We start from the raw sequence: 72,089 nt of genomic DNA, 5'->3' as shown, positions 1-72,089 counted from the left end.
GCACCCTCAGTTGCATTTGATGGCCCAGGAAGGAGTCATGCAAAGGAGTTGTAGCTTGATACCAGGAAAAGAGCCTGTGAGAGGCTATTGGTGAAGCCTAGTTGCAGCAGAAGACAGCAGCATTTTGGAGATGCCAGTAGCATGAGATGATCACCAAGAGTAGCAGCAGCAATGGAGAACAAGAACAGGCATCTGGAACCTAGAAGACAAGGTGTGGGCTACGAAGGGCAGAGCTGGAGAAGTGACCCAAGCCCTTGGATGAACCTAGAAGATTGTAAGTGGATTCCAGACGTTGGACAGTTAGTTTGATTTCATTTTTTGATTGTGACTGTGCCCTGATATTTTCCCTCTGAAGTAAGAAAGTATTTTAGTGGAGTTCACAGTTAAGAGACTTTGAATTTTAAAAGATATCGCTTATTTTAAATGGATTGAACTTTTAATATGTAAAGACTGTGTGACTCTTAAAAGTTATTTAGATCTTGGGGATGAATAAAAAAATAAGGGTTGAGGCCTAATAGTGATGTGTTTGTGTGGCAAGTTGACAAGGGGTCAATTGTACTGGCTAGTTTTGTATGTCAATTTGACATAAGCTGGAGTTATCACAGAAAAAGGGTCCTCAGTTGTGGAAATGACTTCATGAGATCCAGCTGTAAGACATTTTCTCAATTAGTGATAAAGCTGGGAGGATCCAGCCCATTGTGGGTGGCGCAGTTCCAGGGCTGGTGGTCTTGGGTTCTATAAGAAAGCCAGTTGAGCAAGCCAGGGGAAGCAAGCCAGTAACTAACATTCCCTCCATGGCCTCTGCATCAGCTCCTGCTTCCTGACCGGTTTGAGTTCCAGTCCTGACTTCCTTTGGTGATGAACAGCAAAGTGGAAGTGTAAGCTGAATAAACCCTTTCCTCCCCAACTTGCTTCTTGGCCATGATGTTTGTGTAGGAATAAAAACCCTGACTAAGACAGATAAAAAGCTTTTCTAAACAGTATGCATTGGTACAGTGTTATATATACCCTGCATCAGATACAAGTCTGAGTATCCCTCTGAAGGCTAGTCTGGTACAAAAGAAAGTGAATTAACCCAATTCTTTTTTTTTCTTATAAAGGACAACATTTAATTGGGGCTAAATTACAAGTTCAGAGGTTCAGACCATTATCACCAAGTTGCGAACATGGCAGCATCTAGGCAGGCATGGTGCAGGAGGAGCTGAAAGTTCTACATCATAATCTGAAGGCTGCTAGCAGAATACTGGCTTCCGGGCAGCTGAATGAGGGTGTTAAAGCTCATGTCCACAGTGACACACCTACTCCAACAAGGCCATACCTTCTAATAGTGCTACTCCCTGAGCTGAGCATATATAAACCATCACATCCTATTCCCTGGCCCCCATAGGCTTGTTCAAACTTATGAGTGTATGGGGGCCATATCTAAACATAGCATAATGCAGAATATGTTTAGTGCAACTTCAAAAACCTCCATAGTCTATAGCTGTCTCAAATCTCTGAGATTCATCCAATCATTTAACTGTAATCCCCAAAGCAAGACAGGAAACCAGCTGGGCAAACTCTAAGCTCTGCATCTTCATGTCTGATGTCAAAGCAGTCTTCAGATCTCTGATTTCTTTTTCATTTTTGTTCACTGCAACAAACTTCTTTCTCCTGAGCTGGTTCCACTCCCTGTTAGCTTTCCTCAGCAGATAGCCCATGGCTATGGCATCTTTAACATAGTTGGGTCTCCAAGGCAGCTTGTTTCAATGTCTTGGATCCACACATGATCCTCCGAAGGGCTGGATTCCCTAGCTCTACCCTCTGTAACACTCGGGTTGTTCCATTCCACTGCCTCAGCTGTTCTTGGTGATCATCCCATGGAGACACTGGGGTCTTCTGACACAATTAGGCTTCACCAATAGCCTCTCACAGGCTGTCTTCATGGTGCCAAGTCTCAACTCCTTTTCATGACCCCTTCAGTCCTGGGCCATCAATTGCAACTGAGGGTGCACCTTCACCATTGGCCTTCTATGACCTCTCATTAGTGCCAAGCTTCAGCTGCTCTTCATGACCCTTCATGCCTTGAAAACCAGTACCTCCTGGGTGATTCTTATTTATTACCAAATAGAGCTGCAGCATAAAGTACAACCTTGACTATCTCTGGAACACAGTTTCTTTGTACTCTCAGAAAACACTTCCCAGAAGACTTTACCTCAAAAATGATGGTCTCTTCTTAATTACCAATTTCTTAGCTTCATCTAATCAGTGTCAATTGTCCCAGTAGTCTCCTTCTCCTCTTGAGTATAAATCCAGAGACACATGGCCACACCTTCTAATATTGTCACTCCCTGGGCTGAGCATATACAAACCATCACACTATCAAAAGTCACACGTAAGAAAGAGACTAGTAAATATGTATGTCACCATACATGGCAAAGATAAGTTTGTGAGCTACACTTCAATAACCAGCCTCTCACTTAGCAGGGTGCAGTCCCCCTTGAAACTATACCGTTTACTTTCTGTTGGATGAAACAAATATCTACCTTATCTACTTTTCAATTGTGAAAATGAGCCTGAAAGACAAGGAAAAAGGAAATAGACAACTTGGTAAATAAAGACTAGTATCACAACTCTCTCCTCAGAGCATTTATCCTTAAGTCTGGGCTGGTGTGCAGATTTATAGAGATTATGAGCCCTGAGGACAAGGCTTGCTGCTCTGTTTCAGACTGTTGTGCCCACTAGGAAGAAGGTATGATTAGATGGTCCCTCTTATCTTTCGTATCTTCTCACAACTGCAGCACCTTTGTCTTCCGGGAGGCTAGTAAGCCTGCCATATGGTATCATTGTTCTCATTCTGACAGGATTACTAGTCAAAGGGGGTCTTTTCCACACATTTCCTTGCTTTATTATTTCTATTCTTTTTTAAGTGATATTTTTTCCTCCATCTTTATTGAATTGGGTATTTCTTATTTACATTTCAATTGTTATTCCCTTTCCTGGTTTCCAGGCCAACATACCCCTAGCCCCTCCCCCTCCCCTTCTATCCCCCCATCTTCCTCTCCCCATCTTCCCCCCATTACCTCCCCTCCCCCAAGAATCCTGTTCACTGGGGGTCCAGCCTTGGCAAGACCAAGGGCTTCCCCTTCCACTTAACCCAATTCTTTAATCATCTTTCATGTTATTGCTAAATGAGATGGTTAAATCCTGCCTAACTCTTCAAGGTATGGTCTTAATGGCCTTAATATTTGTCATCTAATATAGAACCCATTTTATTTTATTTATTTATATTTACTTATTCAATTTACATTCTGCTTACTGACCCTTCCTAGTAACTGCCATCCCCCTCTCCTCCTCTGAGCAAGTGGGGGCCATCCTTGGTGTCCCCCACCCTGGCACTTTAAGTCTCTGCTAGACTAGGCACATCCTCTTCCACTGAGGCCAGATAAGGCAGCTCCGTTAGAACAACATATCCCACACACAGGAACAGCTTTTGGGATAACCCTTGTTCCAGTTGTTGCCACATGAAGACCAAGCTGTATAACTGTAACATATGTGCAGGGAGGTGTAGGCCCAGACTTTGTGTGTTCTTTGCTTGGTGGTTCAGACTCTGAGAGTCCCAATTTTTTTTTTGGTCTTCCTGTGAGGTTCCTATCCACTTTAGTCCCTGCATTCCTTCCTCCCATTCTTCCATAAGAGTCCCCAAGCTCTAACCACTGTTTGGCTGTCGGCGTCTGCATCTCTCTCATTCAGCTGCTGGGTAGAACTTGTCAGAGGACAGCCGTGCTAGACTCCTTTCTGCGAGCAAAACAAGATCATTAATAGTGTCAAGGATTGGTGCTTGTCCATGGGATGGGTCTCAGGTTGCGCTGGTTATTGCTTGGCCCAGTTCTCTGCTCCCTCCCCCGTCCCTGCCTTGTTGATAGCATAAACTTTGGATTGAAAGTTTTGTGGGTGGCTTTGTACCCCTATCACTACTCTGGGTTCCTGCCTGGCTATAGGATGTAGTGTCTTCAGGTTCCACATTCCCAATGTGAATCACAGCTATTGTCACCCCTATTGATTCTTGGGTGGTTCCCTTATCCTAGGTCTCTGTCTCATCCTGGAGATGCCCCCCTATCTCCTTACCCCCTTCCAGGTGCAGATTTCTATTCATTCTCACGGCCATATGGCCATCTCTCCTGTCCCTCCTTTCACCTGATCCTCAACTTTTTTATTCTCTTCCCCATCCCTTCCCTCACCCTTTTGCCTTCATGTAACTTTTTCAAAGCTTACTTTTAAGAACAGTTTTTAAACACACACTAGAAGTAATGGAATAAAAGGTTATCATGATATCAGGAAAGTGGACATGCTTAGAAATGGTTCTTTAGAGCAAATCCCATCTGCATTGCCAGGAAATCAGAAGTTCAGTTCACAGGTCAGCAGCAGCAGCAGCAGCTTGGTTCACTCACAAACACGTCACAGATACATCAGCAGTCCAGCTCAGTGGTGTTGGGATAGCAGCAGTGATGGCACAACCAACAGAAACAGCCAGGCCTCAGCTGAATTGACACAAGTCAGCAGGAAGAGTTTACGGCAGCAAGGACACCAGGAGAAGTTCTCTGCCGTGCCTCTCTCAATGAAGCAAAAACTTGTGAAGATAAAAGAGGCAACCTCCTCACAGTGTGCGGAGTCTTACTTATCCTGTCTCCAAACACCATGAGTCCTCCATGGGTCATGCCTCACCACATGTCTTGCCTCAGGATATGAATCTGAGCATATTAGCAAAATTCCAAGTGCATCTCTCTTACAGCTGTCATCACTTCTTCCAACCAACCCCAGCCATGGAGTTAACAAGAAGCTGCCAGCACACCACATGTAGTTTTTGGTACATTTGTCTCTGTGGAGTCCCAACAAATGGAGCTCAGTGTAAGGTGGACCAATACATATGTGTCCTTAGCAAAGAATCCTTCACCATGAGTCCTTTCATTTGCTTAATGTACTAAAACATTCTTTCACCTGTGTCTGCTTCGGTGAAATGTTCCTTCATGTGTCTGCTTTAGTAAAATATCCTTTCATTTGTGTGCACTTCAGGCAAACATGCTTGCCCCAGAAAAACGCCATCCCACACGACTGACTTTCCAAAGAATCCTTAAGTTTACACCTCTGTTCTCTTGTGACTATTTTATTCTTGCCTCTGTGTGAGGTCCAAATGCCTTCCTTCTTGTTTAGCTTCTTTCGGTCTGTGGAGTATACCATGGGTATCATTTATTAAACGGCAAATATCCACTTATAAGTGAGTATATACCATGCATATGCTTTTGGGACTAGGTTACCTCACTCACGATGATATTCTCATGTTTCACCCATTTGCCTACCAAATTCAGGATGTCTTTGTTTTTAATAGCTGAAAAATATTCCATTACGTAGATGTACCATAATTTCTTTATCAACTCTTCAGTTAAGGGACATCTATGTTATTTCCAGTTTCTGGCTATTACTAATAAACCTGCTATGAACATATTTGGTCAAGTGTCTTTGTGGGATGGTGGAACATCTTTGGGGTGTTGTAGGATGATGTCACAGGTGAGGCAAGTACAAGATAGGAGGAGGTCTGTCATTGGATGAGAAGGAAGCATGGGTGGGAGAGAAGTTTGAAGGATGAGGAGGAGACTAGAACAGAAAGGAGGCAGGAGGAGGAGGAGGAGGAGGAGAAAGAGAGAGAGAGAGAGAGAGAGAGAGAGAGAGAGAGAGAGAGAGAGAGAGAGAGAAAGAGAGAGAGAGAGAAGCCGTGGCAGGACAATATGGCAGGTGACGTTAAGATTCCACGCTGTACCTTTACGGGTTGTTACAAATGTTCTTAAGGGATGGATGGTACTGGGCTTTGTATGTTTAGGTGGGCAATTATATCATATAAATTGGGTCAAAGATTATTGTGTTGTGTGTTCTTTTATGTGACGGTTTGAGTGTAGGAAAGTGTGTGGCAGTAGGAGACTCTGGGCCTCCGAGGAGTTGGGATGTGTTTCTGCCAAGATATCTAGCAGATATCTTGGGACACCGCGGTGCAGACCTAATGGGGTAAAAGACAACCATACATTTTTCATTTTTATATTTTTACAACAACAGGGTGTATGTCCAGGAGTGGTATAGCTGGGTCTTGAGGTAGAGTTATTCCCAGTTTTCTGTGAAACTGCCAGATTGATTTCCAAATGTTTTCATAGGTTTCCATTCCCGTCATCAGTGGAGGAGAGTTCCCCCTTGCTCCATACCCTCACCAGCATGTGCTATCGCTTGAGTTTTTGATTTTAGCCGTTCTAACCAGTGTACAATAGAATCCCAGAGTTGTTTTGATTTGCATTTCCCTGATGACTAAGGATTTTGAACATTTCTTTAAGTGCTTTTTGACTTCAATTGAATTTCCATTGAAAATTCTCTGTTTAGTTCTGTACTCCATTTGTAATTGGGTTATTTGGAATGTTGGTGTCTAATTACTTGCATTCTTTAAATTCTTTAAATTTTGTAAATTATTCCTTTGTAAGATGTAGGGTTGTTGAAGATTCTTTCCCAATTTGTATGTTGGTGTCTTGTCCTACTGACAGTGTCCTCTGCAGTGGAAAGTTCTTAGTTTCATGAGGTCCCATATATCAATTGTTGATGTTAGAACCTGAGCAATGGATGTTCTGTTCAGGAACTTGTCTCCTATACCAATTTATTCAAGGATATTCCCCACTTTCTCTTCTTTGAGATTTAGTGTATCCAATTTCTGTTAAGGACCTTAATCCACTTGGACTTGAGTTTTGCGCAGAGTGATAAATATGGATCTATGTGCATTCAGTTACATGTAGACCTCCAGGTAGAGCAGCACCATTTGTTGAAGATGTTTTCTTTTTTTCACTGTATATTTTTGGCTTCTTTATCAAAAATCAAGTGTCCATAGGTCTGTTGGTTTATTTCTGGGTCTTCAATTTAAATACATTGATTAATGTGTCTGTTTTGAACAAATACCATGCAATTTTATCACTATTGCTCTATAGTACAGCTTGAGGTCAGGAATGGTGGTTCCTCCCAAAGTTCTTTTATTGTTCAAGATTAATTTGGCTATATTATTCTTTCAAAATCTCTAAAAGATTGTATTGGAATCTTGAAGGAGATTGCAATGAATCTGTAGATTGCGTTTAGTAAGATGGCTAATTTCATTGTCTTAATTCTATCCATGAACATGGGAGATCTTTGCATATTCTGATATCTATTCTTCAGTTTCTTTCTTTTGGCACTTGAATTTCTTGTCATACAGATCTTTCATTTGCTTGGTTAGAGTTACACCAAGACATTTTATATTATTCATGACTATTGTAAAAGGTATTGTTTTCCTAATTTCTTTCTTGACCCATTTATCAGTTGTATAAAGGAGGGTTACTGATTTCTTTGAGTTAGATTTGTATTCAACCACTTTACTGAAGGTGTTTATCATTCATAGAACTTCTCCTGTAGAAATTTTGTGGTCACTTATACATAGAATCATACAATCCACAAATAGTGATATTTTGACTTCTTTCTTTCCAATTTGTACCCCCTTTATCTCCTTTAGTTATTGGTCTGTTTAGAACTTCCAGTTCTATATTAAATAAATAGAGAGAGAGTAGGCAGTCTTGTCTTGTCCCTAATTTTAGTGAGATTGCTTTAAGTTTCTCTCCTTTTAATTTGATGGTGGCTATTAGCTTGCTGTATATTGTTTTTATTATGTTTAGATATGTGCCTTGTATCCCAGAGCTCTCTAATACTTTTAACATGTAGGGATGTTAGATTTTGTCAAAGGCTTTTTAAGCATCTAATCAGATGATTGTGTGAGTTTTTTTTCTTTCAGTTTGTTTATATGGCGGGTTACATTGGTGGTCTTTCATACATTGAACCATTCCTGTATCCCTAGATGATGTTTTTGATGTGCTCCTGAATTCAGTTTGTGAGTATTTTATTGAGTATTTTTGCATCAATATTCATAAGAGAAATTGGTCTAAAGTTCTCTTTCTTTGAAGAGACTTTGTATGGTTTAGGTGTCAGGGTCACTGTGACTTTATAGAATGAGTTTGGCAGTGTAGAACCCATTTTATAATTACAGGGAAATCTAGTAAAAATCCCAGTCTACACAAACTGAAAATTTGATGGGAAAATGCTTTTTTTTAGCTGGTTAGCCTCTTTCTGTGTGAGCACTTTGAGAGCATGGTGAAGTGAGGCTATATGGGAGCCAGAATGTGACACTGTTTAACGTCAAAGACAGTTATTAGATAAAACCTGAAATGCGCTTAATTGGTTCTTTTAACAGGAAAAGGGTTCTACAAGATGATCACACAGAATCCAGGATAAGGATTGAGTGATTAGAGAAACATGGTTTCCCCCTTAGAGTTCATGACTCAGAGAGAGAGACAGTTTAACTGAATCAGAAAGCTCCCAGGAGGATAAAAACATTATGGGACATCACCTCAGGGTGCTGGCCAGACCTGAGGTCTGGAACCACTTTAAGGATCTACTTATGGAGAAATAGCACTTAGGCTGAAGGTCATTAAATGTTAGCCAGTTGAAGGGAAAGCATAAAGTATAGCATGCAAGAGATTTCACAAGAGCAAAGCAGTTGGCCTAGTTATAAGCTTGGAAGTAGTTTGATTGGTTTAGAAAATATGAGGCAAGAAGTAGGAAGAAATGAAACTAAACTAACTAGGCTAACAGAACAAAATGGAAAAATAGGACCTGCCACTGTTTCTGAAGGTTCAAAGTTTTGAAGAAGAGGAGGTCCTGGTCAAATTCCCTTTTCACTAGAATCATAGGCTAAAGTGTAGGTATGGAAACAGAAAATGGTGGGAGAAAAATCATTTCCAAAGGAGAATGTGGTGGTCTGCTAGGTTAGTGCAAACACAAAGAAATGGATTACAGAAAACCAGGCAGCAAGACCTGTCTGTCTTATCAGTTAAGTCATGTATGTCTGAAATATTCAAATCTTTGTGAGGATCTATGATATTGGACCAGCGGTTTCTAGAAACATGTACTTAGCTCCAGACTTCCGAAGGCATTAATTTTCACAAATGAGGTCATATACTGTGATCCACCTTCTACCCATCAATGTCTTTAAGTGATGGGGAAATGAACATGTTTGGCTTATAAAATTCAAGCAAATGGTTTAAACTTGCAAAATAGTGAAAATTTTATAGGTTGTTTTGATGTTGTATTCTCTTGGTGTTAGACTGGTTTTTAAATAATTTATTTTTCCAGACACTAATATTTCTTCCAGAACCATAACAACAATTAATAAAGTTAGACAGGCTGTAAAAATGTATATTTTGTAGGGGATTGGAGGCAGGGGAGCTGACTTCCTTTCTATTTATCTAACTGGTTTTGTAGCTGAAAGAATGGCCCATGGAATATACATAAGAAAACCTGATACAGGAGAATCTTGAGTGAAAGAATAATAAAGCATTTGGCAGCTGGAGGGTCTAACAGGCTGGTCCTAAATCTTCTGTTAACATTAAAGTTCTGGCCTGCATGGCCTCAGCCTTCTCAGATGTTTCTCTGATTCATGCTCCACAGCTTGCTCTTAGGACATGAGCATGTGATATAAAGTGCAGAAAAGAGCAAAATAAAACATGTTGCCCATTTCCATAGAGAAGAAAATGAGAATGTTTGCTAAATGGGAAGGATTTCTAAATCCCTGCTCTCAGGCTGGGTGGACCACGGACTGGAGGAAATAAGAAGAAACTGTAGCCTAGCAGGGAAGTCCTATTTACAACATGTCATATATGTCTAAGAATATGTAAAATATAAGAAACATACTCAGAGTCAGGATCAGCTATTAATACTTGTCAGAATAGTTGCTTTCACACCAAAGTCTCCAAATATCTATGTCTGTTCTCCTTCCACCTCTTTTGATTCCTGTGGTGGAATTCAAGGAAGAAAACAGGTATAATGATGGGCCTGTTCTTGACTGTAGTGCCCAGTTTATTACCAGGGCTGTGCTCAGGTTAAGCACTGGCAGCGTGTAATGTCCACGAATAGGCATGTGTGCAGAACATCCCTTCTCTCCACTCCATATCCAGCCCTTCCTATTTCTTCCTTCAGCTCTCTTTGCTCAGCTTTTAAAAATAATTCAGATGTCAATGAGAGCCTGCTGAAGACTTCAAAGTAACACAAATAAGTGAGTGTCATAATGTGTAATGCTTCCACCTCCAGGTTATAATGCAATTTCAACCCCTATATCCTCTGCACAGACTTATATATTTGCTGTCTGAAGGTAATTTGAGAAAACAAAGTAGAGGAAGTGGTTTTCATTTGTAAGAAATATCATTGATACATAGTAGTGTGATGATTCTTCATGTTCTTCCTCTATAACCTAGCTGTCCACAATCCTACGTGGAGAAGTGGTGATTGGGTAAACTCACAGTGTTGCCTGACTCTAAAAGTCGGAGTTCACATTTACAGCATCAGGCACATTTCTAAATACTTCACAGCCCTATAAACATTTAATCTTTGTAACATCGCTGTTGGGTGGTATGCTTGTCTCATGTTTTTGAGGAAAGAGTTACCAAGAGATAAAAAGCTTTGCTCCATAGCATGTAAATAGCAGAGGCAGAACAGCAGTTAAGCATGCATGGGCCTTCTGGCCCCAGAGCCAGTAATTTCACCTGCTACAGTGTAGTCTGAAAATACATACACAGAGGTATAACCTATTGATCAAGATGGAAAGACTGCCTTTCACCACTTTCTCCCTTTTCAGGTATTAATTACTGTTTTGTCATAAGTCCTAAGAATATCTTCTTTCTTCCATTTATAGAGTATAATATGAGTCACTATGATGTATTGGGTAGTGTATAAAGGATAAAGGGAACAAAAAGAAAAGAGAAAGGTCAAAATTTCTAGTCCTAGTTTATGGAGGTCAGAGGTGCCATGGCTGTAGCTGTTTAAATCACAGTGACCTAGAAGGTTTGTCATACAATGTAGTTTAATGGCTTTACTTGAAGTTGCTGCTACTTCAGAGGGTCTGTGATAGGACCTGAAAACCTGCCTCCCTAACTAGTACATAAGTCATGCTGGTTCTGTAATACTGGCTCAAGAAGTTGTCTGTCACTTTTAAACGTACTACAAGAATATTCTGGAAATGTAATTGGGTAGAATCCTATTAGAAGCCAATGCTTCTCTTCCTTCCACTGAGGTCCTACATTTGACAAATGTTGTTGTTGTTGTCGTCGTCGTCGTCATCATCATCATCATCATCATCATCATCATCATCATCAATATATAAGTAGGAGATTTCTGAAAAGGATGAGTCTGTTGGGAATTCCGAAACTTGTCCAAGACCACTTCAACAGTTGTTCTGAATGTGCCTTTTTTGTGTTTTTGGGCTCCAGAGGACAAGCTGAGTCTGACTGCTTTTAACAAGAGCTCAGTGCTTTCTTTCTCTTTCCTTAAGTTTCAGGTTCCGTGGTAAATGTGGAACTGATCTGTGGACCCACTTGCACATTTTCCAGCTTTTGCAAATGAGTCTTACAACTTAGTTCCTCATCTTATTAATCTTGGTGTTAAATGAGATTTATCCTTCCAAAAGAACATAACAGGAAAACTTCTCAACTGTATGTCTTTCCAATAGCCTCCAACTAAAGTATTACAGAAGGAAGAATTAGATGAGGAAACCACTCAACAAATGGCTCAAAGATTAAATCTCCATCATGTTTTTTCTTTAGGTCATACAACCATGACTAGACTCTGGAAAGGACCCTTTCTAGTCAGTCAGATTTGGGGCTATTAGCCAGTTAGTTTCTTATTGAAATCACATTGAATTAATAGGGGAGTGTTCTTTCTGAATCTGCTTCATTATTGTTTAGCTAAACCAGTGTTTCTATGTGGTAACATTGTCCTGCTTGTGGTTTACATGTAAACACCTTTTGCAAAGAAACGCTGAGAATAAACTGCTCCTTCAGGATGTTGATGATGAAGAATGAAAGACAAAATTGAACACTCTGGCTTCACAAATTGGATACTTTCTTTTGTAGTCAAAAGCCCCAGGAGACTGGGGCTGAGTGGCAAGCCATAAAAGTTTATGCTCAGCTAGCTTCCACAATTTCTTTGGAACATATTTTTCACAGTCTATAGTTTAGTTTCTATGGTCATTTCAGGTTTGTTTTATGTATAGTGGATAATTATCTTTAAAGGGTAAATTAAGACTTAACTTCTTAAAAGGGAACTTTAGCATTGTATAGAGATCTTTCAATCATAGAAAATCAGCACTGTCCCACATTACAGTTCATAAAAATGAAAACTTCTGTTCATGTGACAGCATAAAGCCTCAATTACCTGCACATATGACTGACTCCCTATGATAGCCTATGTGGCGTGGCAGTTTGAGTATGTTTGGGCTGTGGGACGTGTCACTATTAGGTGGTGTGGCCTTATTGGAGGTGGTGTAGCCTTGTTAGAGGAAGTGTGTGACTGTGGAGGGAGGGCTATATATGCACAAATCTGGCCAGAATGAGCCAGACCCTTCTCCTAGCTATTGGTTGAAGAGAGTTTCCTCCTGGCTTCCTTTGGGTCAAGATATAAAAACTCTTTGCTCCTCCAGCACCAAAGCTTTCTATATATTGCCATGCTGCCAGCCATGATGATAAAATGGAAAAAACTTCTGATACTGTAAACTAATCTCAATTAAATGTATGTCTTTATAAGGGCTGCTTTGGCCATATTATTTTTAACTTTTTTACAGCAATAAAACCCTAACTAAGACATCCGGAAAGGTCAAACATTTCAAGCTTATATGTTAGTCTGTATGTGAGCACCTGCTGTGAGATCTATTTTATGGTAATCACTATTAGATAAAAATATAATACTTGTTTATATTCCTTAAGACTCTTGCCAGCTATGTCACTCTTGGGTGTATACCCAAAGGACTCTACTCCTGTATTCATTGTTGTTCTATTCCTAATAAACACAAATTGGAGACAGCTTAGATGTGAATGGATTGATGAAACTAATATATGGTAATTTACACAATGGAATATTATTCAGTTAAGAAAAATGAAATGATGAAATTTGCAGGTAAATGGATGGATCCAGACAGAAAAAATATATCCTGAGTGAAGTAACATAGAATTTAAAAGATGGATATTGTATGTTTTCTCTTATAAGATGATATTAGTATTTAAACTTTTAATATGAGGGCTACCTATTGAATTACCACAGAGCTTAGGTATAGTGAATGTCAGAGTTAGCTCAAGACACTCAAGACCAAGTTCTCAGCACAAAGAAAATTTATTTGCACCAGAAGTAGAAAGGACATGAAATAAGGGACAAAAGCAGGAGATAAAGGAATAGGGAGAAGTAACACAAATAAGTGAGTGTCATAATGTGTAATGCTTCCACCTCCAGGTTATAATGCAATTTCAACCCCTATATCCTCTGCACAGACTTATATATTTGCTGTCTGAAGGTAATTTGAGAAAACAAGATTTTGTTTCAGGCATATTTGTCTCAGATTTGGGACAAAGGACTGCCTCTGGATAGAAAGGAGACAGACATGGTAGTTTATAAAAGTGAAGGGGAAACCCTATGTTAGGATCATGTATTCAATTTTGATTGGACATGTTAATTTGGTGAGCCAAAGAGGCTTTTGATTATTGAACTTCAATACTTTAATATCAGGAACTTGATAGCCTCAGGATTAGGAAGTAGGAAAAACGGGAATAGACATTGGCAGCTAGTTTTAGGAATGCAATTTCATGGTTTTTAGCAGGGCAGACAGAATTGAGGAGAATGGCAAGGCCTGCCAGAGCCATGTCCACCATGTTCTAGCTAGCCAGAGTCCCTTTACTGGGTACCTAGTAAAGGGCAAGTAGCGATGAGAGAATCTCCAGAGGACGGGGAATTAAATATGATTGGATTTAAGGTCCACTTTCTGAGATGGAATCCATAACAGACCCTGGTTATGTTGTCAGAAACCTGAGACTATGCCATGGGCCTAGGGGGGGTTTAAGAGACATAGCTATAAAATGACTCCTAATGAAATGTATGGCATATATACTTTACCCATTGATCTATACTTCAATTAATCAACCTTTATCTGCAGGTAAAAATGATCATCGCAGAGACCCAGAACAGAATGAATATATATGTGTGTGTATGTATATATATATATGTGTGTATATATATATATATATATATATATATATATATATATATATATATATAATGTATTGTGTATTTGGAGAGAGAGAGAGAGAGAGAGAGAGAGAGAGAGAGAGAGAGAGAGAGAGACCTTGTAACACTCAGTCCTAAATGGGATGTTTTCAGAAAATGCCTTTTCTCAAGGCTCAGGGATCTGATGCGGAAGACCAAGCAGAAAAATGGTAAGATCCAGAGGTGATGATAATTCCAAGGAAATGTGTGTAAGAGACACAACAGGACAGATATACTTATTAACTCACAGAGACTGTGGCATACAAGACCTACACAAGTTTAAGACAGATGGTGTCCCAACTCTAAGAGGAAGAATTGGATATTGGGTATAACACCTTGAAACTATTTGGGACTGATACCCGCCAGCAAAATAAAAATCTGTTTTCCCCAGTGGGTTTCATTGGGTTTATCAACCATAATCTAGGCAAGCCCTATGCCCTGGAGTAGTTTACCAACAACAGCAGCAGCAAAAACAACAACAACAAATGAACTTCATGGCCTTTTTGGGTAGAATTTTTGTTTTAATTTTTTGTTTTGCTTGGGAATTTCTTTTGACTTATTGGCCTTTTGCTTGTTTATTTTTATTTTTGTGCTTTTGTGAGTTCTTTTTACAAGAGAAAGAACATATAGTTGGGTAGTTTGGAAAGTGGGCAGGATGTGGGAGGTTGTGGAGGTAGAGAAACATGATCAAAATATATTGTCTGAAAATTATTTTCAACTCTTGTAACTTTAAAATGTATAACATAATTAAAAACAATAGTCAATAATAGAATCAGGGCTAGAATAGTTCCCAAGCTAGAACAGAAAAGAATGGAGAGAGGCTTTCTTTCCATTCCCATGTTGGCTTACTTTCTGTTTTGGCAGGAAGGAGGGAAATAGAATTGAAACTGGAAGACAAATATATGCATGTTAGTCAAAATTGCATGGCTTGTGTTGTGACAAGAGTCTCTAGCCTGGCACTACCAAAATGTATTGGAGAGGAATGAAGCCAAAAGCCAAGTAGATAAGATGGTGTTAATTAATGGAATCTGAATAACTGCAGTGGAATAGCAGACTCATCATTTTAATTTCCACAGGCAAAAGGAACTACTGAAGAATTCTAAGTCAGGAGATGATAAGGTGAAAACTGCTTTAGGAGATAAATTAAGGAATGATATTTGCTATGGGCAAGAGATTGTGAGGGCAGTCAGAGCAGGTACAGTGTTTGGATCTTTGTTACTAGGAGTTTATTTACAGGAAACACTGTGAAAATGCATAGAGTGTTTCTTCTCTGTCCATATTTTATACTGTTGCAGCCCTTTTATTCTCTAGGGTTTCTATTGCGAGAATAAACACCATGACCAGAAGCAACTTGGGGAGAAAGGGCTTATATTACTTATACTTCCATATCTGAGCCGATTGTCGTGGGGAATGAGTGAAGGAGCTCAAGCAGGGCTGGAATCTGGAGGCAGGAGCTGATGCACAGGCCATGGAGGGATACTTCTTACTAGTTTGTTCTCCATGACTTGCTTAGGCTGCTTTCTCATCCACTCAGGACCACCAGGCCAGGGATAGTGCTGTGTATAATTAGCTGTGCCCTCCCACACCAATCGTTAATGAAGAAAATATACCACAGGCTTTCCCACAAGACAATCTGATGGGCACATTCTCTCCACTGAAAATCCCTCTTCCCAAATGACCACCGCTTGACTGAAATTGACATAACACTAGACAGCATAGGTCCTCTCCGCCTGGCTTTCCATGTGGCTGATGTTTTAGTCTCTGCTTCTTTTCTTTTCTCATCTGTAGCGTCCTTGCCCTATTTTCCACTCTTGATTCCTCCATTCGTGCCGGTGTCATTGAGTTTTTCTACTTTTTCTCATTCGCCAGTTTCATGATCACAGTCATAACCATTGTCAAATGTATCCTATATTCACTGTTTATTCTGGATATATGCCCAGCTGCTCTTTCCTGCATTTCCAGATGCTTCCTCATCATTCCTGCCTGAGAATATCAAGCACCTTAAAATGAATGCAAAAATTAGCAGTGGCAGCCCAAGCCAGTCTTTGCTTCTGGTATCCTTTCTGTTAAAAGCATTAAATCTACTCAGTTTTAGATCAAAATCTCAAACCTTCAATTAAGGTAAGTTTTCCTTTTCTCATTTGCAGAATCATAAATGTAAATAATACCTTTTAATATCCAATCATTATCAAGAGCTGTGGATCCTAGTTCCATTGACTAAATATGATGTCTGTATATATATATGTAGTTCTACTATTCAGGCCTTTATACTTGACTCATTGACATGGCTAACAAAGTACCCCTTGAATCCCACCCTGCTTGGCCTCAAAACACTTCCAATAGAACCTTGGGGCAAGTCTTTTTGAATTTTCGGTGATAGTACCAATAACCTAGTATTATATGGCCCCATGCATGACATTATTTATCAACCAAATCTCTATAAAACTACCCACTATTCCCTTGCTTTGTTTCTTGACATGAATCTCACATTTTTCTTTCACAAGATTTGTTTATACGGATCTACTTTTTTTCCATGAAGATTATACAGAAGTATCTAGCAGGAAAGCATTGTTTTTTGGGAGCCCTGGGGCAGGTATATATTTTAACTTTTTTCTGTAATCCATTTGTGTAAGCTTCATTTGATCATTTGATCACTTGACAGGCTTCATGTAGGCAGGAAGGTGTCTTTTGACCTTTGCTGTACTGCTCTGGTGCACTTTGTACACCACTGACAGTATCATGGCAGAAAAGAAAAGGATCCAAAGATAAGTTCAAAGAAAATCTGATGAAATGTCTTTACTTGGAAATTCACAGAATCACAGAGAGTGCAGGCTGAAAATGAGACAATTGGAGCAAGTGAGTCAGCACGGCCATTGTTTTGAGCAAATGAGGAGTTATAGGATTTTTTAACTCTGACTTGGAGAATAGGTAATTTGTGAGGCTATAATATGGTTGGTGTTAGGTAAGAGAATATCTTTTCTTAAAGCCTCCACAATAGTCAGTGTTACTATTTCAGCAATATTATTTATTTCTTTGCCATATGTGGCTTAGCAGAACTCTAGTTTTCTGAAATAAACAACACAGATTCTGCTTCATTCTCTTCTCCAGAACTTTTATTTTGTGTAGGAGGAAATAATGTTAGCTTAAGTGGCTTATTTCAAAACATATGTGTGCAACTGTGATTCTCTTTCCTCTGCCTCACTGCTCTAGCTTACTGGAACCGAGGAGACCTCGGCCTGACACAGCCAAGGTCTGCTTTGTGTGATAGTAATGCTCTTTGACTGCACAAGGCAAATGCAGGCGACGCTCCTGCTCCCTAGTTATTCAGGAGCCTATGTAATTTTCAGATCTTTTGTGTTACTGGTAATGATTTGGCAATCAAAACAACTTGGTTTAAAAACTCTCCCAGGCCATCTGACCCTTGTCAGACTTTTAGAGTGAACACCAAAAACTAACCAAACCAAAAACCCAAATCAAACCAACCAACCAAATAGACAAAGCAAACAAACAAAACAGTTCATGAGGAGTGTCCTTTAGGCCAGTTATGTATGAATAGAAATAGAAATAGAAGATGTTATGTCATAGAGAGAGGACTTCAGGAATTTGAAAAATTAAGTGTCTATATCCCAGACTGAACTATTACTTCCAAGATTTTCAATATAGCTCCTTAAAACAAGAGGTAAATACAGCATCCAAGTCACAAGGTGGTAATTATACATCACAATGATAGAAATTACTTATCAAACTGCTTTACAAAGATGAAGTAATGTATTTTTAAATTTGCCTACTAGTTCCCCTGGCATTATCTATGACCTAACACCAATAGGATATGGTAATAGAATATTAGTGATGACTCAGTTTTAGAGGATAAACAGATTCTTCACTATTAAAAAATGTTAAATTTTGATCACGACTACAGGATCTTGAGAAAACAATGCAGAGTGACAGCAGGTTTAAGAGATTTTTTGTCACTTAAAGATGAAATAATAATTAGAAGTAGTAAAAAGGGGGCAATCAGAAATAAATGAAACACTTTTCATTGAATAAGAATTATCTGGAATACAGGCTTAAATGACTCAGAGCCCCACAGTTATTTAATCTCCTCTACTCTTCCCCATGTGTGTGTAAATGCTAATTATCTCTTTGTACATGTTCTCTGAAGTGGCATTATCATTAAACTACCAAATAAGGTTTCACAAACAAATGACCAGAAAAATGACCCCCTAAAAGTGCTTGAGAAAAGGAAGTTGAACAGGTGTAGCCAAAACAGCTATGAGAAGAGGCACAGGACAGAGAAACGATTTCACAAGCACATTCCTGAGGAAGAAACATTCAAAGTGACGTTCTCAGTAACATTGTTTAGAAATTATGATAAAAATAGTTCCTCTAGTTTCCTGTGTCAAATCTCATATTTAAGGTAAAAATAAACTTTTTAAAGCAAGGGTAGCAACTGAACAGATCTTGATTAGAAAGGAAGAGCTGGCCTCTGAACGTAACCATGGGATACCTCCCATGGCTATTATTTTGTTACATGCAGAATAATATTGCTTCATAGACTTAGAAAAATCCTTAAACTTTTAAAACAAACCAACAAGCAAACAAACAAACAAGAAACATAAGTCTACAGATAAGCACAAAAGGTGGTAGATGTAAAAGCAAGAAGGCTGTGACAGTTATAAGTACAATGAAAGAGGGTGTTCCACAGAGGTCAACCACACTCAGTTGTCAGGCCACTTCTGCAGTTAATGCTGTCATTTAGTCATTGTAAAATCATGAAGATCACCTTGTTTTTAGACTAAGAAGAAAATATCCATCTCCTAGTGTTTGCTGTGGTAGTCAGCAGTACTTTCTACCCTTGTTCAAGTTGGAAACTTTTTATCATTTTTGGCTTATTTTTTCATTTGGTTTCAAAACTCAAATAATATTCAGTGTGCTCATCCCATGTCCATCAGACACTCACATATGTGATGACTTGGTCCCCCAGCTGATTGGCACTGTTTGGGAAGGCTATAAACCATTTACAAGGTACAAGCTTGCTGGAGGAAGTAGGAAAGTCTTGGGACTATTTTATTGCACAGCCCTGCTTCCTGGATACCGTGCATGCTGAGTACAGATGCAACGGAATCTGCTAGCCTACTGTGATCATCCATTTTAGCCTGCTTCCATAGCTTCCCTGCCATCATTGATGATAGCTGTCCCTGGTACTAAACCTATATGGCATAGAGTTTCAAAGGGTAATGGAGCTAGAAACCATGATAGATTATGAAGCGGACCCGATGACCCATTGACTCTGAGTGGAAGTTTCCGTGAAGTCTCCTGTCGTGGCAAAAAAGCCAGTGGATGGGGATAGGAGTTGTTCTCCCAATTTCATCCAAAGCTGTATGGCTTTTAACTACTTTCTGTCACTAAATTTTAAAATAATAACTCTTTGAGAAAAGGGTTTGAGTCCCGAGGACAAAATGAGACACAACTACACATTCTTTAAAATCATGTGTCCTATCGCTAATGTTAAAGATGCACATTATTTTTCAGCAGAATCAAGGTGAAAACCCGCCCTTGTCCTTTATCCTTTTTGTGCCTTCAGGAAATAAGCAGGAAATAATGTCTTGGTTCATCTCCGACAAATCTATCAAAGAGGGACAAAGAGCTAACCGTGCTGAGAAAGCGTGTCAGAGGGACTGCCACAGTAGAAATTCTCTGTTCCTGGCTGAATTTACAGGCTCAGCTACACCTTTCCAAGAACATGTTGAATTCTATGGAGAAAACCTTCAGCACCCATTTTCTATTGTTTTTAACCAGTTTCAGAACCAGGGGTAGACTGTTTTGTTGGTAGACTTCCAATAGAGCACCCAGGACATTATATAACTCTCCTTTAATAATGGATAACCCTTAGAACATGATATCAGGAAGAAAATAAAACCCTCTTCATAGTTTACATACTCCATAGCACAATTTGCAGCTCCCTTCATAAATCTCTGTTGCAGTGGTTCACAGAGGCCCAACAATGCCCTGTAGACACTGAATGAAGGCAGGGCCTATCTTCCACAGTGAGGGGGATAATTTAGAAAGGCCACATGAACGGTAATCCTGTTGAATGCTGCAGACTGGCCCCATTATCTCTGAGAAACTGTAGACCTTTAATATGATCTCAGAGTGTTCCTTGGGAAGTTCTTCCAAAGTCTAGCATGGGAAATCTTTGGCCTGCAGCCTTTACCTTTAGGTCTTGAATGGGATAGACATTATTTGGATTTAGGTAATGGGGGGGGGTCCATTTAGATCATCAGAACTTTAAACCAGTTATGAGGTCAAAGCTAGCTAGAGTTGTGAGAATATTCCATAGTATTTCTGTCAATAGAAGTTGAAGCACACTGGCCTTACCCAGACTAAAAAGCACTGTCTGCTCCAATGATGAGCTGGAGTAGGGCAAATTCAGTGTTTACAGCAGGCCATTTTGGAAACAATATGCTTTTTGATGCTGTGACTGCTTTCTATTAAGTCTCCTGTTCATTAGTCTATTTTATATCAGACTAGATTTCTTTTCACTGTTTTATTGAACTACTTACATCTCACTTTCCTAACAGCTACCTCAGGAAGTCATTCATTGCTGAGATTCAGGAACGACTACATTGGACCACTAATTAGACATCCTGGGAAACAAATGAGGAACAGACCGTGAAGGCAAGCCTGCTCTGGCAGGAGTGGTGGAAGGTTTCCGGCTCCATTCTCTCATTCTCTGTGCTGAGTTCTTTCCCTGTCGCTGCTTCAGTAAGGAGGGAGCAACTTAAACAAGATCTAACGTTTACTTGAAACCAATAGTTTACAGTAAAGGATTCCTAGGATAAATGCAGGCTTACTAGTAAATATTGGTTTAATCTTCAGGGAAAATTAAAAGCTTGTGGTTTTGGACTGACGGCAGAGAGCAAATGCAAGAGGGCTATGTAGAGGTTGCTGCAATCCCTCCCTTTTTCCAGCTTCAGGCAAGAGAAGCAGGATGCACTCCCTCATTTTCTTCCAAGGAAGGAGTTATCCTAAACCTACGAGGCCTGAGGAAAATTCCCTCAGCCTTTCTCAATGGTTTTCTTAGAGCTGCTACATATTAAGCTTTCCTCATAACTTACCCACCCAAGGGCCTGTTAGAATAGAAATCATGGTAATTTGTGTTACTGCATGTGGAGGCTGTGTCTTATAAACTGAGCATAATAGTATGCTGTGTGGCTCCAGTTATTGCCGAATTATAGTTCACATGGGCATGTTTAGCTGAAGAGTGTTAAGTTGCTTTCTTTCACATATACTTTTGCTGGAGCTTTTAAAAACCTTTTTACTGATCACGGCTTGCTAATTGTGCTTGTCTTGTTCAATTCTCCTATCATAAATAAGAGTCGTGTTTCCCATCAGCGTCTGATTTCTTCTCCTCTTGCCTTTTCCACTTTCTTTCTCTGGAGTACAGTCACTTTAGAGCAAGTGCTAACTAGAACATCAAGGCTGCTACAGGCATGTGTTTTAAATGGGATTCTCTTTTGAGGACCTAAAAGCAAGGGATATCCACCCAACCAAGGCTGCAAGGGATATCCACCCAACCAAGGCTGCTTCTTTGCTGTTTGCTTTCTCTAACCTCAACCAAGTGCAGCAGAACTGTGGCACCAAAGGTGGGCACATGGACAGACACAGTGTGAAGATCTGGACTTTGAGGTTAGATCTTCCTTCCCGGAAGGTACATTTCTATCCAGTGAGAAGTGTTGTAAAGTCAGTATGATACAGCAATGTATTGCAGGGTGTGGATTTTTTTTTCTGGGATGGTCTAACCAGATTCCAGCCATGCATGAGAGGTTAAGCTAAGTGCTCTGCCTGGCTTGTGTGCTGCTTCTGGATGTATAAGATGCAAAGATGGGAACTAAGCAGATATCCAAGACTGGGGAAAGGGCAGAGGGTCAGAACCATGAAAAATGGAACAGTAGTCAAAAACCAACTCAGAACATTCTTAACCATTTTTCTGCCACTGGAAGGGGGGAATTGGGTTGTCTGGTAGAACAAAAAAATATTTGTGTCACGTTTCCTATGCATAAATTGTTCTGAATGTGGTGTCTTGGTTCTTCTATAAAGTCCTTTGTTTTTTCAGCTTTGTTATTTTTGTATATAAATAAAGTTGTTCATATTACAGTTTCTCAGACTGTAATTATTCCACTCTTGCTCTCCATCCCTCTTCATCTTCCTTTCCCCCTCCCCATAAAAGCAAAACAAAAGAAAACAAAATAATGACAATGGAAAACAAAACAAAGAAAATCATAGTGAAAACTCTACTACAGAAAAGGCAGTATGTCCCGCTTTTTCCTGTTTAATTGGGCAATAACTAAAGTTGTAAAGGACAATCTATTTCCCTGAAACTCCTCATAGTGATCAGTTTTTTAAAAAGAGGACACCTTTGTAGCCAGTATACACATGTAGACAGAAAGGTAGATGTACATAGGTCATAATTCTGGGGTGTAAGGTGTTGTACAGAATGGACAGCTGTTGTACAAGATGTATACCTGTCATATTGAATGATGGAGTCCAGTAAAGATTTAATTTTTAGGGCATGGAACTGTTTGAACCAAGCTTAAAAAGATTGTTGAGATATTCCCAGGATCTCAAAACTAAATATGAAGACAGTTCCAAAAGATATTGCACTGCCATCTCTGATATAGAAAGTCATGGAAAATTAGGAAGAGCAGCATCAGGTAAAACTGTGACCCTCAGACATGAGGGGTGGGGGTGTAGGTAACTTTCCATGGGAAGGGTATTGGTGTCTATCTATGACTGTGAGGGGAGATGGTGACCTGCAGCACCTGTGTGTCTGCCTCATGAGGTATTTAATGTCATCCCAGGAGGTGTTACAAGTAAGGATGAGATTGCCAGGTGAGTTATTCTCACAGACGGTGAGTCTGGATTACCAAGGTGAAATGCAGACTGAGGACTTAACACTAGCCTGTTGCTGACATGTAGGGGTGGCATTTAGTCATAAGGAGGGTGGGGAGCATGCTTTTGAAAAAACTCATGTCATAACTATTTATGGATAGTGACTAGGAAATTAATATAGCCTAGATAATTCTATGGGCTACTCCCACCTGCTGACATACTCTAGCCACCTTGACTTTTTTGGCTTTGCCCTATCACCCACTAGCTCCATAGAGGAAGGGATATTTATAAAAATCCCTTTACAGTATAAAAAGAGTATACACATACTAAAGAAGGAAGTCACAAAAAGGTGATGACTGTACTGAAACCATCATTTTCTGTGACAGAAATTTTAATAAGAATTACAGGTTTTCATGGGGGAAAAGTCTGGACTTGAACTTGCTGAGTTCAGGTTACTTGAAAGAGGCCTTTCTGTTTAATACCAAGCTGTAATGAATATCCCTTGTTTTCTGGTTCCTTTCATTTGAAACAAATTCAGGCCCTGGAGGGAATTTTGTCTTTATGAGAACTGTGAGGGCTTTTCTTATAGAATTTAGTATGTCTGTTGTTACTCTTCCTTCATTTCATCAGAAATTCCTCCTTGAAATGATGCTCACCTTCCTTCTTCTTTTAGAAAGGACACCTCTCCTTGTCCCTACCTGCTTTCCATGCATTTTCATGTTCTCTTCCTCCATCACCCTCCTTCCTTCTTTTTACATGCTCCTCGCTCCCTTCCCTCACCTCTTGATCTTTCCCTCCCTTCCTCCATCTTCTTTCCCTCCCATCCTTCCCTCCCTTTCCCTCACTCCTAGCCTCTTCTCTTCTTACTCTCTTTTTTCTCTTTGATTTGTTCTTTTCTTCTCTCTATTCTTCCCCTTTAGCTCCCTGATATTCCCTCTTCCTTACCTAGATTCTTTTCTTCCTTGATCCCCCTCCTAAACTTTACTGAGCAAGCACGGTAGCCTTATGCTCTGCAATGCTTCTAGCCTCTAGACATTTGAAAATCTCAGGGACAAGTGCTCAGCTAAGACTTCTCATTTGCTGGACAGCTTTTTATGAAGTTAGAGATCTTCTTCGGGAAGGTTCTAGAAGGAAGTAAGCTTTTGATATCTGGCAAAGAATTACTGCTGAACTTGAAAAGAAACATACCTCACTCTCAGTGGCTCTCCGGGGAAGACTGGAAGGCTTTAAAAGCCACCTATTTAAGAGATTGTAAAGGGTTCATTGAGAGAAGGCTCCAGACATATGTTACATAATGTCCGAATGCTGAATGTTCACAGCAGGGGTGCTCTTCAGCAGAAAGTGAAGTCAACCCAGTACCACCTCTGAGTTTGAAGTATTGTAAATATCTTTCAAACTGGTCCACACACTAGAGACACCCAGAAGGTAAGATCAAATTCCAAAGCAGATAAGAAGGTCTTTTAAAAAGACAATAACATTAGAAAAGCCAGCATGTGTTAGGTACCTATGCATCCATTTACTAAACAAATTAAACAAAGCTCAAGTCCAAGTGAATCAAGAACCTTCACATAAAACCAGATCCACTGAACCTACTAGAAGAGAAAGTGGGGAAGAGCCTCAAATACTTGGGTACAGGGGAAAATTTCCTGAACAGATCACCAAGGGCTTATGCTTTAAGATTATCAACAAACAAATGAAACCTCATAAAATTGAAAAGCTTCTGTAAGGCAATGGACAGTGTCAATAGGAGAAAACAGCAACCAACAGATTGGGAAAAGATCTTCACTAACCCTACATCTGATAGAGGGTTAATATCCAAAATATACAAAAAACTCAAGTACTTAGATTACAGAGAATGAAACAGGCCTATTAAAAGATGGGAGACAGAGCTAAACTGAGAATTCTTAATGGAGGAATTTTGCATGGTTGAGAAGCACTTAAGGATATGTTTAACATTTTCAGTCATTGGGGAAATGCAAATCACAATGACCCTGAGATTCTACCTCATACCAGACAGAATGGCTAAGGTAAAAATCTCAGATGACAGCACATGCTGGTGAGGACTTGGAGAAAGAGGAACATTCTTCCATTGGTGGTGGGATTGCAAACTTGTACAACCATTCTGAAAATCACTTGGTAGTTCCTCAGAAAATTGGACTACCTGAGGACCCAGATATATCACTCCTGGACTTATAACCAAAAGATGCTCTAACGTATAACAAAGACACATGCTCCACTATGTTCATAGCAGCCTTATTTATAATAGCCAGAAGCTGGAAAGAACCCAGATGTCCTCAACAGAGGAATGCATACAGAAAATGTGGTACATCTACACAATGGAGTATTACTCAACTATTGAAACCAACGGCTACATGAAATTCTTAGGTAAATGCATGGAACTAGAAAATATCATCCTGAGTGAGGTAACCCAATCACAAAAGAACACACATGGTATGTATTCACTGGTAAGTGGATATTAGGAAAAATCTCAGAATACCCAAGATACAACTCACAGACCACATGAAGGTCATGGTAAAGGAAGACTAAAATGTGGGTGCCTCAGTCCTACTTAGAAAGGGAACGAATTAATCATGAAAGGTTGAGAGTGGGAGGGATTTGGGAGGAAGAGAGGGGCGGGAGAAAAAAGGGAGAGCAGGATTAGGTGTGGGCAGATAACAGATAAAATGTACAGAGGGTCAGGAAATTGAACAGAGGTGAGTAGTAATGGGGGACGGGGAACTGGGGGAAGCCACCAGAAAGTCCCAGATGGCAGAAAAGGAAGAGGCATCCAGGACCCAACAGGGACATTAGTTGAAATACCGCAAAAGGGGAGATAGAACCTGTAGAGACCAAATCCAGAGGTTAGGCATGGGCCCCAGTTGAGTGATGAGGCCATCCACACTTCACAAAATTTTGACCCAGAATTGCTCCTGTCTAAAGGAAATATAGGGACAAAGAATGGAGCAGAGACTGAAAGAAAGGCCATCCAGGGACTGCCCTACCTGGGTAACCATTCCATATGCAGCCACCAAACACAGACACTTGCTGATGCCAAAAAGTGCTTCCTGACAGGAGCCTGATATGGATGTTTCCTGAGAGGCTCTGTCACAGCCTTACTGATACAGATGTGGTTGCTTGCAGCCAATCATCAGACTGAGCATAGGGACACCAATGGAGGAGTTAGAGGAAGGACTGAAGGAGCTGAATGTTCTGCAGCCACGTAGGAAGTACAACAATATCAAGCAACCAGACCCCCAGAGCTCCCAGGGGCTAAACCACCAACCAAAGAGTTCACATGAACGGACCCATGGCTTCTGCTGTGTGTGTAGCAGAGGATGGCCTTGTCTAGCATCAATGAGAAGTAAGTCCCCTGAAGGCTTAATGCCCCAGTATAGTGGAATGCTAGAGTTGTAGGGTGGCAGTGGGTGAGTGGGTGGAGGAGCACCCTCATGGAGGCAGGGAAGGGGGATGGAATGAGGGGTTTTCAGAAGGGAAACTGTGAAAGGAGAAAAATATTTGAAGTGTAAATAAATAAAATAACCGGTAAAAAATTAAAAAACAAAACAAACAGTAGGCACCCAATTTCCCCATATTCCTCTCCAGAAGATTTATATGTGAATTTTATCACATCCTATACATCAGAAGGCCTTCTGGCATACAGGATAGATGATTAGCTCAGGATAGCACAGCAAAAAGGGATAGGAGAGAGATTTGAAGCATGTATCATCTCTATCCTGTCTATCCCATTGTATGAGCAAAAAACTGCCACCTTGAAGCTATGGCTTCACAAAATTTCCCGTTGCCTGGCCTAATTCACTTCTGCATAGAAAGGCTGTTCCCTATTTGAAAGAGGTGTGGGATGCAGATGTTTAAAATGAAAAGCAGGGTTTTAAGGATTTTTTTTACCCTCATTCTTTTGATGTGTAACATCTTGTGTGTGCACATGTATGCCATCACACAGCCAGACTCTACACCATAACATTTCCTCTGGAAAGCCCATTGTAACCTGCCTGTAACCATTGGCTAGTCCTGGCCTAAGGGGAACCTCCTCTGTAGGGACTCCTTGGCCTTCAGGGACCCACATGCCTCAAGTCGGCTCCAGTTTTGAAGCTCTGACAATCTCTGTGCAGAATTTGACAACTGATAAAGAGACTCTCAATAACCTTGCCATCTAATTAGACCATTTTTTCCCCTGACAGTACTAAGAGTGACAGAGCCAGCCAAATAGAATTCAGACCTCAGCAGCCTATGACACAAGGACTTTGTTATGAGAAGGGGCTTAAGCGTTCTGTAGGGGATGGAAACCAGAGCCCTGATGGCATGTCACCCAGTGTCTTTAAAGGTGAAAGTTTTTGTAGGGTGGCTAGCAGGCACGATGAGGTAAGTATCAGCTTAAGAATATCCTTGCCGGCTATGAGGCTGGCCTTCCACATCCACTGTTTTCTTGTTCCTGTTCCCAGTGCATATTTTTTGTTTCTAATGCTACAAAAATAATTAAAGCCAAAGTACAATAATAGGAAACTATGAACCCCACATGATATCTTAGTCTTTAAATTGCTTGGTCATAGTTATCTCAAAACATTTTTTGAGACTGTTTCAAAAGACACTATTTCCCAAATTTTATTCTCAGTCATTTCTATATAAGATTTTTGTGTATGAGTTTTGTATACAAATACTTTGCTGAAAGTGTTTATCAGCTATAGTAGTTTCTTAGTAGACATTCTAGGTTCATTTTTATATGAACCACATCATCTTCAAATAAAGATACTTTTTATTTTTCTTATTTGTATTTTCTTGATCTCTCTCAGCTGTCTTATTGTTCTTGTTACACTTCAGGTACAATACTGAATAAGCATGTAGAGAATGCATAACCTTGTCTTGTCCCTGATTTTAGTATAAGTGCTTTGACTCTCTTTCCATTAAGTTGATGTTGGATGTGGGCTTGCTGTAAACTGCCTTCATTATGTTGTGGTATTTCCCTTGTATCAAATAATATCACCAAGACTTTTATCATGAAGGGGTGTTAGATTTTTGTCAAGATTGTTTCTGTATCAAATGAGATGATTATATGGTTTCTGTCTTTTTGTCTGTTTATATGGTGAATTTCATTTGCCAGTTTACTTATATTGAACTATTCCTACATCTCTGGGATGAAGCCTACTTGATGAAAGGGGATGATCTTTTTGATATTTTATTAGATTTAATTTGCAAATATTTTATTGAGAATTTTTGCATCAATAATAAAAATTGAACTGCAACTCTGCTTCTTTTTGAAAGTCTGTATGTGGTTCATTTATCAGGGTAGTTGTGAGTTGGACATTGTTCCCTCTGTTTCGATTTTGTGGTATAATTTGAAGAGTATTGACATTAACTCTTTTATGAAATTCTGATAGAATTCATCACTTATAGAAGGGGAGGGAAAGGGCTAGGGGGGTGATGGACAGGAAACTGGGAAAGGGAATAACATTTGAAATGTAAATAAGAAATACCCAATTTAATAAAAATGGAAAAAAAGGGTAAAAACTGGCAATCGTTTATTCTTTTTCCTAGTTGGCAGGCTTTTAATGACTGCTACCATTTCACTATGGTTGTAGATATGTTTAACTTGCTTATCTGATCTTGATTTAACTATCTATCTATCATCTATCTATCTATCCATCTCCTAGATTTGGCATTTTCATTTTCATTTTCCTAAGATTTCCTAGATGTTTTGTCAATGATTTTCTTTTAGTTTAGATAGCACGTAGTGAGTGCTCTCTGAATATTTATTGTTATTATTAGGACTGTTGTATGACTAGGTGGCATAAAAATATTGATTTGGATACTGTATATTTTGGGAATTATGTCAGTCTAAAAATAAAAAGATATGCTCATTTATTTAAGAGAGATGTTTATTAGGTACTATTTTTCTGATACTAGTCTGGCCAATCCAAAACAAAGTTGATGGTATGTTTTAGAGATATTTGTTTGCTTCACAATGCTTTGTCTGGGCATGTTTTACCTTGTAAGTTTTTTACTTATATATTGTGATATTTAATTTTATATTTTTATGGGTTTTTGTATATATGAGTATATATCTTTGCATCTGCCTATGCTCCTAGTGCATTTTCTTTGACTCTTTTTTATTTTTTTGGTTTGTTTGTTTTTTCCTATTCTTTTTTCAGTTGCCTGATTTTTTTAATGAGAGAGAGAGAGAGAGAGAGAGAGAGAGAGAGAGAGAGAGAGAGAGAGAGGAGAAGATTTGGGCAAGAGGTAGAAAGGAGTAGAAATAATGATCAGAATATATTATATAAAAAACCCATTTTCAATAAAAACAGACTGAAATAAAGGAAGCAAGAATAGATTGATCTGGAAGGGCAAAGGGTCTTCATAGATGAACAAGACACTTAAAATAGTTAGTCAAGACAGTGCCAAGGTTGCACACAGAGAGTCAGCATGTAAAATACATGATAATGAAATATAAGGCATACCATATATGCATGCCACCATATGACATGTGGGCAGGAAGATGAAGTAGGAGGGCTAAAGTGAGACAGGATTATGAGTTTGAGTAAAGGGTGAGAACTTAAGACATAAATTATAGGTAATTCAATTAGATCAATGTCTTAGATGGCATTATTTAGTGTGGAGAATATTATTTAGTATGGTATTAGGGAGCAAGACCCCTTGAGAAGTGATGTACCAGGGGGGTACTAAACTCATAGCCTATAAAGAGGAATGGCCTCTAGATATATTTTGGAAAGTAAGCTTGTTCATCAGTTGATTACAGAGATGAGCAAGTCAGAGGGTAAATTCAAAGCACTTATCTTTAATGACAACATTTGCTGTCTAAAGGATCAACACTTTTGAGAGTAGATAAGAGGGAAGAAAATACTGAGTCCTGAAAGTGTCAGGATGAACCTAATGTCAGTTCTCAGTAGCTAAAGTATTTATGAATCATTTGTGAGTATAGCACAAATCAGATAGTGAAGCATGACATTAGACATACCATTAAAAGAATTGCATTGATTACTTCCAAATATGAGCCTTTATGAATTTTGGACCATGGTGGTCATTGTTGTGGTTCACAAGTATCACAGCCAAGTAAGATTCCTAACTCATTTTTTCCCCTTAGTTCCTTGCATACTGCCTTCAGATACTGTGAAAGCTAGTCTTCAGAGAGTAGACTTTCTGTCTTCTGCCTTTTAAGATGATTGTTATCTTACATGTACTGAACCTTTTCAGTTGTATGAGGAAATTAGCAACTGTTGACCTTACTTCCTTTTTTAATAATTTTTATTAGTTATTTTATTTACATTTCAACTGTTATCCCCTTCCCAGTTTTCCCTCCACAAGTCCCCTATCCCCTCCTCCCTCCCCCTGCCTCTATGAGTATGCTCCCCTACCTGCCCACCCACTCCTGTCTCAGCCTTCCCCTATCCTGGGCCACCGTCTGCTACATATCCAGTTGTAGCCATGGGTACTCCCTGTGTACTCTTTAATTGGTGGTTTAGTCCCTGGGAGCTCTGGGGAGTCTGGTTGGTTGATATTGTTATTCTTCCTATGCGGTTGCAAACCCCTTCTGCTCCTACAGTCCTTGCCCTAACTTCTCCATTGGGGTCCAAACATGCAATATTTGTCTGTGTACATACACATCTGTATTGGTCTGGTTCTGGCAGAGTCTCTCAGGGGGGACAGCTATAAGGGGCTCCTGTCAGTAAGCACTCCTTGGTATCAGCAATAGTGTCTGGGTTTGGTGTTTGCAGATGAGATGGATATCTAGGTGGGGCAGTCTCTGGATGGCCTTTCCTTCAGTTTCTGCTCCACTCTTCGCCCCTGTATTTCATTTTTACCAGAGGAATTCTGGGTTAATATTTTTGAGGAGGGTGTGTGGCCCCATCCCTCACCTGGGCCTTATTTCTTGTGTGGAGCAAGTCTTGTTCAGAAAATAAGAAAACATTTCAACTTTCAAGTTTCACAATGGTTCTTTGATCCATTTGGAGTTAAAGTTTTTCATGATAGATAGGGTCTGATTTTAAGTCCTATCTTAATGAACATATGGGCTTATAAACAGTGGGGAAACCATATCTGTTGCTATAAACATAGTCAACTACCCAGGGCTAATGAGGTCATGGATCTCAGAGGAGAACCTAGTTCTGCCACTTTCCTATGTTACAGTTTCTAATTGTATTCTAAATAAATCAATAGTTAAATATCAAACTACGTCCAAAATGCTTCATTTTGCAGCAAATGGAGACTGTAACAGAAATAGGTAACTGGTTAAAATGAAGAGAACAACTTACTTTGGGGTTTCTGAAACCAGCTGATGCCTCTACAATACAGTCCTAAACCTCAGCATCAAGGTCATTCATAAGATAGCTGGGGAGATTGAAGGAGCAGAGCAGGGAGTTTTCTAAAAAATTACACACACACACACACACACACACTTGTCTTCTTACTTGTACAGAACCTTTTAAATTTTATTATCAGTTGCTGGCCTTTCTTCTTGTGTGAATCAAACAAGCCATATATTATATATAATATTGCATACACATCTCTCCTCTCAAAGGTCATTTATATAATATATATGATAGGTAAATGCACTCATGTCATAAGCAGCTAAAGACTTTTGAGAGGGGAGACCTCGTCTTGCAATGAGCATCCTAAGTTCTTGTTCGATACAAATGGCCATTAATATATATATATATATGTATATATATATATGAAACATTATATAGACTCATTCAATTGTATTAGTATATTTGATCATATGTGAGTATATATATATATATATATATATATATATATATATATATAGAGAGAGAGAGAGAGAGAGAGAGAGAGAGTAGGAGACTATAAATTTGAGAGGAAGGAAGGAGAACACAAGAGGGGCTAGAATGATTACATCATTATATTTTAATTTAAAATAATAGAATAGGAAGGAATTGCAAGGAAAAGTATTTATATTTGGCCTCTACCTCAGAAAGCCAAAAGGATCATAAGCCCCCAACATTTAAATCAGTACTTCCCAAAACAAGACAATTAGTTTCTTTAGGACTAAGGGCCAAATTTATAGAGCCAATTCTTTTATTTTATCTTTGTATGCTTCTATGGCTCAAATTCAAACTGCCAAGTTTGTATAACAATCACCTTTGTCTAATGATACCTGTAGGCAAAAGATATTTTATTGCAAAGAAATAATGAACTTTGCTCAATGTCTTTTCAATATGTATTGCTATGATGATGTCATTTCTGTACTTCAGTCTATTTATTTGATGGGTTGTAAGTATTAATTTGTATTTGTTGAACTGTACTTGTGTCTGTTAGATGAATAATCATGTTGAATGATATTTTAATATATTTTTTAAATTTTGCTTATTGAAGGTGTTCTTTTTTTAGATTTTTTCTTTTCTTTCTTTCTTTTTCATTTTTTGGATATTTTTCTTTACATTCCCAATGTTACTCCATTTTCCAGTCCCCTATCCCCTTCCCTTCCCCTTCTTCTATGAGGGTGTTCCTCTTCCCCAACCACTAACCCTCCCACCCCCACAAAATTCCCCAGCACTGGGAGAGGGTCACCCTTGGCAGGACCAATGTCTCCTCCTCCCATTGGTGACCAACAAGGCTATCCTCTGCTAGATATGCAGCTGGAACCATGGGTCTATTCATGTGTAGTTTTTGGGTAGTGCTTTAGTCCCTGGGAGCTTTGGTTGGTTGGTATTATTGTTCTTATGTGGTTTCAAGCCCCTTCTGTTCCTTTAATTCTTTCTTGAATTCCTCCAATGGGGACCCTGTCCTTACTTCAGTGGTTTGCTGCTATCATTTGCCTCTGTATTTGACATGCTCTGGCTGAGCCTCTCAGGAGACAGCTATATTTCTCAGCATGCATTTCTTGGCTTCATCAATACTATCTAGTCTTGGTGGCAGTATACAAATGGGCTGTATACCCAGGTGCAACAGGCTCCGAATGGTCATTCCTTCGGTCTCTACTCCAAACTGTTTCTCCATACCCCCTGCTATGAATATTTCTGTTCCCCCATTTAAGAAGGACTGAACTACTCACAGTTTGGTAGTCTTTCTTCTTGAGATTCATGTGGTCTGTGAACTGTATCTTGGATAATTAGAGCTTTTGGGCTAATATTCACTAACCAGTGAATGCGCACCATGTGTGTTTTTTGTGATTGGGTTGCCTCACTCAGGATGATATTTTCTAGTTCTATCCATTTGCCTATGAATTTCATGAAGTCATTGTTTCTGATAGCTTGATAGTACTCCATTGTGTAGATGTACCACATTTTCTGTATTCATTCTTCTGTTGAAGGGCATCTGGGTTATGTGCAGCTTCTGGCTATTATAAAGAAGGCTGCTATGAACAAAGTGGAACATGTGTCCTTGTTGTATGTTAGAGCATCATTTGAGTAAATGCCTAGGAGAGTTATGGCTGGGTCCTCAGGTAGTGCAATGTCCAATTTTCTGAGGAACCTCCAGATTAATCACCATTTCTGACCTCAAGCAGTATTACAGCACAATAGATAAAACACTACGATATTAGTACAGAGACAGGCAGGTAGATCAGTGGAATAAAATTGAAGACCCAGAAATGAACCCACACACCTATGGTCACTTGATCTTTAACAAAGAAGCAAAAGAATCCAGTGGCAAAATGATATCATTTTCAACAAATGGTGCTGGTTTAACTGGTGGTCAGCATGTAGAAGAATGCAAATTATCACTATGTATAAGCTTAAGTGCAAGTGGATCAAGGACCTCCACATAAAAACAGATACACTAAAACTAATAGAAGAAAAAGTGGAGAAGAGCCTAGAACATATGGGCACTGGGGAAAATTTCCTGGGGAAAACACCAATGGCTTATGCTCTAATATCAAGAATCAACAAATGGTAGCTCATAAAACTGCAAAGCTTCTGAAAGCCAAAGGACACTGTCATTAGGACAAAATGGCAACCAACAGATTGGGAAAAGTTCTTAACCAATCCTACAGCCGATAGAGGGCTTATATCCAAAATATACAAGGAACTCAAGAAGTTAGACTCCAGAGAGCCAAATATCCCTATTGAAAAATGGGGAACATAGCTAAAGAAAGAATTTTCAACTGAGAAATATCAAATGGCTGAGAAGTAAAGAAATGTCATCCTTAGTCATCAGGGAAATGAAAATATAAATAACCCTGAGATTCTACCTCACACCAGTCAGAATGGCTAAGATTAAAAATTCAGGTGACCATAGATGCTGGCAAGGATGTGGAGAAAGAGGAACACTGCTCTATTATTGGTGTCATTGCAAGCTGGTAGAGCCACTCTGGAAATCAGCCTAGAGGTTCCTCAGAAAATTAGTCATTGTAGTACCCGAGGATCCAACTATACCACTCCTGGGTGTATACCCAAAAGATGCTCCAACATATAGCAAAGATAACATGTTAATAGCAGCCTTATTTATGATAGCCAGAAGCTGGAAAGAACCTTGATGTCCTTCAACAGAGAGATGGACACAGAAAATGTGGTACATCTACACAATGGAGTACTACTCAGGTATCAAAACAATGACTTCATTAAATTCATAGGCAAATGAATGGAACTAGAAAGTATCATCCTGAGTGAAGTAACCCAATCTCTCTCTCTCTCTCTCTCTCTCTCTCTCTCTCTCTCTCTCTCTCTCTCTCTCTCTTTCTGTCTCTCTCTCACATACACACACAAACATACCACATGGTATGTACTCACTCTGCACATTACACTGTACATATTTGGGATATGTCTTAGCCCCAAAACTCTAATTACCCAAGATACAATCCAAAGACCATATGGAGTTCAAGAAGAATGACCAAATTGTGGATACTTCAGTCCTTCTTAAAAGGGGGAACAAAAATATTCATAAGGTGAGATATGGACACAAAGTGTGGAGCAAGGACTGAAGGAATGGCCATTCAGAGCCTGCCCTACCTGGTGATCCAGCCCATATATATACAGGCACCAAAAGTATACAATATTGATGAAGCCAAGAAGTGCATGCTGATAAGAGTCTGATATAGCTGTCTTTTGAGAGGCTCAGCTAGAGTGTGACAAATACAGATACAGTGCTTGCAGCCAACCATTGAACTGAGAAAGAGGTCCCAATAGAGGAGTTAAAGAAAGGATTGAAGGAGCTGAAGAAGTTTGCAACCTGAGAGGAACAACAATATCAACCAACCAGAGTTCCTAGGGACAAATCACCATCCAAAGAGTACACATAGGCAGACACATGGCTTCAGCTATATATGTAGCAGAGGACAACCTTGTTGGGCCCCAATGGGAGGAGAAGCCCTTAGTCCTGCCAAAGCTGGACTCTCCAGTATAGGGGAATGTCAGGGTGGGGAGGCATAAACAGGGGGTGTTTGGAGAGGTGGAACACCCTTATAGAAGGGGGAGGGTGATGGGATGTGGGTGACGGGAATCTAAGAAAGGGAATAATATTTGAAATGTAAATAAAAAATATCCAGTAATAAAAATTACAAATCTAACTGATGTCTAGTCCAGTGGATTCTGACTTCTTCTTATGACTGGTATGTTTCAATCAGTGAAATCAAAGTCATAGTTTTTCTCTCTTAATAACTCTCAAGAAATTCTAACAACATCCTTGACTGCAATCACATTTAAATTAGTTACCATCAGGTAATTCAAGTTACTTTCCTTTGTTTATAAAATTCAACCTAGAAATCCCTCTCAAATTATGAATGCAATTGTATATATATAAGTATATGTATGTAACAACAATTAAAGAAAAAGTAGCTACAAACTTGAGAGACCAAGCTGGTACAGGGAGCTTTTGAAGCAAGAAAATGAAACTGGAGGAAATGTTCTAATATACTGGAATTTCCAAGAAAATAATTTTTAAATGTTATAAGAAAATAAAACAATATTGAGACAAAATAAAAAGTATAGGGTTTTACCCAACATTTAAAGTTATATTAAAATACCAGTGGATTCAAATAATGATATTTTACATAAAATTCTCTGAAGAAACATGGAAATTCAGTTTGGCAAAGAAAGAATATCTTAAGAATACCAGTGATTGGTTGTTTTATTTTTATTGTTGTCATACCTGCTCTGTCCACAATATTTTGTTCCGTAGCTTCCAGATTTCTAGCAGTAAGAGACCAATAGAGTAATAGTGACCAGGCAAATCATCTCATTTCTAGGCTATGCAAAAATTGCAGCAAAGGAAATATGTGAATTCTCTCCTTCCCCCAAAGGCAGATAATTTCTAAGAGAGAAAGACTGAGTGTGACACAAGTGGTCTGAAATCTGGCTGGCTGAATCAAGTTCATGTCTGTTGACAGGTCTGCTTTAGAGAAAGGGCAGCAACAATCATAAAATATAGCCTCCAAAGATATTCAGAATGGTAGGGGCATCTGGATACTTCAAACTTTCTGTGACATGACTATCAGGAATGAGTTCATGACTAAAGATGTTTGAGTAACTGCCAAGTTGATAGAATTTTTGGACAGGCAGGAATTGTCAATATACTGTTGAGGTTGCTAAAATCACAATCACTTTCTTTTTCTGGTCTGCAAAGTGAAATACAATATAATTAGAATAAAAAGAATATATTAAAAAAGATATCAACTGATCCCACAGGCACATTAAAATCACCAAAAAGGCAAGTTAGCATGAAATTCCCATGAAGATAAAAAATTGAGTTCTACATCGAACTGAGAACCAATCAAGCAGTCAGCCAATCAAGATTTATTATCCTTAAGGTTTTTCTCTTAGTAATGAACTAGGCATCCAAAAGAATTTCCAAATGGAAGATATATACTCTTTAATTTTTGAAGAAAAAAATTTTGAAGGAGCCAAGTGATATGAAGCAGATTTTTAAAATAGGGACATATTTTCTTTAAGTGTTAAATTGCATGGTGTAAATTGTCAGTGACATACATATCCAAAGAAGCAGGTTGTATCACTGAGTAGCTGACACAAGGCTTGGAGAGAAGGCTGTATTTGAAAGAACTCTGAGAAGGGAAGCTGTTACACATAAAAAAAAAGACAGCGTGGATAAAGAACTGAGTTTTATGTGGAGGTCCACTTGGGTTCCAGCTTTGTACCCAGCAAAAAGGATGGGTCGATTTGCATCCTTCTATATGCTGACTGCCAGTTGAACCAGCACCATTTGTTAAAAATTCTGTCTTTTTTCCATTGAATGGTTTTAGCTCCTTTGTCAAAGATCAAGTGACCATAAGTGTGTGGGGTCATTTCTGGGTCTTCAGTTTTATTCCATGGATCTACCTGCCTGTCTCTGAATAGATACTATGTAGTTTTTAATCACTATTGCTCTGTAATAGAGCTTGAGGAAAGGGAAGGTGATTCCCCAGAAGTTTTTTTTTTCTTCTGTTTTATTGGAACTTTATTTATATTTCAAATGTTATCCCCTTTTGATTCCCCTCTGAATGCCCCCATCCCCCCACCCCCTGCCTCCATGAATGTGCTCCCCCATGCACCCACTCCTTCCTGCCTCCCCACTGTGGCATTCCCCTACACTGGAGCATCAAGCCATCACAGGACCAAGGACCTCTCATATTGATGCCCAATAAGGCCTTCCTCTGCATAATCTTTGGTTGTTGCTTTAATCCCTGGGAGCTCGGGGACTTCTGGTTGGTTGATATTATTGTTCTTCCTATGGGGTTGCTAATGCCTTCAGTTACCTCAGTCCTTTCTCTAAATCCTCCAATGGGGACCCCCTCTATTGTGTAAATGTACACCACACTTTCTATATCTATTCCTCTGTTAAAGGACATCTGGGTTATTTCTAGCTTCTAGCTATAATAAATAAGGCTGTTATGAACATAGTAGAGCATGTGTCTTTGTTATATGTTGGAATATCTTTTGGGTATATGCCCAAGAGTGTTATAGCTGTGTTCTCAGGTAGTGCAATATCCAATTTCCCAAGGAACCTCCAGACTGATTTCCAAGGTGGATATACCAGCTTGCGATCCCTCAAACAATGGAGGAGTATTCTTCTTTCTCCAGATTTTTGCTAGCATCTGCTGTCATATGAGTTTATGATCTTAACCCTTCGGACTGGTGAGAATGGAATCTGAGGGTTTTTATTTGCATTTCCCTGATGACTAATACAAGAGAAAGTGGAGATGTGTTCGAACAAATGGGCACACAGGAAAATTTCCTGAACAGAACATCAATGGCTTATGCTCTATGATCAAGAATTGATTGATGGGACCTCATAAAATTGCAAAGTTTTTATAAGGCAAAGGACACTGTCAATAGGACAAAATGCCAACCAAGAAATTAGGAAAGATCTTTACCAATCCTATATCCTATAGAAGGCTAATATCCAATATATACAAAGAACTCAAGAAGTTACACTCTAGAGAACCAAATAACCCTATTAAAAATTGGTCACAGAGTAAAACAAAGAATTATCAACTGAGGAATACTGAATGTCCATGAAGCACCTAAAGAAATGTTTCAACAACATTAGTCATCAGAATTTGTTTTATTGTTGAGAATAGTTTTCTCTATCCTGGATTTTTTGTTATTCCAAATGAATTTGCAAATTGCTCTTTCTAACTCTATGAAGAATTGAGTTTAAATTTTGATTGGGATTGCATTGAATATGTAGATGTCTTTTGGCAAGACGGCTATTTTTACTATATTAATCTTCCCAATGCATGAGCATAGGAGATCTACCATCTTCTGAGATCTTCAATTTCTTTCTTCAGAGACTTGAAGTTCTTGGGATACAGGTCTTTCACTTGCTGGGTTGGAGTCACACCAAGGTGTTTTTTTGTTTTTTGTTTTTTTGTTTTTGTTTTTGTTTTTGTTTAAATATTATTTGTGAGTATTGTGAAGGGTTTCATTTCTCTAATTTCTTTCTCAGCCTGTTTATCTTTGAGTAGAGGAAAGCTACTGATATATTTGAGTTAATTTTATATCCAGCCACTTTGCTGAAGTTGTTTATCAGGTTTAGGAGTTCTGTGGTGGAATTTTTGGGGTCAGGTAAGTATACTATCATATCATCTTTTTTTTTTTATTAACTTGAGTATTTCTTATATACATTTCGAGTGTTATTCCCTTTCCCGGTTTCCGGGCAAACATCCCCCTCCCCCCTCCCCTTCCTTATGGATGTTCCCCTCCCAACCCTCCCCCCATTGCCGCCCTCCCCCCATAGACTAGTACACTGGGGGTTCAGTCTTAGCAGGACCCAGGGCTTCCCCTTCCACTGGTGCTCTTACTAGGATATTCATTGCTACCTATGGGGTAGTCCAGGGTCAGTCCATGTATAGTCTTTAGGTAGTGGCTTAGTCCCTGGAAGCTCTGGTTGCTTGGCATTGTTGTACTTTTGGGGTCTCGAGCCCCTTCAAGCTCTTCCAGTTCTTTCTCTGATTCCTTCAATAGGGGACCTATTCTCAGTTCAGTGGTTTGCTGCTGGCATTCGCCTCTGTATTTGCTGTATTCTGGCTGTGTCTCTCAGGAGAGATCTACATCCGGTTCCTGTCAGCCTGTACTTCTTTGCTTCATCCATCTTGTCTAATTGGGTGGCTGTATATGTATGGGCCACATGTGGGGCAGGCTCTGAATGGGTGTTCCTTCAGTCTCTGTTTTAATCTTTGCCTCTCCCTTCCCTGCCAAGGGTATTCTTTTTCCTCATTTAAAGAAGGAGTGAAGCATTCACATTTTGATCATCCGTCTTGAGTTTCGTTTGTTCTAGGGATCTAGGGTAATTCAAGCATTTGGGCTAATAGCCACTTATCAATGAGTGCATACCATGTGTGTCTTTCTGTGATTGGGTTAGCTCACTCAGGATGATATTTTCCAGTTCCAACCATTTGCCTACGAATTTCATAAACTCGTTGTTTTTGATAGCTGAGTAATATTCCATTGTGTAGATGTATCACATTTTCTGTATCCATTCCTCTGTTGAAGGGCATCTGGGTTCTTTCCATTTTCTGGCTATTATAAATAAGGCTGCGATGAACATAGTGGAGTACGTGTCTCTTTTATGTTGAGGCATCTTTTGGGTATATGCCCAAGAGAGGTATAGCTGGATCCTCAGGCAGTTCAATGTCCAATTTTCTGAGGAACCTCCAGACTGATTTCCAGAATGGTTTTACCAGTCTGCAATCCCACCAACAATGGAGGAGTGTTCCTCTTTCTCCACATCCTCGCCAGCATCTGCTGTCACCTGAGTTTTTGATCTTAGCCATTCTCACTGGTGTGAGGTGAAATCTCAGGGTTGTTTTGATTTGCATTTCCCTTATGACTAAAGATGTTGAACATTTCTTTAGGTGTTTCTCAGCCATTCGGCATTCCTCAGCTGTGAATTCTTTGTTTAGCTCTGAACCCCATTTTTTAATAGGGTTATTTGTTTCCCTGCGGTCTAACTTCTTGAGTTCTTTGTATATTTTGGATATAAGGCCTCTATCTGTTGTAGGATTGGTAAAAATCTTTTTCCAATCTGTTGGTTGCCGTTTTGTCCTAACCACAGTGTCCTTTGCCTTACAGAAGCTTTGCAGTTTTATGAGATCCCATTTGTCAATTCTTGATCTTAGAGCATAAGCCATTGGTGTTTTGTTCAGGAAATTTTTTCCAGTGCCCATGTGTTCCAGATGCTTCCCTAGTTTTTCTTCTATTAGTTTGAGTGTGTCTGGTTTGATGTGGAGGTCCTTGATCCACTTGGACTTAAGCTTTGTACAGGGTGATAAGCATGGATCGATCTGCATTCTTCTACATGTTGCCCTCCAGTTGAACCAGCACCATTTGCTGAAAATGCTATCTTTTTTCCATTGGATGGTTTTGGCTCCTTTGTCAAAAATCAAGTGACCATAGGTGTGTGGGTTCATTTCTGGGTCTTCAATTCTATTCCATTGGTCTATCTGTCTGTCTCTGTACCAATACCATGCAGTTTTTATCACTATTGCTCTGTAATACTGCTTGAGTTCAGGGATAGTGATTCCCCCTGAAGTCCTTTTATTGTTGAGGATAGCTTTAGCTATCCTGGGTTTTTTGTTATTCCAGATGAATTTGCAAATTGTTCTGTCTAACTCTTTGAAGAATTGGATTGGTATTTTGATGGGGATTGCATTGAATCTGTAGATTGCTTTTGGTAAAATGGCCATTTTTACTATATTAATCCTGCCAATCCATGAGCATGGGAGATCTTTCCATCTTCTGAGGTCTTCTTCAATTTCTTTCCTCAGTGTCTTGAAGTTCTTATTGTACAGATCTTTTACTTGCTTGGTTAAAGTCACACCGAGGTACTTTATATTATTTGGGTCTATTATGAAGGGTGTCGTTTCCCTAATTTCTTTCTCGGCTTGTTTCTCTTTTGTATAGAGGAAGGCAACTGATTTCTTTGAGTTAATTTTATACCCAGCCACTTTGCTGAAGTTGTTTATCAGCTTTAGTAGTTCTCTGGTGGAACTTTTGGGATCACTTAAATATACTATCATGTCATCTGCAAATAGTGATATTTTGACCTCTTCTTTTCCGATCTGTATCCCCTTGATCTCCTTTTGTTGTCTGATTGCTCTGGCTAGAACTTCAAGAACTATATTGAATAAGTAGGGGAGAGTGGGTAGCCTTGTCTAGTCCCTGATTTTAGTGGGATTGCTTCAAGTTTCTCTCCATTTAGTTTAATGTTAGCAACTGGTTTGCTGTATATGGTTTTTACTATGTTTAGGTATGGGCCTTGAATTCCTATTCTTTCCAGGACTTTTATCATGAAGGGGTGTTGAATTTTGTCAAATGCTTTCTCAGCATCTAATGAAATGATCATGTGGCTCTGTTCTTTCATTTTGTTTATATAATGGATCACGTTGATGGTTTTCCGTATATTAAACCATCCCTGCATGCCTGGGATGAAGCCTACTTGATCATGGTGGATGATTGTTTTGATGTGCTCTTGAATTCGGTTTGCCAGAATTTTATTGAGTATTTTTGCGTCGATATTCATAAGGGAAATTGGTCTGAAGTTCTCTTTCTTTGTTGTGTCTTTGTGTGGTTTAGGTATAAGAGTAATTGTGGCTTCGTAGAAGGAATTCGGTAGGGCTCCATCTGTTTCAATTTTGTGGAATAGTTTGGATAATATTGGTATGAGGTCTTCTATGAAGGTTTGATAGAATTCTGCACTAAACCCGTCTGGACCTGGGCTCTTTTTGGTTGGGAGACCTTTAATGACTGCTTCTATTTCCTTAGGAGTTATGGGGTTGTTTAACTGGTTTATGTGTTCCTGATTTAACTTCGGTACCTGGTATCTGTCTAGGAAATTGTCCATTTCCTGAAGATTTTCAAATTTTGTTGAATATAGGTTTTTATAGTAAGATCTGATGATTTTTTGAATTTCCTCTGAATCTGTAGTTATGTCTCCCTTTTCATTTCTGATTTTGTTAATTTGGACGCACTCTCTGTGTCCTCTCGTTAGTCTGGCTAAGGGTTTATCTATCTTGTTGATTTTCTCAAAGAACCAACTTTTGGTTCTGTTGACTCTTTCTATGGTCCTTTTTGTTTCTACCTGGTGGATTTCAGCTCTGAGTTTGATTATTTCCTGCCTTCTACTCCTCCTGGGTGTATTTGCTTCTTTTTGTTCTAGAGCTTTTAGGTGTGCTGTCAAGCTGCTGACATATGCTCTTTCCTGTTTCTTTCTGCAGGCCCTCAGCGCTATGAGTTTTCCTCTTAGCACAGCTTTCATTGTGTCCCATAAGTTTGAGTATGTTGTATCTTCATTTTCATTAAATTCTAAAAAGTTTTTAATTTCTTTCTTTATTTCTTCCTTGACCAGGTTATCATTGAGTAGAGCATTGTTCAATTTCCACGTATATGTGGGCATTCTTCCCTTATTGTTATTGAAGACCAGTTTTAGGCCGTGGTGGTCCAATAGCACGCATGGGATTATTTCTATCTTTCTGTACCTGTTGAGGCCCGTTTTTTGACCAAATATAAGGTCAATTTTGGAGAAAGTACCATGAGGAGCTGAGAAGAAGGTATATCCTTTTGCTTTAGGATAGAATGTTCTATAAATATCCGTTAAGTCCATTTGGCTCATGACTTCTCTTAGTCTGTCGACATCACTGTTTAATTTCTGTTTCCATGATCTGTCCATTGATGAGAGTGGGGTGTTGAAATCTCCCACTATTATTGTGTGAGGGGCAATGTGTGTTTTGACCTTTAGTAAGGTTTCTTTTACATATGTAGGTGCCCTTGTGTTTGGGGCATAGATATTTAGGATTGAGAGTTCATCTTGGTGGATTTTTCCTTTGATGAATATGAAGTGTCCTTCCTTATCTTTTTTGATGACTTTTAGTTGGAAATTGATTTTATTTGATATTAGAATGGCTACTCCAGCTTGCTTCTTCTGACCATTTGCTTGGAAAGTTGTTTTCCAGCCTTTCACTCTGAGGTAGTGTCTGTCTTTGTCTCTGAGGTGTGTTTCCTGTAGGCAGCAGAATGCAGGGTCCTCGTTGCGTATCCAGTTTGTTAATCTATGTCTTTTTATTGGGGAGTTGAGGCCATTGATATTGAGAGATATTAAGGAATAGTGATTATTGTTTCCCTTTATATTCATATTTGGATATGAGGTTATGTTTGTGTGCTTTCATTCTCTTTGTTTTGTTGCCAAGACGATTAGTTTCTTGCTTCTTCTAGGGTATAGCTTGCCTCCTTATGTTGGGCTTTACCATTTATTATCCTTTGTAGTGCTGGATTTGTAGAAAGATATTGTGTAAATTTGGTTTTGTCATGGAATATCTTGGTTTCTCCATCAATGTTAATTGAGAGTTTTGCTGGATACAGTAACCTGGGCTGGCATTTGTGTTCTCTTAGGGTCTGTATGACATCAGTCCAGGATCTTCTGGCCTTCATATTTTCTGGCGAGAAGTCTGGTGTGATTCTGATAGGTCTCCCTTTATATGTTACTTGACCTTTTTCCCTTACTGCTTTTAATATTCTTTCTTTATTTTGTGCATTTGGTGTTTTGACAATTATGTGACGGGAGGTGTTTCTTTTCTGGTCCAATCTATTTTGAGTTCTGTAGGCTTCTTGTATGTCTATGGGTATCTCTTTTTTTAGGTTAGGGAAGTTTTCTTCTATGATTTTGTTGAAGGTATTTACTGGTCCTTTGAGCTGGGAGTCTTCACTCTCTTCTATACCTATTATCCTTAGGTTTGATCTTCTCATTGAGTCCTGGATTTCCTGTATGTTTTGGACCAGTAGCTTTTTCTGCTTTACATTATCTTTGACAGTTGAGTCAATGATTTCTATGGAATCTTCTGCTCCTGAGATTCTCTCTTCCATCTCTTGTATTCTGTTGGTGAAGCTTGTATCTACAGCTCCTTGTCTCTTCTTTTGGTTTTCTATATCCAGGGTTGTTTCCATGTGTTCTTTCTTGATTGCTTCTATTTCCATTTTTAATTCCTTCAACTGTTTGATTGTGTTTTCCTGGAATTCTTTCAGGGATTTTTGTGTCTCCTCTCTATGGGCTTCTACTTGTTTATTTATGTTTTCCTGGAATTCTTTCAGGGATTTTTGCGGTTCTTTCAGGCATTTTTGTGATTCCTCTCTGTAGGCTTCTACTTGTTCTCTAAGGGAGTTCTTCATGTCTTTCTGAAGTCCTCCAGCATCATGATCAAATATGATTTTGAAACTAGATCTTGCTTTTCTGGTGTGTTTGGATATTCCGTGTTTGCTTTGGTGGGAGAATTGGGCTCCGATGATGCCATGTAGTCTTGGTTTCTGTTGCTTGTGTTCCTGCGCTTGCCTCTCGCCATCAGATTATCTCTAGTGTTACTTTGTTCTGCTATTTCTGACAGTGGCTAGACTGTCCTATAAGCCTGTGTGTCAGGAGTGCTGTAGACCTGTTTTCCTCTCTTTCAGTCAGTTATGGGGACAGAGTGTTCTGCTTTCGGGCATGTAGTTTTTCCTCTCTACAGGTCTTCAGCTGTTCCTGTGGGCCTGTGTCTTGAATTCACCAGGCAGTTTTCTTGCAGCAGAAAATTTGGTCTTACCTGTGGTCCCGAGGCTCAGGTTCGCTCGTGGGGTGCTGCCCAGGGGCTCTCTGCAGCGGCAGCAACCAGGAAGACCTGTGCCGCCCCTTCAGGGAGCTTCAGTGCACCAGGGTTCCAGATGGTCTTTGGCTTTTTCCTCTGGCGTCCGAGATGTGTGTGCAGGGAGCAGTCTCTTCTGGTTTCCCAGGCTTGTCTGCCTCTCTGAAAGTTTAGCTCTCCCTCCCACGGGATTTGGGTGCAGAGAACTGTTTATCTGGTCTGTTTCTTTCAGGTTCTGGCGGTGTCTCAGGCTGGGGTCCTGCCGCTCCTGCGCCCTCCCCCACGGGAGCCCAGAGGCCTTATACAGTTTCCTCTTGGGCCAGGGATGTGGGCAGGGGTGAGCAGTGTTGGTGGTCTCTTCCGCTCTGCAGCCTCAGGAGTGCCCACCTGACCAGGCGGTTGGGTCTCTCTCTCACCGGGTCTGGGAGCAGAGAGCTGCTGCGGGCAGGGATCCGCGGGTGTGGGACTTCCGGTAAACTATCACATCATCTTGACCTCTTCCTTTCCAACTTATTTTCCTTTGACCTCTTTTTTTTTTTTTTTTTTTGCCTAATTGCTTGGCTCATATTTCAAGTACTATATTGAATAGGTAGAGAGAGTCTGGGCAGCCTTGTCTAGTCCCTGATTTTAAAGGTATTGCTTCAAGTTTCTCTTCACTTAGTTTGATGTTGGCTACTGGTTTTCTGTACATTTCTTTTACTATGTTTAGGTATGGGTTTTGAATACTTGATCTTTCCAAGTCTTTTATCATGAAAAGGTGTTGAATTTTCTTTCTCATTGTGTAATGAGATAATCATGTGTTTTTTTTTCATTGAGTTTGTTTATATAGTGGATTACATTGCTGGATTTCCATATATTGAGCCATTCTTGCATCCCTGGGATGAAACCTAATTTATCATGGTGGATGATTGTTTTGATGTGTTCTTGGATTCACAGTATGAGAATTTTATTGAGTATTTTTGCATCGATATTCATGAGGGAAATTTGTCTGAAGTTCCCTTTTTTGTAGGGCCTTTTTATGTTGTAGGTATAAGTGTAATTGTGGCTTCAAAGAAGAAATTAGGTAGTGCTCCTTCTGTTTTTATTTTATGGAATAGTTTAAAGAATATTGGTATTAGGTCCTCTTTGAAGGTCTGATAGAATTCTGCACTAAATCCATGTGGTCCTCAATTTTTATTTATTTATTTTTTTCGGTTGGGAGGCTTTTAATGACTGCTTCTGTTTCTTTAGAGGTTATGGGGATATTTAGATGGTTTAATTTGATCCTGATTAAAATTTGTTACCTGGTATCTGTCTAGAAAATTGTCTATTACCTCCAGATTTTCCAGTTTTGTTTAGCATAGGCTATTATAGTAGGATCTGATAATTTTTTGAATCACCTCAATTTCTGTTGTTATGTCTCCTTTTTATTTCTGATACATTAAAACTAATAGAAGTGAAAGTGGGAAAGAACCTCAAGTACATAAGTGAAGGGGAAAATTTTCTGAACAGAATTTCAATGACTTATCCTCTGGGATCAAGAATTAACAAATGAAACTTCATAAAATTGCAAAGTTTCTGTAAGGCAAAAAACACTGTCAATAGGACAAAATGGCAACCCAGATTGGGAAAAGATCTTTACCAATGCTACATCCAATAGAGGGCTAGTATCTAATACGTACAAGAACCCAGGAAGTTAGACACCAAAGAACCAAATAATCCTATTAAACATTAGGATATACCTTCTGGTTTCTGTCTGTTCGAGGAGCTGAATTGGTTCCACAGCTCTCTGTACCCAAATCCTGTAGGGGAGAGAGCTGGACTCTAAGAAGTGTGGACAATCCTGAGAGCTCAGAGGAGACAACTACTACTGCACACATTACTGGCCCAAGAGGAACCCTTACAGTGCCCTCTGTGCCCTCTGGGCACAGGAACCTAGGAGCAATCAGGGGCAGGATCCCTCCTGTTTCTGCCTGCTCCCAGAGCTAAAAGACAGTATCCAGTATGGCCCACACACCTGAGAGCAGAGGTAAGACTAACTCTTCTGCTCCAAGTGACCTGCCTGGAGGCTTTAGGACAAACAAACCCAGGAGCAGACTGGAAAAGGGCCCTTCTGGTTTCTGTCTGTGACCTGAACTGACCACGTACCACAGCTTTCTATACCCAGATCTGGCTAAAAGAAAACAGGTCTACAGGAGTGCTGACACACAGGCTTACAGGAGGGTCAAGGATAATACCACAGACAACCTGATGGTGAGAGGGTAGTACAGGAACATAAGCACCAGAAACCAAGACGACTTGGCATCATCAGAGCCCAGTTCTTTTTTTTTTTTTTTTTTGTATTTCTTTTTTTTTTTTGCTTTCTTTTTTTTATTTATTTTTTTTATTAACTTGAGTATTTCTTATATACATTTCAAGTGTTATTCCCTTTCCCGGTTTCCGGGCAAACATCCCCCTCCCCCCTCCCCTTCCTTTTGGGTGTCCCCCTCCCGACCCTCCCCCCATTGCCGCCCTCCCCCCATAGTCTAGTTCACTGGGGGTTCAGTCTTAGCAGGACCCAGGGCTTCCCCTTCCACTGGTGCAGAGCCCAGTTCTTCCACCAAAGCAAATACTGGATATCCAAGGCCACCAGAAAAGCAAGATTTGGATTTCAAAATCAATTTTCATGATGATGATACAGGACTTTAAGAAGGACATGAAGAAGGACATGAACTCCCTTAAAGAAATAAAGGATAACACTGGTAAAAAAGTAGAAGCCCTTAAAGAGGAAACACAGAAAGCACTTCAAGAATTACAGGAAAACACAGCTGAACACATAAAGGAATTGAACAAAACCATCCAGGCTTTAAAAGTAGAAATAGAAACAATAAAGAAATCACAAAGACAAACCTGGAGATAGAAAACCTAAGAAAGAAATCAGGAGACAGAGATGCTAGCATCATTAACAGAATACAAGAGATAGAAGATAGAACTTCAGAGGCAGAAGACACCATAGAAAAACATTGACGCAACCATCAAAAAGCTCCTAACCCAAAACATGCAGGAAATCCAGGACACAATGAGAAAATGAAACCTAAGGATAATAGGTATAAAAGAGAGAGAGAGGGGTTGGGGATTTAGCTCAGCGGTAGAGCGCTTGCCTAGCAGGCGCAAGGCCCTGGGTTTGACCCCCAGCTCCGGAAGAAAAAAAAAAACTAAAAGAGAGAGAGAGAGGACTCACAATTTAGAGGGCCAGTAAATATCTTCAACAAAATCACAGAAGAAAATGTCCCTAACCAAAAAAAATAGATTCCCATGAACATACAAGAAGCCTATAGAACTCCAAATATATTAGACCAGAAAAGAAATTCCTTCCATCACATAACTGTCAAAACACCAAATGCACAAAACAAAGAAAGAATATTAAAAGGAATAAGGGAACAAGGTCAAGTAACATATAAAGGCAGACCCCTTAGAATTACACCAGATTTTTCAACAGAGACTGTGAAAGACAGAATATCCTGGGCAAATGTCATACATACCCTAAGAGAATACAAATGCCCAAATGCCTACCAAGGCTATTTTATCCAGCAAAATTCTCAATTAACATAGATGGAGAAACCAAGATATTCCATGACAAAACCAAATTTACACAATATCTTTCCACAAATCCAGCCCTAAAAAGGATAATTGATGGAAAACTCCAACACAAGAAGGGAAACTTCATCAGAGAAAAAGCAAGAAAGTAATCTTGCAATGAAACTAAAGAAGAGAGCCATACAAACATAATTCTACCTCGAACAACAAAAATAACAGAAACAACAATAATTTTTTTTAGCATCTCTTACCATCAATGGACTCACTTCCCCAATAAAAAGACAGAGACTAACATAGTGGATATATGAAGAGGACCCAACATTTTGCTGCATACAGGAAACACACCTCAGAGACAAAAACAGGCCCTACCTCAGAGTAAAGGGCTGGAACAGAATTTTCCAAGCAAATGGTCCTAAGAAACAAGCTGGAGTAGCCATTCTAATATCAAATAAAATAGACTTTCAACCAAAAGTTATTAAAAAAGGTAAGAAAGAACACTTCATATTCATCAAAGGTAAATTTCACCAAGATGAACTCTCATTTCTGAACTTCTATGTTATAAATCCAAGGGCACTCATAGTCATAAAAGAAACCTTACTGAAGCTCTAAGCACACATTGAACCTCACACAAAAATAGTGGGTGATTTCCATACTGCACTCTTATCAATGGACAGATTATGGAAACAGAAACTAAACAGAGACATAGAGAATCTAACAAGTTATGAAAAGATGATTTTAACAGATATTTGTAGAACATTGCATCCTAAAACAAAAGAATATATGTTCTTCTCAGCATCTCATGGTACCTTCTCCAAAACTGACCATATAATAGGTCACATATATTAGAAGCATGAAATAATCCAAAGCAGCCTATCAGATCACCACGGACTAAGGGTGGTCTTCAGTAACAACAAAGATGACAGAAAGCCCACATACACATAGATGAACAACGCTCTCCTCAATAAAAACTTGATCAAGGGAGAAATAAAAAAAGAAATTAAAGACTCTTTAGAATTTAATGAAAATGAAGGCACAACCTACCCAAACTTATGAGGCACAATGAAAGCAGAGCTACATGGAAAACGCATAGCTCTGAGTGCCTCCAAAAGAAACTGTAGAGAGTGTACATTAACAGCTTGACCTAAAAGTTCTGGAACAAAAAGAAAATACACGCAAGAGGAGTAGACTGCAGGGAATAATCAAATTCAGGCCTGAGGTCAACCAATTCGAAACAAAAAGGACTATACAAAGAATCAACAAAACCAGAAGCTGGTTCTTTGAGAAAATCAACAAGATAGATAAACCTTTAGCCAGACTAAACAGAAGGTACAGAGAGTGTGTCCAAATTAACCAAATCAGAAATGAAAAGGCAGACATAAGAACAGAAACTGAGGAAATTAAAAAAAAAACACTAAACATCAGATTCTACTACAAAAGCCTATATTCCACAAAACTGGAAAATCTGTATGAAGTGGACAATTTTCTAGACAGATACAAGGTACTAAGGCTAAATCAGGATCAGATAAACCAATAAACAGTCCCAAATCTTTTAAATAATGGAAGCAGTCATTAAAAGTCTCCCAACACAAAAAGTCCAGGACCAGATGGGTTTAGTGCAGAAATCTATCAGACCTTCATAGAAGACCTCACACCAATACTATCCAAACTACTCCACAAAATAGAAACAGAAAGAGCACTGTTCGATTTCTTCTATGAAGCCACAATTATACTTACTCCTAAAAAAACAAAACAAAGACCTAACAAAGAAAGTAAACTTCAGAACAATTTCACTTATGAATATTGATGCAAAAATACTCATTAAAATTCTTGTAAACAGAATCCAAGAACACAGCGAAATGATCATCCGTCATGATCAAGTAGGCTTCATCTGAGGGATGCAGGGATGGTTCAATATATGGAAATCCATCAATGTAATCCACTATGTAAATAAACTCAAAGGAAAACTGATTATCTCATTAGACACTGAGAATGCATTTGACAAAATTCAACAACCCTTCATGTTAAAAGTCTTGGAAAGACCAGGAAGTCAAGGCCTATACATAAACATAGTAAAAGCAATATACAGCAAACCAGTAGTCAACATCAACCTAAATGAGAGAAATTTAAAGCAATATGACTAAAATCAGGGACTAGACAAGGCTGCCCCCTCTCTCCCTACTTATTCAACATAATACTTGAAGTCCTAGCCAGAGCAATCAGACAACAAAAGGAGGTGAAAGGAATACAAATTGGAAAGGAAAACGTCAAAATATCACTATATGCAGATGCTATGATAGTATACTAAGTGACCCCAAAAGTTCCACCAGAGAACTCATAACCTAGTAAACAATTTCAGCAAAGTGGGTGGGTATAAAATTAACTCAAACAAATCAGTAGCCTTCCTCTACTTAAAGGATAAACAGGCTGAGAATGAAATTAGGGAAATAACACCCTTCACACTAGTCACATATAACACAAAATACCTTTTTACGACTCTAACCAATCAAGTGAAAGACCTGAATGACAAGAACCTCAAATATCTGAAGAAAGAACTTGAAAATCTCAGAAGATGGAAAGACCTCCCATGCTCAAGAATTGGTGAGATGAATATAGGGAAAATGGCCATTTTTGCTGAAAGCAATCTACAGATTCAAAGCAATCTCCATCAAAATTCCAACTCAATTCTGCATAGAGTGAGAAAGTTGCAAATTCATTTGGAATAACAAAAACACAAGGATAACAAAAACTATCCTCAACAATAAAAGAAATTTGGGAGGAATCACCATCCCTGACCTCAAGCTCTATAATACAGAAATAGTGATAAAAAACTGTATGATATTGGTACAAAGACCAGCAAGTAGAACAATGGAATAGAATTGAAGACCCAGAAATGAACCCACACACCTATGGTCACTTGATTTTTGACAAAGGAGCTGAAACCATCTAGTGGAAAAAAGATACCATTTTCAACAAATGTTGCTGGTTCAATTTGAGGTCAGTATGTAAAATAATGCAAATCGATCCATTCTTATCACCCTGTACAAAGCTCAAGTCCTCCAAATAAAACCAGATACAGTCAAACTAATAGAAGAAAAAGTGGAGAAGAACATCCAGCACAGGGACACTGGGGAATATTTCCTGAACAAAACAACCATAGCTTATGCTCTAAGATCAACAATGGGCAAATTGGACTTCATAAAATTGCAAAGCTTCTCTAAGGCAAAGGATAGTGTCATTAGGACAACATGGCAAACAATAAATTGGGAAGAGATCTTTACCAATCCAACATCTGATAGAGGGCTAACAGCCAATATATACAAAGAAGAAAAGAAGTTAGACATCAGAGAGCCAAATAACTCTATTGAAAAATTGGGTACAGAGGTAAACAAAGAATTTTCAACTGTGGAATGAATATCAAATGGCTGAGAAATACCTAAAGAAATGTTCAACATCCTTAGTTGTCAGGGAAAGGCAAATAAATACAACCCTAAGATTCCACCTCACACCAGTCAGAATGGCTAAGATCAAAAACTCAGGTGACAACAGATGCTGTTGAGGATATAGAGAAACAAGAACACTCCTCCACTGTTGGTAGGAGTGCAAGCTGGTACAACCACTCTGGAAATCAGTCTGGAAACTCTTCAGAAAATGGACATAGTACTACCTGAGGACCCAGCTATACCATTCCTAGGCATATACCCAAATGATGCTCCAATATATAACAAAGACACATGCTCCACTATGTTCATAGCAGCCTCATTTATAATAGCCAGAATCTGGAAAAAAAAACCAGATACCCGTCAACAGTGAAATGGATACAGATAATGTTGTACATCAACACGATGGAATACCACTCAGCTATCAAAAACAATGATTATATGAAATTCATTGGCATATGAATGGATCTAGAAAACATCCTGAGTGTGGTAACCCAATCACAATAACAAAACAAAACAAAACAACAAAACAAAACAAAAACAGAAAACCACACATGGTATGCACTCACTGATAAATGGACATTAGCCCAAAAGCTGGAATTACCCAAGATACAATCCATAGACCACATTAAGCTCAAGAAATAGGACGTCCACAGTGTGGATGCTTCAGTCCTTCTTAAAATGGGGAACAAAAATATTCATAAAAAAGAGACATGGAGCAAAGTTTGGAGCAGAGTCTGAAGGAATGGCTATTCAGAGCCTTATCTCCACCAAACCTAGACAATATTTATGAATCCAAGAAGTGCATGCTGACAGGGCTTGATATAGCTGTCTCCTGAGAGACTCAGCCAGAGCATGACAAATACAGAGGTATATGCCAGCAGCAAACCATTGAACTGAGAACAGTTCCCCATTGGAGGAGTTAGAGAAAGGATTGAAGGGGCTGAAAGGTTTTGCAACCCCATAAGAACACAATACCAACTAACTAGAGCTCCAAAGGACTAAACTACTTCCCAGTGAGTACATATGGGCAAAACTATGGCTCCAGCTGCATATGTTGTGGAGGATGGCCTTCTTAGGCACCAATGGGAGGAGAAGCCCTTGGTCTTGCCAAGGCCGGACCACCCAGTTTAGGGGAATGTCAGGGTAGGGAGGCAGGAATATGTGGTAGTTTGGGGAGGGGGCACACCCTCATAGATGAAGGTGGGGGGGATGTAATAGGGGGTTTATGGATGGGAAACCAGGAAAGTGAATAACATTTGGAATGTTAATAAAAAATATCCAAGAAAAAATGAAAAAATAATAATTAAAACAATAGGGTACATACCCAAACAAAGAATTCTCAACTGAGGAGTTTTGAATGTCCATGAAGCACCTACAGAAATGTTCAGTATCCTTAGTCATCTGCAAAATGCATGTCAAAAGAACCCTGAGATTGCAGTTTACCCCAGTAAGAATGGCTAATATCAAAAACTCTGTGACACTAGATGCTGGCAAGGATCTGGAGAAAGAAGAACAGTCCTCTATTTTTGGTGGAATCGCATGCTGGTACAACCAGTCTGGAAATTAGTCTTGCAGTTCCTCAGAAAATTGGACATAGTAATGCCTGTGGACCCAACTTTTCCACTCCTGTGCATACATCCCAAACATGCTCCAACATACAAGGAAACATGCTGTACTATGTTCATAGCAGTCTTATGTATGATAGCCAGAAGCTGGAAACCCAGATGTCCTTCAATAGAGCAATGGATACAGAAAATGTGGTACATTTACATAAGTGAGTACGACTCAGTTATTAAAAACAATGACTAGGGGCTGGAGAGATGGCTCAGCCGTTAAGAGCACTGACTACTCTTCCAGAGGTCCTGAGTTCAATTCCCAGCAACCACATGGTGGTTCACAACCATCTCTAATGGGATCCCATGGACTCTTCTGGTGTGTGTCTGAAGACAGCTACAGTGTACCCACATAAATAAAATAAATCTTTTTAAAAAAGCTTGTGCAACTGAATTAATACTTAAAAAAAACAATGACTACATGGAATTCTCAGGCAAATGAATGGAACTAGAAAATATCATCCTGAATGAGGTAACCAAGTCACAAAAGAGCACACATGGTATGTACTTATGGATAAATGGATATTAGCCCAAAAGCTAGGAAGAGTACCCAAGAAACAATTGACAGATGAAATGAAGGTCAAGAGGTAGGAAGACCAAAATGTGGCTACCTCAGTTCTTCTCAGAACGGCAACAAAATACTCTCTGGAGGAAATACAGGGACAAAGAGTAGGGCAGGGACTGAAGGAAAGGTCATCCAGAAACTGGCCCACCTGGGGATCCATCCCAAATGCAGCCACCAAACCCAGTCACTATCGCTGATGCTATGTATTGCTTGCTGACAGGAGCCTGATATGAATGTCTCCTGAGAGGCTCTGCCCTACTAATATGAGGATGCTTGCAGCTATCCATCGGACTGAGCCTGGGTATCCCAACAGCGGAGTTAAAGAAAGGACTGTAGGAGCTGAAGGGGTTTGCCACCCTATAGGAAGAACACCATTATCAATCAACCAGACCCCCCCCCCCACAACTCCCAGGGACTAAACCACCAACTGAAGAGTATATATACTCATATATATATATATATATATATATATATATATATATATATATATATATATGAGTAATGAGTAGAAAAATGTAGCAAAAAATGTTTGGGTCAGTAGCAAAAATCCTAAACTTAAAAATAAGGAAAATCATTTAGAATGAGAGCTAAGTTAAACTAAAAGTACAGGTCAGTAGATGAAGTTTTCTCATCCTGTTTACCCTGAGCAGCCCCTTCAGTCCAAGAGAAACACTTGCTAATCTGAACTCAATATATCAATGGTTACATATACCCTATTCCTAGTCATTCAAATATTAATTTGCATTTTATATCATAAGTTTTAATAATAAACAAGAGTATACCTAACTAGCCTATCAAAAAGACATGCTTAAAACATTTCTTAATTCTTAACTGCTCAGTTTTCTTATTTTTATAATGTGAACACACATACCAAATTCTAAACAGGGAGTGTCTCTAGCTTCTTGGAGTCATGACATAAAGGCAAGCTTCGATGGAAAGCAGGCATTTGTCATCATTTTGGTGTTCTAACCCCTATGAGAGATCCCTGGTTCCATGAAAATGGATCCCGCTTACTTTAGAAGGCATGATGGCATTTCCCTCTCTCACGGTTTCAAGGGCCTAAGAACACTGACAAATTCACGAATTGAGTTGTTAAGAAGCCATATGTAATTTCTATGACTGGCTATCTGGGACAGGGACAGTGCAGGCTGACTCTTTCCATGGTTACAAAAAACATCAGGAGGTTTTACTGTCACGTAGTGATTGACTTTGGTTGCTGTGTCCAGCTTCCTTAGTGTTTTGTTTTTATATCTATTTCCCAATCTTTTCACAATTATTGGAAGGCTTATAATATTTTTTCACTAAAACTGTCTCTTAAAATGCCTAATGCTATGTTCTGTTTGAAACTGATAGTTGCAGTGTTTAAAAATGCAGGATGTGTTCTCATTCTTTACTTGGAGGTTTTTTTTTTTTTTTGGAGTTTATTTGGAGTTTTGGACACCATTATCCTCAGAAAGAGGAACACAGTTGAATTTTTGACTTTGAGATATATCGACCCAGGCCTATAACAGCACAAACCTCAACCCTCTCTACTTTTTGAAATGAAGTAAACTGATATTTACGTGCAGACAGAAATCTTGTCACCAGTGTGGTTATGACACTGCAGATTCACTCATGAATGGTTCAACAAGAAACTCTTCATTCTCTTTATCCACGGTGGAATGCAGCTTAGTGACAGATATATAAGGAGACTGTGTATGTAGAAGGAAGACAACTCCTCTTCACCGTCAAGGACCATCTGTCTACTCACTTGTTTGTTCATTCTTGCAATAAATATTTATTGGAACGTTGCCTACTAGGTAAAGGGTCACATTCTTGGACTTAATGAGCATGTGGTTTGGTTAGAAAGATCACAAGGAAGTCAAATCCATCCTGTACAGTATGGTCACTGATGTAACTCAGCTATGAATAGAGTGAGGTACAAAGGGAAAGGACAGCAGAATCTCAGAGCCTACAGCCATTTCAAAATAAAGGACTACCACTTTGTCTTGTAGAATGATGAAGAACTGGAAGAATATTTCAGGCTGAGCCAAAGGAACCCACAGAGGCCCAGCTGTATGAGGAGAAATCTGGTATTGGAAAGTAGAAGTTAGACATGAGAGTTTAGCTTCTACACTACAGATACAGCTGAAATTGGATTTTAAAAGTCTCCAGCTTCCTTTGTATTTGGGTACCACGTGTTTTCTTTAATAGGGAGTTCCACCCTTACATTCTGAAGTGTTTGCCTTGTACTAAATGCCACCTGGCAAATCAGCACCACAGAATTTTAGTTACTCTGGCATTCTTTCTATAGGACAAAGGGTTAGAAGATGGTTTGGGTTTTCTTGTGGGAGTTTCATTTGCCTTTTTAAGTGGCCAAAGCTTTTGTCATTCTTTTGAAGCCTTGTTTGAAGCTGTCCTTTCATCATCCTTCAGACAGTTCCTCAGGCTTAGCTTCATGGAGAGTTGAAATGGACTATTAGCTTCCTACACTGCTGTTAGTATATTCCCAAAGCCCCGAATTAATGGAGGACATAAGGACCTTATCAGAAACTGATTCTATCACTAGGTCCTTGGAACCTTTATTTCACAATTTGGTTGGGTGGGTAGGAAGCCACATGGTAGAAGTGACTGAATGGATAAGGAAAGGCAAGTGGAAATTTCCTGAGGCAGGGAAGACACAAAAACATTTGGTTAATAATGGGGATATTGCAAAAATGGACATAGTTTATATTTAAAGTTCAAACATTTATGACAGATCAGCAGCAAGAATTATAAACTTTATTCGGTAAATGGATGACAGCTACATTGACTTCAAAGCTAGTGCATCTTATAAAGCAGGCATAGAAGTAAATTTGGAGAGGGAGAAAAAGAGAAGTAAGTTTGGAGAGGGAAACCAAAGGTGACTGAGGATGTAGAAAGTTCAAGGTTGCTTCATTATCAGTGTCCTTTAAAACAAGTGTATGCCTCACTACAATTCATCATTTTGGGCTACTCCTTATGACTGTCTCTGAAGCTTCCTCAGTGAGTGACACTATCAGTCAACTCTAAGCATAAAGATGTTCCAGAGAGTCCAGTATCATATCTAGTTATTAAAATACAGCAAATTCTTTAATGGAAAAAAAGAGACGAATACACATTTGAATGCACAAATGTACATTATTCACTCTAAAAGAAATTAAAGGATATTCTGAACCTTAAAATATTATAATGGAATCCATTAAAGGAAGAAATGCTGAAATTGGACACATACTATTATAGTGGACTGTGGTAAACTTTCCTGATGTATAGTCCTCCCAAAGAAGATACTGGAGAAAATCGATGTCCTGAGGGGATTCAAACAAGTTAATCCTTTCATTAAAGAAACTGCTCTTAATCGGATGAAATTAACCATGTAAGATGTTTTTGAAGAAGGAAAAGTACATAACTCAATCATAATCAAGGTAGTGGCAGAAGGATAAATTTGAATTCAGTGAACATATTGTAGGTGGATGGGGGAAAAAAGGATGGTGGTAAGTCAGTAGCAGGGGAAAATACTTGTCAACCTGGATAGCCCTGGAATACCTAGAGAAACTACATCATTAATCACATGCAGAGAAATAAATTCGAGGAGGAAGGAGGAGTTAAGTAACATGCATTTCAAAAATCACACATTTAGAAAGCAAACATAGACAATACTTGAAATCTTGCAATTAAATTTAGTCACTTTATAAAGATGTAAGATCAAAAACCCAATGTATGTGGTGTTCTACTTTGAAAGTATTAGGGAAATTAAAGCATATATAGAATTCTAGAATGAGGTCAAGAGAGAAAGTGAGAGATCTTGAGAGAGGGTGAAGATGTTCTAGATACAAACTAGGAAACCATCTCATGAATGAAAAGGCAAAGAGGGTATCTACGGGAGGTTGAGTATGAGGAAAGGGCCCCCAGATATGCATGAGTTACTATTAAACACCAATTACTTTACTAGAGATAGAAATAAAATTGGGGGCTTTAAAAGAAAGAATAAAAGTAGGATGAGAAATTAGTTTTCAGGGAAAGGAAATAATATTCTACCATACTTTCCTACTATGAGAGACAAGCCCATGTCTATCTGCTGATAGAAAGGGGCGAATATATTCAATCAATATGTACATTAACATAATAAGTTGCCAACACAGAAGATGGCAAGCACTAACCATAGAGAGATTTGACCAAGAGAGATTTGATTGAAAGAAAAAAGAGAGCCCTTCCTTATTTGAGGCTGTAAGTAACCTAATACACACACACACATACACACGCACACACACACACACACACACACACACACACACACACACATATAACATTTATTATATCTCCTTATCCTATATCTTATATCTCATATCTTTTATATTATATTAAATACTATATTAGACTATACATTGTACATTACACTATTACACTATACATTATATATAATGTAATTATGTTTTAATCAAATAAAAACTAAAAGAATGGCTTACAGCATGTAGATCAGGCTAGATTCTGAGTACAATGTAGGGCCTTTGGAAAGAGGAGTGTTGGAGTTAAAAGGAGGAATACTGTTGAGGACTGCACATTAACAGAAGCTGAGGCTCTGGAGTGGAAGTGACACCAATCTGCATGAAATTTTTTAATTTCCAGGACACTTAGCTAATGTTTCTAGGAGAACAGGGAAGAGAGGAACTTGGACTCTTCCAGATGGAGTAAGAATCTCTTTTTCCAGGAATTCTGATGTTAGAACACCTGGCAGTGTCATTTAAACAAACAAAGACATAGACTACTCATTTGTATAACACATAGATTTAAATACAGGGAGATGACATTGAGTGAAATGCATGCACTAGAAGCAGGCATTCCAGCACCGTCTCCATGTCTGCTCCTAGTACAGTGCTCATTATCAAGTCATCACTATCTCCTCCTCCTCCTTCCCTTTTTCATAAAAGGGAAAAGTCATTTCCCCAAATAACTTTAACAGATGAGACTTGATTTTCAATTTCATTGCACTTGTTAAGTAAACAAATCACTTTAAGGGTGGCTTAGACAGATAATTAAGGAGTTGGCCAAATGGTGTCTTAATTATCCTGAAGGACAGGGGTCTGGAGAACTGATGACTCACACTTGGTTTGGTAAGTTGGCCAGTTCTGTAGTCTAGCTGTGCAGTAGGTTCTTGGGGCAGCATTCTCTCTCTCTCTCTCTCTCTCTCTCTCTCTCTCTCTCTCTGTCTCTCTCTCTCTCTCTCTGTCTCTCTCTCTCTCTGTCTCTCTCCCTCCCTCCCTCCCTCCCTCTTTCTCTCTCTCTCTCTCTGTCTCTCTCTCTCTCTCTCTGTGTGTGTGTGTGTGTGGGTGTGTGCGCCGCGCACGCTCACACATGCATGCAAAACAGCCAACAAGTCTGTCTCTTAGAGACATATCCCTTTCATCAGCTTAAGAAATTCTGCAGGAATCAATTAAGCCCTGACTGTTTTTCACCAGAGATGAAAATCTGGCAAGTATTACCTTCTACTTCTCTTAGAAAAAAACAGGCCCAGAGCTGGGGTTTCATTTGCTTGCTTTTATTCACATCAGACTTCTCTTCTGAGGTAAACACCCTTTATCCTGGGTATTGGGTGTTGATACTAAAAGAATGTTACTGTTCACCAATTGTGGATTTAGCAAGACAGAAGACAATGCTGGGATAAAGAAGTTAATCATTGTGACTGTCCCTCATGAATGTGGCTGTGGTGGCCTTCTTTTCCTCTTGAGGGTAACTCCTTTATAATTCTGACAATAGAGCAAATAACTGGGCTCTTATAAGTTTTACTAACAGTTTTACAGGTGCATTTCCCTTTATCCACAGGGGAGATGTCACTTCTTGTTTGACCCTGTTGTTACCCACTTTGCAATAGGGTAGTACACATCACTCCAAAGGATCCCTTGTGAAGGTAGGGTGCTTTCTGTGTTTTGTATTTGCATTAATACAATAAAGAACTTTGAGATATTCTGTTTAGGAGAACTATAGCTTAGTGACAGGATTCAACTGAAAAAGCAAGTCAAAGATCCATGAAAGGAAATGTAAGCACAGTTTTATTTATAAGTAATACTGAAGTGATACTAAAGATGCCATAAGCAAAACTGAAATATGGACTATGAATTCAGAATCAAATCCCCTCTATGCTATCTGTATGATCATGACCTGGCCAGACCCTTAGGTCCTTTAACTAGTACAGGTGACCTATGTCTAGAATCCATCTCGGAAAAGATAACATTAACCCTGCAGGGACCCATTTACTAGTTTATTTTGATACAGAGAAGTCATAGAAATAGTTCATAAGTGAGAAAAGGCTATGATTAATTTTTCTACACACAGCAGATCCAAAAGCAAATAAACATGAAGAGATGGCACAATTGTTACTAAGCCTGATAACCTGAGTTATTTCTGGGAATATAGCTGGTTGAGCAAGGCACCCAGTTCCATTCAAGTGGTGAAATGGTTGTGTTGTGACATATGAAAGGGTGGCCACTGAAATATGGTGGTTGGTAAGATTTCAGATTGTTTTTATTTTCCTTACATATTTTTCACATTTCCCATATTTTATTTTTGCAATTATTAGAAGAAAATGTATATTCTTGGATTTGAGATGAGCCCAGGAGAGCAAGTCTCTAAAACTGAGAATAGTCTATGCTCCTTGAAGCATTTTGGTTGCCAATGATTTGATATGCTGAGAGCCCTAGAAGGGCCCTAAGAGATGCATTTTTATGTAAATGATTTTAGTGATAGGTTGTCCACTATATTCCAGAGTATTATCTCTGTTGATAATCTCAAATCTGCTTCTTCTAGCCTCTCCTGTAAAAATAGTTTCAGGTATCTGGGGACAGTTGCCATAGTTGGCCTGTGTTGTCTCCTCTGTGAGACCCCTCTTTAGAATATGGAAACATTTATTTCTGAAGAATTTTAGATGAAGGAGTCACTAGTAAGAATAACATGTTATTTTTCTACCTTAATTGTAGTATGCATCAAAATGAAAGGGACTCTAGCTTGATGGAACTCTGTGTGATCATAAACTGAGATGTCTGGTCAAAGTATTCATGTGTGCATGTGCTCATTGACCTTGAATATTCTATACTCAACTGACTGTGTGTGTGTGTGTGTGTGTGTGTGTGTGTGTGAACAACAAGAACAACAACAGCAACAAAAACAACATCTTCATTCTGATGACAGTGAAAATCAAAGAATAAAACCTGGACACTGGCTGTCTTTGAACATTGACTAGTTCAGTCATGTGGGCTTAGACATCCTGTGACTTTTAATGTGGTCATTACTTTCTAGAACACAATTACTGTAAAGAGTATTTTCAACATTTCCATCTTTTTGTGCTTTTGTGTGTAACTCTCTCTTTAAAGGTCAAGAAATAATTTTTCTGTTTTCTTTTTACTGACACATGAATGCTAGCACATTCTTAGGCTTCTATAACACAGCCGTCCATTATCAGTGGTAATAAGTACAGGTCACATAACTTTGGGAAGAAAACCACATGTTTATGGTCTTTTAAGCTTCATGAGTATACTGGCAGCTCTGGAGGACCTCTGGGAGGCCATAGGACACAAAGTCAGAATTATTTCTAAAAATGCTCCACTTAAGTGTCGGCCTTCTCAGCACAGTAGATTTGAGACACATCCCAATTTCAAATATTTACTCCATTCTTTGTTAAATAAGCATTTGGATAGCTTTGAAATCTGTCTCTAGAATATAGCTATACTCCAATTATAGATAGATGAGTAGAAATAAGGTCAGCAAAGATGTCCATATCCCACAGGGACATTGACATCATTGCCTGTTTCCATTCTGAAACCTGGTCAGACTCTGACAAATAACTCGTCACCAGCAACAACCAGTGTTGCTGTTTACACTTGCATGGAGCCTCCGAGCAGAACAGGGCCACTTCTTATGTTCTTTGGCCCTCTGTTTTATGGTATGAATTAATGGCCTTCTTGCCTTGGCTGCAAATGATGAATTCCTCTTCTCAGAGTCAGTTTTCCATAGCGATATAGTCATCTTCAACACATCTTCATTCCTACGCTGGCAAGAAATAGACCCAAAGTCACAAAAGTTCCAAAGCTCTGGAGAAGAACAGAGTTGGAACCCTCAGCTTTAACACTCAAGGGAAAAAGGTAAATGTGGCCAGTGGAAACAGTGTTGTTCCTGTAGCCATGCTTTTCTGAAAACAATTGTTACTAGGGTACTGATGTGACAATGTGGGCTGCCCAGTTTTCTCCTTTCCTATCATGTCTTGGTAGGTCTTCAGTTTAGCTTCATTGAGTCACCCATCTTGTATTATATGGACCCATCATTAATGTCAGTAATTCAGCATCCACATTCCCACAGGCTAGTTCTATCTTTTTCAGCTTTGCCTACTTGAATTATCTATCCCAAAGACTAGGCTTTCTCTGATGTTGGCCGTTTAAATTAGAACATTGGCATTCCCATTCTATCAGAAATCCCACTGAGATATCCCAGGACAATAACTAGCACCATGCAAAACAGACACTCCTCTATCCTTTGTCATATAAACAGCCTTGGTGTATTTCTTATTTTTCCCTGTCTTCTGTGGTCCTCTCCAGGAAACTTCTTTGCATCTGTGTTAAGACCTGGAAAAGATCTGAGAATTTTCTTTCTTGCCCAGCACTCCTTCTCACCCCAGTATTGTCCACATTTCATTTTCTTAACTTTAGTAACTTGTTTTTTAGGAGCAAGGAATTTGAACTCTGGCATTTTTCAACTCAGATGTTTGACATTGTTTGTTATAGAAGATCAGATTGTGAGAGAAAACCTGAACTGACTTTTTAGAACCTTTGAGATGACCTAGTAATGAAACCAGTGACTTTGTGAGACTTCAGACATATTCTGAAAGGTGTCTCTACTTCAGTGAGGCTTCCTCTTGACACCCACAAGATGTTCAGAGAATGGATAAATACACACTAATTTTAGTATGAAAGCAAATAAACAGAACAAATGGTAATGGGTTTTAAATAGGACTGATCTTTAAAAAATAAATTTTCAACTTAAATATTTGTGTCCCTAATCTTTTCTGCTACCCCATAGCCCCTGAAAAAAAAAGCCAAGTTGACGCTGCTTGCTAAATCATTAGTCATTGGAATAAATATTGTTCCCCTGTTTAACTGGAAGCCAAATGGAGTGGACTAAACAGAAGCCGCCTTGTCTCCAAGACATCCAGTTCCATGGCCAATGTGTCTAATAGGAGTTTAGCAAACACTGAGGAGGTCACTTTGCAGTCTACATGGTGAAATGTATGTTTTCAGTTTTCAAAGAATTTCTTTCTTCCTCTAAATATGACTTACCAATATCCAGACATATCTTTCTATAGAAAAACAAACCACAGACTTTATCAAAACAATTATAACAGAAATTATTAACTTTCCACTAATCTCTGGAATTCAGTGTCAGTTTATTGAGTAGAAACTCTTTTTAAAATATGAGTTGCTCAAGATATAGAAATAAAAGCTATGGTCACTATCCTGAAAAGGCTTGCCTCCTTTTAATTGTCTTTTATGAATCCACCGTGTGAAAGGTCCACCTCTACAAGTTATTTCCCTGTTTACTTCCATTGAGTGAAGCCTCTGTCTTCAGAACCAGTTTACAAAAGACCAGTGAAAGAGAAAAAAACAGGTTTAAGGCAGTGGGACAAGTTCATGAGTAAAGAATATCTAGTGGGAGACTCTGATGTACTCTGCCAGTCCAAAGCTCTCAGTTCCTTGCTGAAAAAGCAGAGGACTTCAGTTCCTTGGAGGGTATTTCAAAAGAACTTCTTTTACCCAAGCAACTCAGGTGGTGTTTCCTCTCCATTTCACCCATCCTTATGTACTGAGAGGGACCATGCCTTGCCTTGACTCATTGCTCTCTACAGTAACTTTCATTAACCTCTGCTGTATCCATGTACCCAGCTGGTCTTTTCAAATGAATTATTTGATAATGACTATGCTCAGAATTTTCTCATCCTAATTGCTCCATTAATTTATCCTCCTTCAGCTAGAATTGTGGACTGTATGTTGTCACCTCCCACTCACTCCTAAGTTTATTCTAATATGACATTAACTGAAGTATTGGTGATACAGTTCTTGCTAAGGACATCTGTGGAATCCATCTTTTTAATCCAACAAATTTCAGCATAATTCTTCAGAATACTACAATATAAATGCTTCAGTTTATTTATTTTAAATCATATCCTGTAACATGTAAGTTTATTTAAAATGTCAAGTGAGAATGCACCCAGCGGCTATCCCTGCAGAACTTGTGTGGTGTTGATTCAGAGCCCCCTGCTATGTGATTTCTGATTAGTCTGGCTTCACTTTGTTCCTGGATCCTTTTTGTGGAACTTGATGTTACATTTCTTTTCTTGCCCTCCTTCCTTGTTCCTGTATCTACAAGTGTTCACATATTTCCTGAGTTTCTTGTGTTTTAATTTTTCCAATATTTAATATGATCTATTTTTTCTTCACTCTGTTGACAAGTGGCTGGTACTTTAATATCAGAAAATCATGTTTATAATCTAACATTTCTTCTCATACTGTTTCTTTGACAACTTTCACTTTTCAGTATTATCTCTGCTTTGAAACTCCAATAATATAGCTAAAATTTCAGTGGCATACCTTAAACTTTTGTTTTAATTTGTTTACTGTATCTTTGTTCAAGTCTCTCAATAATTTTTAATTGATTTGGACTCATGTTGGGGTATCCTAGAGAAGTAATATTGTTTTTTATTAATTAGTTAGTTAGTTAATTTAAGTATTTGGCTTTCCTTCTGGAGTATATATTTCTTAAAGGCAGAAGTCTTTAAGTGAATGAAATAGACTCTTAATTACCTACTCATTAAATAGAGTTGCTTTATAGTAAAAAAAAAATACTATCTTCCCTGTTTAGTTCATTCTAAATCATTGTATGCTCTCAAAGGTGTCTGGTTTTCACGAAAGATTTTTATCTAAGAAAATGCCACTTAAAACAGAACCCTTCATAGGGCTCCTTATGTGCCAATTATGCTATTGTTTTCGTGTTCTGTTGCTGTGAAGAGCACCATGACCAGTGCAACTCTTATAAAAAAATGGCATTTAATTCCTGTTGCTTATAGTTTTAGAGATTGAGTTTATTGTTTTCATGGCAGGGTCATGGTGGCATCATGCAGGTGGACATGGTGCTGAAGAGTATCAGAGATTGGAGGGGTAGCTATCCAGCCTCAAGGTACAGAAGAGTTAGTCTGGTTACATGAGCGGACTGTCTAACTTCTGTACCATCCAGCAAGGGTCACTAGGGAGTACAGTATCTGCAGGTTTCACATGAAAAGTGTGCACCCAAGCCCCAGTACCATCCATCCAAGTGTGTGGGAGTGGTTAGCAGTACCAGGAAGGGTCCCTTCCACCGGGGTTCTAGTAACTGTGCCCAATATCTCTGGAAGTAGTTCCAGTCTGGAAGCAGTGTGTGTGGGGGGCGGGCATGTCTCTGGTGTCCCAGAGCATATAAGGCAGACAGGTTGGGCCAAATCTCATGTTGTATTGAATGAATGTCTTGGAGCCTCAAGAAGAGGTTCCTATCAGTGAATTGGAATACCTCCAGGGAGGGCCCAGTGAATACCAAGGGAGTTGGGGTACCAGAAGGATCTCAAAAGGGGTAAGGTTAAAATGATAGGGGGTGTACCAGGCTTTGAATAGGGCCAGGGGAAGGAGCACCACCCAGTCATTGCCAGTTTCCAAGGCCAATTTAGTTAAGGTCTCTTTTAGGGTTCTGTTCATTCTCTCTACTTTCCCTGAGCTCTGAGAATGGTATGCACAATGGAACTTCCAATTAGTCCCCAATATCTCTGCCAATCCCTGACTTACCTTAGAAACAAAAGCAGGACATTATCTAATCCAATTACTTTGGGCACTCCAAATATTGGGAAGATTTCTTCTAATATCTTCTTTATTACCACAGTAGGTGTTTCCTGCTCAGTGGGGAAAGCCTCAACCCACCCAGACAAAGTATCTACAAACACTCGGAGGTATTTGTAACCATATTTTCCTGGCTTAACTTCTATGAAATCAACCTCCCAATGTACTCCGGGTCATTCTCCCATAGGTCTCTTGCCCTGTCTGCTTTTTGCTGCATTAGCATTCACTTGCTTGCACACCTTATTACTACTGTACTGTCTCTCTGACTAAAAACCTAAAAGCCTAAGGTCCATTACAAATACCTTAGACCCCTTGACTGCTTGGATGAACTTATCCCCTAAGTGAGTCTTTTGCTTGTTCTCTGGGGAGTATAATTTTCCCCTCTTGAGTGTGCCATTGTTTTGTCCTTCCTCCTCTAAGTAATAGTTGATAAGGTGGCTAGTAATTTGGGCCTTTTCTTCTGCTGTATATTGTAAGTGAGGCCCTCCCTTAGACCAATCCCATTTCCCAGTGGGTGTCTCTCTCAGGCCCACAACTGGGATAGGCTCCTACACGGCCACTTCTCCAGTCACTTGATCTGCCTAATTGTTACCCTGGCCCAATGAGTCTCTTCCCTTCTAATGTCCTGGACAGTGAATTAGTACAGTTGCTGGCTTCATCAGGGCATCCAAGAGGTCCAAGATTTCCTGCTTGGTTTTATTTCTTTTTCCTCTGATGTGAGCAGTCCACTCTCTTGTTATATAGCCCCATGGACATGGGCTGTAGCAAAGGCATACCTGCTATCTGTTTAGATGTTAATTTTCTTGCCAGCCCCAAGTTCCAAGGCTTTAGTGAGTGCAATTAGTTCAACTTTCTGCTCCAATGTGCTGGGAGGTAGGGTAGAGGTTCAGCCCAGATGACATTTGTGCCGTCCAGCACAGCAGCACCCACTCATCTCTGACCTTTATGGGGAAAACTGCTTCTGTCTGAAAACCAGTTGGCCTTGGCTCCTAGCAGGGCTCTGTTGAAGAGCTCTTTCCTCCACCCATGGGTTTCTGCCAGTATTTGACACATTTGCATATGCCCCAGGTCAGGATCTGGCAGCAAGGTGGCTGGATTGAGCCCAACTGGTGGAGACTCTAGTCCATGTCAGCTGGGACCCTGGACAAGGCATGTCCCTAACCCATGGCAAGTTAGACCCATCCTCTGGGTCTTTCCATTCAAAGGCAAAGTATTCTTGACTTTGGGGTACCAAGATCAAACAGAAGAAAGCATCTTTCAAGAAGTCCATGTACCAAATTTTGGAAGACGGCAAAGAACTCAGAGTGTAGTTACAGTAGGGTGGTTGTTAGCCACTCAATGGTTTACCAATCTTAAGTCCTGAATTGGGCTACAATCGTTACTGCCCAGCTTCTTCTTCTTCTTCTTTTTTTTTTTTTTTTGATTTCCTTTTTTTTTTAATTAACTTGAGTATTTCTTATATACATTTCGAGTGTTATTCCCTTTCCCAGTTTCCGGGCAAGCATCCCCTCCCCTTCTTTATGTGTGTTCCCCTCCCCATCCTCCCCCCCTTGCCGCCCTCCCCCCAACAATCTAGTTTACTGACTGCCCAGCTTCTTAACTGGCAGGAACTGTGTGTTTCAGACAACACTCTAAGCTGGAGGAGCCTGGAGATGTTTGGCCTAACTCCTTTTCGTGCCTCCAGAAACATAGGGTATCATCTGAGAGACACTGGGGTAGACTGCTCCTTGAGTTCTACCACCACAGGGAGATGACAATTTGCTTTTCTCATCTCTGCCACTTCTGTCCAGGCTAATAGGAATGTTTCCAACACCAAGTCAAGTTTGGTAGTCAGCATGTATATGGGCTTTCCTTCTGGACCTGTTAGTTGTGGCTCATAGTGCAGGAAGTATATCTGGACCCCCATTTTGGAGATTAAGTCTTACCCAACAAAAGGTAGGGACAATCTGGGATGACAATAAATGAATGGGATACCGGGGCCATCCCTAGATCTACTGTTCTTCGGGTGGTCCATAGATACATTTTGGTTCCAGTGGCTTGGACTCAAGAATTGTTTTTGGAAACAGGGCCATCAGCTTGGAGGAGAACGAATGTTGAGCCCTTGTGTGCACCAAGAATTGAGTGGGTTTACCCTCTACTCTCAGAGTTACCCTGGGTTTGAGAAGAGGGTCCAGACCCCATCCTCCCTAGTCAATGTCTTCCACCAGGGCTAACACCTTCACCACTATGGGGTGATTTTCTAAAGGCCTTGGATTTCCCACCCCCGGCTTCCATTTGTTAGGGCTCTCTGGGGCCCAGTGGTTCCTCTCTTTGAAATATGCACAACGGCCATTTTTAAGGGGTTTTATGTCTCTCTTTGGTTAGAGTCTCTCTTCTCTGCTTTCCCCACCTAACTATTGTAGCCAAGATTGTCTGTAAACCCCCTTCCTGTTGCTTTTGCTTTTTCATCTTCTTTTCATCTTCCTTTCTCTTTCTCTGCTCCTTCTCCTCCTCTGTCTTCCTGTTATGGTAGACTTTCTCAGTAACCTAAACTAAATCCCTCAACAACTTATCCTGTAGTCTGTCTAGCCTCTGAAGCTTTTCCCTGATATCTCTAACCTGGTCTATAAAAGCCATTGTCACAATAGCTTTGTGTTCCTTGCGGCTAGAGTTATAGGGTGCACATTGGCAGAATGCCTCTATGAGCCACTCTGGAAAGCCTGAGGGGGACTCATCTAGTCTCTGCTTAACCTCATGTACCTTGGTCAAATGATGTGTCATCATGTGGCACCCTTGAGACCTACTAACAGAGAGGTTAGACCTTCAGGGGCTCCTTACCTTCTGCCATATTAAGGTCCCAGCCAGGTCTAGTAAGGGAAAATCCACTGTTAATGACAACCTGGTCAATCAATGGTGGCCCTGTGTCTGAGGGGACATTCTTTTGACTTCCTGCATTATCCTTTCTTGCTCTTCAGTCAGGAAAAGCACTCTCATGAGTTGTTTGATATTATCCCAGGTAGGCTGATGAGTAAATAAAAGAGTTTCAAAGAGACTAATCAGCCTCTTGGGGTAATCTGAAAGGGGGGAGAGGTATTAGGTCTTCCAGTTGTACAAGGTGGCCAAAGAGAAAGGCCAATATTGCATGGCTTTATTGCCATTCTCATCTTTGGGCCCATAGGCTGGGAGCAGGAGGGCCACTGTTCTATCAAGTGAAGTGGTGCTTTTGATGTGGGTCCCCAAGACTGGTCCTAGTTCTGAGGGTTCCTCCCTACCCTACTCCTTTACTGGGACTGGAACAATGGGGGTAGGTAAAGGGATGCTGGAATAGGGGCAAGGTAGGAGGGTAAAGGGGTGGAGGATCCATCAGTATCAGATATGCTTTGGAAGGGTCCTGGAGGATGTTCTTCTTTACAGACTCATTGGTCTCTATGGGGGTTCTTCTCCTTCATGGCCAGAACCTTCAAGAGTCTCAGAGACAAAAAAAAAGTCTTTTATTCAAGGTGGTGGGAGTGAGGTGGGGGTGGGGGTGTTCCTCCACTAGATTTTGCCAAGTAAATATATTCTGGGTGCCCAAAGATCCTGGCCTAAAGATTCTTTCCTCTATTGCTTTGATCACTTGCAAATTGAAGGGCCCTACAGGTGGCCATTTACTCTGAAGGTGGGCCATTCAGAGGAGCATAGAGTAAATAACTCACCCTTACTTACTACTTACTACTGACAAGTTTTCTCCTCTTTCTCCAACTTCCCTCCAGTGGTTAACTAGAATGTTTAACAGGGTAGACTCAGTGTGTCCCAGGTCCAAAAATATTGTCAGTCCAAGTCCAAGAACACAGAATGAGATAACCAACCCAAACAAACACAGAGAAAGACAATCAACACACAGACAATTCACCGCTGCCACAGGTGCAGAAACCAGGTTATAGCAAGACTCAGTTGACTCCCACCGATACTTGTCTTGCTATTTCCAAAAGGAGTAGGGTCCTTCCGACTCACAGACTGCCCAGGGTCACTGAATTAAGGCACGTTTGCCCACTGCAATTGACCACACCAGAGGAGAGGCTTTCCAGTAGACACCATGCTTGCAAGCCAAAAGTGAAAGCAAAAGACAGAGAGAGAGAAGTACAGAAAACACTAATGAGTGGGCTCACTGTTGAACTCAGTCTTTTCCCTTCTGATCAGTCTAGTCAGTGGTTGCTGGGGGGGGGAGTTTCCTCCTCGAATCTTGGATGAGGCCCCAAATGTCCTCAGTTAATGGTATTTCTAGATACCCCAAAGTGAGACACCAAGACAAAGCAGATCAATGCAAAACCAAGAGGCTTATTACCCAGAATATCAGGGTCAACCCTCAATCAGTCCCTCAAGTCGAGTGACTAGAAAGCGACCACAAAAGTTTTTATACTTTTTAGGGGCAGGGTTACAACAGCAAGGATAGAGTTTAAACTTATTGGCTAAGCATATTGACCTTGAAATCTATAGGCTAGCAAGTCATTCAGTACATCCTGAGAATTTCCTATAAGAATGTTCCTATGGAACTCAAGGCCCATACCTAAACATAGTAAAAGCCATATACAGTAAACCAGTAGCTAACATTAAACTAAATGGAGAGAAACTTGAAGCAATCCCACTAAAATCAGGGACTAGACAAGGCTGCCCCTCTCTCCCTACTTATTCAATATAGTTCTTGAAGTCCTAGCCAGAGTAATCAGACAACAAAAGGAGATCAAGGGGATACAGATCGGAAAAGAAGAAGTCAAAATATCACTATTTGCAGATGATATGATAGTATATTTAAGTGATCCCAAAAGTTCCACCAGAGAACTAGTAAACCTGATAAACACCTTCAGCAAAGTGGCTGGGTATAAAATTAACTCAAATAAATCAGTAGCCTTCCTCTACACAAAAGAGAAACAAGCTGAGAAAGAAATTAGGGAAATGACACCCTTCATAATAGTCCCAAATAATATAAAATACCTCGGTGTGACTTTAACCAAGCAAGTGAAAGATCTGTATGATAAGAATTTCAAGCCTCTGAAGAAAGAAATTGAAGGAGATCTCAGAAGATGGAAAGATCTCCCATGCTCATGGATTGGCAGGATTAATATAGTGAAAATGGCCATTTTACCAAAAGCCATCTACCGATTCAATGCAATCCCCATCAAAATACCAATCCAATTCTTCAAAGAGTTAGACAGAACAATTTGCAAATTCATCTGGAATAACAAAAAACCCAGGATAGCTAAAACTATCCTCAACAATAAAAGGACTTCAGGGGGAATCACTATCCCTGAACTCAAGCAGTATTACAGAGCAATAGTGATAAAAACTGCATGGTATTGGTACAGAGACAGACAGATAGACCAATGGAATAGAACTGAAGACCCAGAAATGAACCCACACACCTATGGTCACTTGATTTTTGACAAAGGAGCCAAAACCATCAAACAGAAAAAAGATAGCATTTTCAGCAAATGGTACTGGTTCAACTGGAGGTCAGCATGTAGAAGAATGCAGATAGATCCATGCTTAACACCCTGTACAAAGCTTAAGTCCAAGTGGATCAAGGACTTCCACATCAAACCAGATACACTCAAACTAATAGAAGAAAAGGTGGGGAAGCATCTGGAACACATGGGCACTGGAGATTGTTGTGGAGAGGGTGGTAATTGGGGGAGGATGAGGAGGGGAAAACCCATAGAGAAGGGGAGGGAGAGGTGTTAGGGAGATGTTGGCCTGGAAACCGGGAAAGGGAATAACAATCGAAATGTAAATAAGTTAGTAAAGATGAGAAAAAATAGAAAAAAAATAAAGATGGAAAAAACAGAAAAAGAATGTTCCTATGGGTGGAGAATGGAACCTGGCGTAGCCTTGACCTGAGTTGGGTGGTTGTAAGACTGGCGAAAGCCCCTAGGGTCCTTCATTAGTTCCGTTCTTGTCGGTATGACAAAATACTGACAG

The sequence above is a fragment of the Rattus norvegicus genome, chromosome 17 (assembly GCF_036323735.1).
Source record: "Rattus norvegicus strain BN/NHsdMcwi chromosome 17, GRCr8, whole genome shotgun sequence".
NCBI classification, from domain to species: domain Eukaryota; kingdom Metazoa; phylum Chordata; class Mammalia; order Rodentia; family Muridae; genus Rattus; species Rattus norvegicus.
The sequence above is the reverse complement of the archived record's forward strand: the minus strand, read 5'-3'. Positions refer to the sequence as shown.